The 55932-nt window shown below is 39.5% G+C and overlaps 3 protein-coding genes across 4 annotated transcripts; 2 read left to right on the forward strand and 1 right to left on the reverse strand.

Annotated features, from left to right (window-relative positions):
• The first annotated feature begins 804 nt into the window (after positions 1–804).
• Positions 805–19006, forward strand: LOC117305007 (noelin-like). 2 transcript variants are annotated; one of them, XM_033789686.1, is made up of 7 exons: positions 805–898; positions 8671–8786; positions 9495–9659; positions 12665–12934; positions 13900–14149; positions 14500–14617; positions 15416–19006. In XM_033789686.1, the coding sequence occupies exons 2-7, from the start codon at positions 8703–8705 to the stop codon at positions 16155–16157; spliced, it is 1629 nt and encodes a 542-aa protein (XP_033645577.1). In that variant the 5' UTR covers positions 805–898; positions 8671–8702; the 3' UTR covers positions 16158–19006. The 2 variants fall into 2 exon arrangements, with proteins under 2 accessions (XP_033645577.1, XP_033645578.1); XM_033789687.1 differs by having other exon boundaries at positions 812–898; positions 8653–8786.
• A 1148-nt stretch (positions 19007–20154) lies between these two features.
• Positions 20155–55346, forward strand: LOC117305288. Its single transcript, XM_033790136.1, has 8 exons — positions 20155–20245; positions 37022–37123; positions 39376–39714; positions 41698–41799; positions 42527–42634; positions 43273–43605; positions 47877–48022; positions 54422–55346. The coding sequence occupies exons 1-8, from the start codon at positions 20233–20235 to the stop codon at positions 54998–55000; spliced, it is 1722 nt and encodes a 573-aa protein (XP_033646027.1). The 5' UTR covers positions 20155–20232; the 3' UTR covers positions 55001–55346.
• On the reverse strand, positions 22168–27565 carry LOC117305289. The gene is made up of 3 exons (XM_033790137.1): positions 27477–27565; positions 23790–24023; positions 22168–23689 (listed from the first exon to the last, which is right to left on the reverse strand). The coding sequence occupies exons 1-3, from the start codon at positions 27487–27489 to the stop codon at positions 23457–23459; spliced, it is 480 nt and encodes a 159-aa protein (XP_033646028.1). The 5' UTR covers positions 27490–27565; the 3' UTR covers positions 22168–23456.
• Positions 55347–55932: the final 586 nt, after the last annotated feature.

Consider the following 55932-nt stretch of genomic DNA (forward strand, 5'->3'; position numbering starts at 1 on the left):
CTACTTGTATTTGTGTTGTGTTTGCATAAATACTTTGTTGCTCATTTTAAACTGACTCATCTTTCTTAGAAGACCTAGGGCCTACTTGTATTTGTGTTGTGTTTGCATAAATACTTTGATGCTCATTTTAAACTGACTCATCTTTCTTAGAAGACCTAGGGCCTACTTGTATTTGTGTTGTGTTTGCATAAATACTTTGATGCTCATTTTAAACTGACTCATCTTTCTTAGAAGGCCTAGGGCCTACTTGTATTTGTGTTGTGTTTGCATAAATACTTTGATGCTCATTTTAAACTGACTCATCTTTCTTAGAAGACCTAGGGCCTACTTGTATTTGTGTTGTGTTTGCATAAAAATGTGTTTTCTTTATGATTGATAAGAACACTCAAAGGCACTGTATAACACTTTTGGTAGTCACTCAAAATAACTGTTAGCATAAAAACTCACATGGCCTGACATTACAGTAAGATGTCTAATGTTTGCAAACAGATTAAAGAACAATCAAAATAAGAATAAGGTGTTGTGTTTGAAGGTTTAATGTCAACTTAACTTCTTGCATAGAGCGATTTTGATCATGCTACAAACATTAACTTAAATAAATGCTTTGTCAGATCGAAATCACTCGTTTTACCTTAAAGTACATACTGAATAAATACAATACTTTGAAACATAAAATTTCTTATAGCTTGTTTTTTTTTAAGGCACGCAATCCCAATAAAAATTGTAGGATTGCAACACTTAACTTCCTTCTGAAACGGATATTGGAAAGTCACGGCCCTGGGACACAGAGCGGACGCCCAGATACGTGGTAGTTAGCTATCAACGGTCTCTGCATTCGGAGGACAAGTTCCTGCTGCACAAGTCAAGTATTCGCAGCTCATGCGAATTACATTTATAGGTAAGTAAAAATTAAATTGATAGTGTAGCTTTTGAAGATAAATAAACCAGGAACAATAAACGGTTGAAAATCTATACATGCTTCGAAGGGATATGACATCCTACGCTTTTTAATTTAGTATGCGATGACAATAAGTGTTTGGTAGTTTGTTTATTTTGTGTATTTCCATTTGCACAGTTTAAACAAAAATCAACAACAGTAATTGTTTATGAAAAATGTAATAACGATGATACAAGTTTAACCCCCTCCTGTAGTGGAGTACCCATACAACCTTTGTAAAGCGCCTATTCATCGAGATCAATGTGCTGAAAAGAACAAAACCATAGGAACCAAACTACAATAAATAACATCTGACACTAATAAGTTTTGGAGATTTTATGAACAAATGGCAAAGATTTTTCTGAGGCGTTAATGGGAGGTTGTTCCATATTCACGTAGCAATAAAGAACAAGTTCTGGGCCCAATTTCATAGAGCTGCTAAGCACACAAATTTGCTTAGCATGAAATTTCTTCCTTAAAAAAAACCAGGATTACTAACCAAATTTACATTTGTCGCTTATTGCTCGTAACTGGTATTCAGCTGTTGTCTGATTATCCTGAAAATCACGAGGAAATTCGGTTGGTAATCCTGTTTTGATAAATAAATAAATTTTTGGGGGCTAATCATCCTTACTCGCAGCTAGAGCTGAACTGCGAAGAGCGCGGCTACAACGTGTTCGAGAAGCAGGCATGCAAGGGCGCATTAAGCTGCCAGCCACATCAACCCATTATGACCACGGAGCACAGCCAAGATCGAAAGTGTTTGATTTTTTGCTGAGGGAGGAAAACCGGATAGTCTGGGAAAACCCTTGTGGCACAGCAGAGAACTAACGCACAACTCAACTCAAATAAAAATGTATGGCCCCGACCGGGAATCGAACCGAGGTCACCTTGGTGAGAGGCGAACGCTTTACGCAAGCCAACCATGCCAAGGGAGAAATTTCATGCTAAGCAAATTTTTGTGCTTAGCAGCTCTATGAAATTGGGCCCTGGTTGTGAGCAGATGAGAGTGTTATGATGGTTGGGTGTTCGGTTTATAGGCGTATGGTATCAGAAGCTTTAGCGTGGCGGTTTGCAAGGCAAGATGATAAGAAGCCTGGTGCTAGTCCTAGGAGACATTAGACACAGTTTGAAAGTAAAACTTTGAAAGTTACTCTCTCTTTGACCAGAAGTCAATGTAACTGATGAAAGTATCCAGATTGCGATTGTTTCATAACTTATAGGCCTACTAATTGTATGTGAAAATACATACTGCCAACTATTACCATATCAAAAAGACTTCACTATTAGCCTATAATATAAAGAAATCGAATTGATAATGACATGCTGATTTAGAACATGAATGACCTTCTTATATATATCAGGTTTAATTTATAAGTTAACCGGAAAGGAGTTAACAAATTAAGGTAGAAGTTTACGATAATTGGAAGAAACCAAATCCACTCTACAGATAACAGCAAGACGGATAAGGTTATCTTGTCTTGTAGCAAGGAAATTACACGAAGATGAACTTGGATCTAATTATTTATATAATCAAAGCCATGAATGGCAATTTGGACGTTAACAAAATCTCCCAGCTTTAGAAGTTTATATTTGAAGCAAAGAGGAGTGGCATGTGCATTGTGCTAGATAGGACACACATTACGATTTGCATGTTGTTTAACAGATGTAGTAGTCTTCTTGAACTAGTAGACTTCTTGAAGGAGAGGTACACTTTCTTCATACCATCTATTTAAATATGGATAAACTTAAAGGAACACGTTGCCTTGGATCGGTCGAGTTGGTCTTTGAAAAGCGTTTTGCGACCGTTTGTTATAAAATGCATAATGGTTAGAAAGATGATGTAAAAGTAGAATACAATGATCTACACAAATATGCCTCTAAATTGCGTGGTTTTCTTTTTACCTCGTCCAATAACACGGTCGGCCATTTATGGGAGTCAAAATTTTGACTCCCATAAATGGCCGACCGTGATAGTTCGCGACGTAAAAAGAAAACCGTGCAATTTTGAGTGATACTTGTGTGGATCATTATATTCTACTTTTAAAACATCTTTCTAACTGTATAGTATACATTTCATAACAAACGGTTTCAAACGCTTTTTATAGACCAACTTGTCCGATCCAAGGGAACGTGTTCATTTAACTCTTAAAAACCAGCCAAACTGTGTTACATGTTAAGGTATTCTTAGTCATGTCGATAATGTAATTGGATTTAGACACTTAATAGTTGGAAGTCCAGAAAGGTTTGCGGAGACACCGTTTAAATGAACTCTCTCACGAGGTACTGTTGTTCTTAGAAGGGACCGGTAGTTAAAGGCACTTGACACTTTTGGTAATTACTCAAATTATAAAAGCCTAAAACGTACATGGTAATTAGCAGCGTAGAGCTGTTGACATTTTTAGAAATGACTCCCTTTGGGAGTAAGTATTTGAGAAAGAGGCAATTTCTAACCTGACAAAGACTTCAGGTCTGAACCCCTTTTCAGGCATCTCATCAAGGCACACACACTTCGCAACAAGGGTGTGTTTTCTTTCATTGTTTTTCTTTTAACTTCGACAACCAATTGAGCCTAAATGATCACAGATTTGTTATTTTATGCATACGTTGAGATACACCAAGTGAGAATTCTGTTCTTTGTCAATGACCACAGGTGTCCAGTGCCTTTATTAATATAGGTTTTCTCGGTCGAATTCAGAAACTGAGCAGCCAATTTCAACTTCATGCGTTCGAGTTAAAGACGTTTGCCTCTCCAGTTGTTACTGCGTTTCAAATTCAGAATTCGGTCTTCAATTTCGTTTTCAGTCAAGTCAAATCCTTTAGCACTCTGTTCAATTTAGCGTGTCGACATTCTTTTTCCTGACACAGACGCCTCAAGTAGCGTTGCGAGTTTGAATGCTGCATTGATGAATTGTTAAATTGAATGATTATTTTGCTAAATCGAATGACGTAACATAACATTTGACTATAATCATAAAACGAAGTCGAATGACTTTTTTCAGTAGTATTCGATTTCGCGCGAAATAGAATAGCTTTGTGGTTAAATTGGCTGCTCAATCGCTGAAATTGACCGAGAAAACCTATACACAATTCGATATTTCGTTCAGTGCTCTATTCGTCTTCTTGTCTGCCATAGACGAGACACATTCCCTTTTGCCAAGTATAGGCTTTTATAATTAAACCATTTATATGCACAACCAGCACCAGCCTTAAAGTCACCTGGAAGTGGTATTTTTTCAAAATAAAGCTTTTGTCTCTAGTATTATGTGTTTTGATGAGTGGAATGTGAATAAACAGTTAACTAAGGTTTTAAAAAATCAGTTCTTACGTTATTTACAAGTTTAAGAGTAGACCCCGACCCGAGAGGGCGCTGTTCGTGACGTCAATCGAGGCAAACTTTGCCTGTAATGCGTAGAGTAAACACAATTGCAAAGTACATGTACGGACCAAGTCGTGAGTTTGTACGTTTAAAAAAAAAAACATGTAATTTGCACGTGTGTTTACTATACGCATTGCAGGCAAAGTCTGCCTCGATTGACGTCACAAAAGGGGTAGGCGGAGTCAGCCCCCAAACAACTTTATATATTTTTAAACATATAAATCACAAACAATTACTAAAAAAGTTGTTTTATTGTTCGTAAGCATATACTCTTATGTTTGAAAGAAAAACAAATCTGTTTCCAGGTGACTTTAAGGAACTTAGGCATGGACCCTAATTTACACACAATTTCTCATGTGGGGAATTTTCCAGGCGTGCAATTTTCAGGATATAAACGAAACTGTTTTGCTGTCACACTTTGAACTGTAAGTTCAGTGTGAAACAAAGTCTGGTACCTGCACAAATCCGAACCGGACGCCAAGGTACCTAAATTAGGTTGCCGAACATAGTGCGTAAAACTATTTCAGCTGTCACGACGTTTTGTAGTGTGGTCCCGAACTGTGAAAACAGGAGTGCTAAATTGATTAATTGTGTATATTTATTTAACAAATTAAATCACCGTGGCACTACTTTCTTAACCGCTCATGAATATATAGTGCACAGTCTAAGTATGTAGGTTAAATGTCATGCTGTATTCACATAAACGAATCACCTTCCAAGATGGCAGCTTATCCAGCAAGAACCTTGAGGAACTTTAGCAACCCTCGTTTACACAATTTCTCACGTGGGTAATTTTCCAGGCGTGCAATTCTCAGGATAACGAAACTGTTTTGCTGTCACACTTTGAACTTTAAGTTTCTTGTGAGACAAAGCCCGGTAGTGCACAAATCCGAACCGGACGCCAAGGTACCTATAATAATGTTGTCGCACATTGTGTGCGTATACTAACTGTTTCATCTGTCATGACGTTTTGTAGTGTGGTCTCGAACTGTGAAAACTGGAGTGTTAAATTGATTAATTGTGTATATTTATTTAAAGGGAAGGTACACGTTTGGTAATTACTCAAAACAAATATTAACTTAAAACTGACTTGGTATTAACGAGCATTGGAGAGCTGTTGATAGTATAAAACATTGTGAGAAATGGCTCCCTGTGAAATAGCTTAGATTTTGAGGAAGAGGTTCTTTCTCACTAAAATAATAAAAGACTTCTATCATAGCCAGATGTCTTTTATTCCTATCTGAAAGCACACTTAAGCGTCCATCAAGGGTTTTTTCTCTCATCGTTTTCTCGCAACTCAGATGACCAATAGACCGATCCAGTAGGCTCCGCCCACGACGCACGTGTGAGCAAGAATACATGGGGCTCTCCAATGCCTTTCTGCACAACTCTGCCGCGCGCGCCAAGCAGACGCGCACGCAGGTCGGACCTTAAGCCGTGTCCGAATTGGTGGCTACGGCTGCGGCTACGACCGTTGCCAGGGGTGTTGCTAAGGGCGTCCTATACTTCAATGCATGATGACGCGGCGATCCGGCCGTAGCCGTGGCCGTAGCCGCCAATTCGGATCCGGCCTTAGTGTCGGACCTTCGTTGCGTTGTGATTGGTCAATACGCAATGGGGCGGGGCTTAATGGATCGGTCTATTGAGCTCAAATTTTCACAGGCTTGTTATTGTATGCTTATGTTGGGATACATCATGGCTCTGCATACCGTAAGCACAGAATCGGCGCTTACGGAAGCAGGGCATTCTGTGTTTTCGGCAAGCGTATTTCACGGGTAAGCGGTGAATTTTGGCTTCTGCGCGTGCGTACTCCACGTTACGAAATTCGGCGCTCGCACGTAAGCGGGGAATCGCGATCGTAAGCGCAGAATTCGGCGGTAAGCAGAGCCATGAAATTGGGCCCTGGTGAGAAGACTGTTCTTTGACAATTACCAAAGGTGTATCTTCCCTTTAACAAATTAAATCACCGTGGCACTACTTTCTTAACCGCTCATGAATATATAGTGCACAGTCTATGTATGTAGGTTAAATGTCATGCTGTGTTGACATAAACGAATCACCTTCCAAGATGGCAGCTAATCCAGCAACAACCTTGAGGAACTTTAACAACCCTAGTTTACACAATTTCTCACGTGGGTAATTTTCCAGGCGTGCAATTCTCAGGATAACGAAACTGTTTTGCTGTCACACTTTGAACTTTAAGTTTCTTGTGAGGCAAAGCCCGGTAGTGCACAAATCCGAACCGGACGCCAAGGTACCTATAATAATAATGTCGAATGCTTTAATACTAACTATTATAACTGTCACAACGTTTTGTAGTGAGGTCCCGAACTGTAAAAACTGGAGTGTTCAATTGATTCTCTGTGTATCTTTAATTATACAACACTGGCATAGTGTTTACCTCACCAAGTGTATAGAGTAACGGAAATACTTTTAACACAGTTAAGTCATTGTCACATTCATAGATACCAATTTAACACCCCAGATTTTCAGGGCGAAAGGTTGTGGTTTATATAAATAGCATTATGGAAAAGCTTCATTAAAGAATGAAGCTACCACAAAAAAACCTTCCATCTGACAACTCACATCTGTTATCTCCATGTAATTCCTTCAAAACATAGGGCTTTTTTTGATCATGCACAAACATAGAGTTAAATATAAGAATAAGATGCTTCGTGCACAAACGCCACGGGACCGCAAGATGACGAGCGCGCCATTCTGTACGCGCGTTGAATATGAAATACACGTTTGAGGTTTTTTTAATTGAACGCTAACGCGATGCTGTTTGTTCAACTTACAAAATGGCCGCACAAACACACGCTGTGAGATAGCTGTTTTGTCAACTTAGAAAATGGCGGCATAAGCGCATGCCGGTGTGGCGGTTTCAACTTTCCGCTGTGTTCAGTTTTCCGAATGACCAAATACGGTAGCATTACGTCATGCGATGCCTGCGCACAGCAAGCGAAAGTAGTCCATTTTTAGTGCCGTATTGAGTCATCCATTACCCTCCGGTAGCTGTCATGGCGGCGTTCACGAGTCGAGTACAACTAGCGGCAAACGCGTGGATCGTATGAGTTGTTTTTTATGCAAGCAGAGTGTGACCTGCCTAAAGTTGTACCCATGAATACATGTAAAGATAGTGCAAGAGATTATGTGACTACACAGAAAAGAATCGTAATATAAACAATTTGGGGGTCACTGCTGAGAGAGCTACAGTACTCGCCAGGGTACCCGCGGCGGTATCTGACAGGTCACCCGGAAAACTGAACACGCCGGAAAGCTGAAACCGTTCGAACAACGTGCTGATATGTCCGACTACGTCACCCGGAAAACTGAACACGGCGGAAGACTGAAACCGCCACACCGGGGCGCGTATTTAGGCCAGTGCGCTCTCTAGTTCTTATATATAACTCTATGTGCACAAACCAGTTAAAGCAGGGCTGCTGACCCGCGCCCGTGGCAGAATAACTGCTCATCTATTAAAGGAACACTTTGCCTTGGATCGGTCGAGTTGGTCTTTGAAAAGCGTTTGTAACCGTTTGCTATAAGATGCACGTGGTTAGAAAGATGTTTAAAAAGTATAATACAATCATCCACACACATTTGCCTCGAAATTGCGTGGTTTTCCTTTTACTTTGCGAACTAACACGGTCGGCCATTAATGGGAGTCAAAAATTTGACTCCCATAAATGGCCGGCCGTGTTTGTCGACGAGGTAAAAAGAAAACCATATGCATTCTATAACAAACTGTTACATATGCTTTTCAAATACCAACTAGACCGATCCAAGGCAACGTGTTTCTTTAAAGTCACCTGGCAATAGAATTTTTTTCTTTCAAACATAAGAGTATATGCTTACGAACAATTAAACAATTTTTTTAGTAATTGTTTGTCACGATTTATATGTTTAAAAAATATATAAAGATGTTTGGGGGCTGACTCCGCCTACCCCTTTTGTGACGTCAATCGAGGCAGACTTTGCCTGCAATGCGTATAGTAAACACACGTGCAAATTACATGTTTTTTTTTTTAAACGTACAAACTCACGACTTGGTCCGTACATGTACTTTGCAATTGTGTTTACTCTACGCATTACAGGCAAAGTCTGCCTCGATTGACGTCACGAACAGTGCCCTTTCGGGTCGGGGTCTACTCTTAAATTTGTAAATAACATAAGAACTGATTTTTTTAAACCTTAGTTAACTGTTTATTCACATTTCACTCATCAAAACACATATATTAGTGACAAAAGCTTTATTTTGAAAAATACCACTTCCAGGTGACTTTAAGTTTATTGACCAAAGTAAATGTAAATGCATTTTCTCTTCCACACCAAGTGTCTTATTTTACTCTAGTGGAATTGGGGAAGCTGTTTTCTTAATCCAAGATGGCGGTGATAAACATGTTCTGGACTAAGAGTGTTCTGCTGATGGCTTTCCTGGCATGCCATCTTCACTTTGCGGACGCTCAGGTAATCATTTGTATGAATCCAATGGTATAGACATAGACTGTTGTTTTGTTGGTTGGAAACAAGACACTGCTCTAAAGACACAGCTCTATTTAGTAAAACCATGGTAAAACAGTACTGCTCTAGAATTGCAAAAGTCGTGGGTTAAAATCCAACCCGAGTAATTAATATTTGCACTTTACATTTTCAACAGAACTCGGGAAAGTACTGTACTTACAGTGTCAATACGCATCCTTGTAAGGGTCAAACCAAAAATAATATCTGTTGTCTAACAAATAAAAGCACTTTTTTTTCTTCAAAGGCATTCAATGCAAATCAATTAGCAATTTAACGAGTTACACGACGAGTGTTAGGACACCAGCTCACAAAATCGTTAGATCGCCAGCCTGTTAGTGTTATTTGTCAAATCGCAGGGCCTCAATATTTTAACTGTTTGGGCATAAACTATAATATGCAGTGTGGAATAATAACAAGGAGTAAACAATGAATGTGGAGACAGGGGCGGGGTCAAGGGAAGGGGCTGGTTTGACCACACGACCTACTTATGATACATTAGGCCTGCACAACGTCGAAACGTCAGGCAATAAAGCTATGATTTAGTTTGCATTTATACCACTACAGGTCCTTTTGGTTGGTAAGTTTGCAGAAGCTAATGTTGTTTATCTGACAATGGATAACACTTGAATAAATCAGTTAATTCTTTCTATTTAGACGACATTGCCCACGGCTTCATCTGACGTGAATGACTTCCAACTGACCCAGGGTCAAGCCGAGGGCAGAGCCTGCCAATGCTCGATCAAAACACCATTCCCCGTGGTTTGTACGGACTACCAAATAAATAACAACTCCGAGCAACTACGACAGATTCAACATCAGGTAAAGCTTAGACTTGATTTCAAGTGTTAGATCGCGGTTAATCTTCTGCCCACGAAAAACGCCCCCACATTATTCGTTATCACGCGTCCTAACTTGCGACAGAGGTTGATTACAAGAGGGCGCTGTTTGTAACGGCTATCAGACCGACTAAAAGCCACGATCATCGACTGAACCAAGTCTAGGTAAAGCTTCATTTTCGCAGAATCACAGTATGCCCATAGTCAGTGTTTGCTAAGTGTGATGGTGGATTAAAAGCACTAGACACCATCGATATACATTATAAAAACTTACTTGGTAACGAGCAATTGAGAGCTGTTGATAGTAACACAATGTGAGGTAACTTCTCACTCAAATAATGAAAGGCCTCATTTGAAGCCTTTTTGTTATGCATCTCAAAGCACACAAAGTATTGCAACAAGGTTATTTCTTTCATTACTGTGCTGCAGCGTCGATGACCAATTGATGAGTCAAAATTTTCACAGATTTGCTATGTTATGCATATATTGGTATCTGCCGGCACCAATTGAGAATATAATACTGCAGTCTTTGATCTTTTGGTATCATGTACTGTGTCACAGGTTGACTAATGGAAGCAGTTGGAAATAGTTGTTTTGTATATTTTGTGGTACACTAAAATATAGGGCCATGATTTGCTGTTGTAAATAGTGCTATTAACGCGAGCTGCTACTGTGCAACTGCTGGGGCAAGCGCTACTGGCTATACTGTACTGTGCAGCGGCTACAGCTACTGTGTTGAAATGTTGGTAATAGTTTGGACAGGTGCGCAAGTGCTACTGTGCAGCAGTAGAACTTGCAATGCAAGCACAAAGGCTTTTTGTTAGGGGCGGTCCTTTGTTTTCCTTGGGGCGTTGGCTCTCAGGAATGTCTTGAGAATTTCACTGGTATGCTTGAGTGTAGATAGTGGTGGTGGTGTATATGAATGGGAGAAAGTGAAGTGGTGTGCAGAGTACCAGTTCTGAAGTGAGTGGGGTGATGTGTAGGAAGTTGAGGCCATGCATTTAGAGTTCTGCTTGCGTTGCTACAGCACAGATGTTAAGTTCTGGTGAGGCACAGAGGAGGACTGAGCTCGACAAATCGTAAGTTACTTTTAATTATGTTTATGGAGGAACCCATTGGATTGAAGTAGTATTTTTCATTCAATATAAAGCACTTTGTAAAAGCATTTTTGTTTAAAGGAATTGTTGGTCCAAAAGCGGAGAATTGCAAGTTTGATAATTTTTCATTGTTTTATTGGAAAGCGTGCCGATACCATCCCATAATGTTAGCGACCTTGTTCTTGTACAGTTTTGGTTCATATTTAATTATTATAGATGGCCCTTATCCACCCGACTTTTAAAGTCCGGGAGTGACTGATCGGACGCCCCTGATGACATGATAAATCACATGGGACCGTCACGCCAACATTTTCATCACTAGAGTGGAGTTGGAACTTAACCGATGGCAGGGTTTTCTAGAGCAGGAAACACAGAATGCACAGATGAACATCCAATGAACAGTACACTTCTCACGACCATTGAGGAACTATGATATTGTAGACTCAGGAGAATTAACGAGCCTAAGGAGTGATGTGAACCTTAGAGTAGACAGTTTGTTAAATAATTGTTGGATTGTAGAGAAGTTGCCAAGTACTGTGATATATGGTTGAATTATTGAGAAGTTGCAAAGTATTGGAGATATTGTTGAATTATTGAGAATTTGCAAAGTACCGGAGATATATTGTTGAAATTATTGAGAAGTTGGAACTTGAGATCGAGGTGATGCAAGGCGTAGAAACTTGAATAAACTACTGGCGAGTTAAGGTTACTTGAAGCCAGTAACTGTAACTCACAAGTTTAAGAGTCGGGTTGACTCAATTTAAGGTTTGGAATGAGTGAATTTTGGAAGTTGAATTTATTGGGTTTTTTGAGGTGTGGCCACTGAAAGGAACTCAGAGAGCAGAATTGTTTTGTAAATAAATTTGTAAAATTTTGTAAATATAATCTTGATTGGCTTGAGTGCAAATTTATTTCTGCAGTGTTGGTTTCTTCCTCGGTTGCAACAACAACCCCGATTGGTTGGTTGTGACATACTGTAGCTATAATAGGTAAGATTGTAAATTTGGTTGGTTTGATTACGGGTTTCCGAGTGTACTCGTTGTTAAAGTGTGTAAAAGATAGATCGGTCTTTGTGCCCTCCCAGTGTACACATCATAGTTAGAGTGTGTATGTAATAGAGCTTTCTCAGTTCACTTATAGACTTTTTAATTACCTCTGCCCTGTTACAGCTGGTCTTTAACAATTTCCAAACGTGTCCAGTACCTTTGAACAAAAAGTACCGAAGCTTGATCGGCTGCCAGCTTCTGCCAGACAGACAATCTTCCAAAAATGTGAAAAAATGGGACATTTAACCTTTAGTTTACCACTTCAAAATCTGCCTCCTTGTGTTCAAAGTTCTGCATGGACAAGTCCCACAGTATCGTATGTGAACTTATCTCATCTAAGCACAGCAGCCGTGCCCTACGGTCTGCTGGATCTCACTTGCTGGTAGAGCCAAGGTCTTGAACAATTCGTTACGGAGACCGCTGCCCCTGAATAAGCTCCCTGTCTCACTTCGCAAAACAACTTCACTCAACAACTTCAAGTGGGAACTACAAATAACTTCCATTGGGTATAAGTTAAATTATCTTTATTCTTGATTTTGTTTTGTATACTGATTTCATTTTGTGTAGTGGCGCCTTGATCGGGTTTCTGGAGAAGTGCGCGTTATAAATCCATTTTATTATTACTATTTATAATAAAGATTGACTTTTTGAACAATCATTTCGGCGAATTTTAAAGAATTAAAGAAAAATCTACTCGAACAAAATAAAAGTGAGAGATAGTCCAGGGATGACAGCCTTTTCAAGAGGATCGTTATTTGTTTAAAAGTCCCACACTAAGCTTTCGTAAGAAACCAACACTCCGTTTGTGGCAACTTTGTAATCAACGCTCTTTTTGTTTTTCTTAGATAAACAACTTGACACTTAATGTTACTCAATTGTACGAGAAGGCAACCTTGCAATCCGAGCTCATCATTACCTTCCAGGACAACCTTGCCGAAGCTACTGAGAAATTCAACTTAATGGAGGGTGGGCAACTGCTGATCACCCGGGCCGAGATTGAGGGAGTACGCCAGAATGTTCGCGGCATGGCCTCTGCTCTGTACACATTACAACAGTGGCAAGGGATCCAGACAGATGACGAACAAGTGCAGAGAATTCGGGCCATTATGACAGACGTAAATATCAAATAGCAAAAAAAAAAAAATTGCACTTAAAAAAAAGAAGGTTTAAACAAATTTTGTGAAGTTCAACACATTTCTAAAACCGGGTAGAATCAAGGTTCAGCAGGATACTGGATTTAAAACACAAGGTTCCGGTCCGGAATGGGACCATGGTTTCACTTTCGAACGGGTCATCGACGGGTTAATGGGTCTCTTACCCCGTACTAAATTCAGAGTCAACTGTCCCAGATCTAGGTTCAAGATGGAATTTTTGAGGTGCAACACCGGCCAGAAAATCCACAAAATCCGAGATTTTGCTTCAAAATTACCCGATAAACGTGTCTGGTCCTCTTCGTACTCATCTCTCAGCTAATTCCGGAAAATATTCAGATACTCGGATATCAGTTTGTTATGATTTTATTATAGGTTTTATCGGCCATTATCAGCAACAGCTTTTTCAGTTTCGTTGAAACGAATTACAATTTAAGCATCAGTCTAAAAACTCACTACCGGGTCAGAATCAACCCGGATACTTGATCCTATGGGAATTGACCCATTACATTTTTGGAGTAATTACCAAAGGATATACCCTCCCTTTAAAATGAACAACTTTTGTTGTTGAAATTTTCCGGTGAAAACTATAATAATATTTGTGTTGGTAATAGGGGTCTATAGAACGCTAGGTGGCAGCAGACTTACTAGGTAAATATCCATTGTTTACGTAGTTCTGAGCACGCGCAAATTACCAAGATCAATGGAATTTACCTGGTAAGTCTGCTGCCATGAAGCGTCCCAAAAGTCCCATATTGGGTGCGTTCGTTTAGCTTCCCTGGGTCGACCCCGGTGTGTGGCGTTTTCTTTTTCCAGGACGAACGTGTGCAGATAATTACCCACGTTCGTCCTAGAAAAAACCCGCACCACACACAGTGGTCGACCCAGGGAAGCGAAACGAACGCACCCATTGTTGCACTTTTCTATAGGTTTCATCCATCAGCACTGTTGTGGATGCTATGATGGAGTTTGAAAACAACGATGACTTAGACGGCATGCAGCGTCGAATCACTGAGTTATCTGGTCAGCTTAGAACTTGCAACGCGGGGCAGCAGACGGGTGGTGGTGCACATCACCCCACTCCTACCGTAGGAACAGCAACTGTGAGTCCAGGCACCAGACAGGGCTCAGTCGGTGGTCAAGCACTGCCGGAAAGATGGCCAGAGATGGCAAAACAAAGTAAATAACTGACTACACATCATGTAATTTGTATCAGAATAAGCAACTGATGACATTCGATGAGCGCTTCCAGTTCGGTGGAGCTTATCAAACGGAAGATTGAGCCAGTGGCAAGTGGTTATTAAAACTAATTTTACTCAAATTAACTACTTCCAATATATAGCGGATTTTAACGAAGGCGAAAAACAGACTGAAATATAAGGAGTAGGATGTGCTGGTATAAATCATTCAAATTTATTTAATGGTGATCCCTGAAGCATTAGTGAAATAATTATAGACGTCTGGAACGAAGACTAAGCGGCTGTGATTACTGCATCATTGCATAAAACTGTGTATTCTCCTCTGTACAGATAGCTGTGGAAGACTAGTCTCCATTTCAGAGCCTTACACTGTACGAGGAAGTCTGAATCAATATGGAGTGTGGATGAGGGACCCGGAGGTGAATCCTGACTATGTGTATTATCATAAGTAAGTATGGAAGTAACAAACATGAATTGAGTAGGATTTGAAACTTCATGATGGAAATAAGATATGGATATGGAAAGGTTTGCGGTGTAACACCATGTAATGAGTTGGGGTGGTTCTGAAAAGAACCGTTGGTATCAAGTCGACATTTCGATAAGTATGGTCTGATCGTCTTCTGGAGATAGAAAACGATCAGACTATAGGGGGCCTACTGATCGAAACGTTGAATTGAAACCAACGGTTCTTTTCAGAACCACCCCAACTCATTAGAGATGGTCATAACATGGTTTATCGCAAACCTTTCCACATAAAATGCTTACATTGACTAAGTACCGGATTGATATTAGAGGACGATAAGTTTTTATAAAAGTTATACCATTTTACCAGCCCTTTAGACAACTCCATCTGGAATACATTCAAGAAAATCTTTAAATTTGTTTCCAGAACCCTGACTAAAAAGGTGGCAACCGAATTCAATGAAATTATCCAGTTTCTTGGTTCTTTGGTGTTTATTTGAAAACGTAAAACCATAAAGGTACCTTATCGTATTAATCAACCTTGCCGATCTGTTTGGAATGGTATTAAAATGAGAACCGAAGTCTCATCTAATCGCGATTTTAAACAACTTTGTTTCCTATATTAAATGTGGGAGTGTCAGAACATTATCCGTGACGAAGTAGAGTATGACACGGGACGCATGCCCAACTAAACAAAATAACAAACATCTATTGTGCGGTACACATTAAGTATTATTTTTGCAATAGAATACAAATGTATCCGAATATTTCCCTGTTTTGACAGTTTCACATCCTCAAGTCAAACTGTGAAGTTTGGAGGCAGTATGAGTGTTGGTGCTTTCCAGCGGTCTAAAACCCATTGGATTAAAGGAGAAAATCTCCAACACATCAAGGAGGCGATCGTCTACAACAGCTCCCTCTATGCATACTCCGAGGAACGAGTGGCGTACACAACGAAATCGAGCTATGACTATTACGGACGCACGAGAACAGAAACACACTATCGTACAGACAAGAAACTGTCCAAGATCACATGGGGCTCTTCACCGGATTCGAACATGACTATCGACTCAGACGACGTGGTGAGTACGCGGGACATTGCATCAGATACACCCCTTGATCGGATCGCTTACTCCGGTCCAAGTGACGTTCCAAAGATGGACCTGAGCGTAGATGAATCTGGACTGTGGCTGACATACAGTAATGAACTGGAGATGCTCGTCGTTAGTAAAGTGGATGAAGAAACCTTGGAGTTTGAGCGTACAGTTGAGAGTTCCTACCCGAAGAATAGCGTTGGGAACTGCTTCATCATCTGCAAGAAGGTCTACTGTCTGAACGGGGCCATGAGGTACGACTCTAGGGTGGCTTTCTTCATGGACACTGACAGTGGCTTCGAAGGATTCGTCAATGTCCCTTTCATCATCAAGTACGGGAGCCTATCATCCATTGAGTATAACCCACGTGACCAGCTGCTGTATGGCTGGGACAATGGCCATGCTGTTGTGTACAGTCTTACTTTCGAGTGACGCCCCAACATACGAGCACGCAACATCCCGCCACGACGAGTGTCGATTAAACAACGGCTACGGGATAATCTCAATATTTCAACTATTACCTTTTTATGGCCAAAAATACATCGTAGATACCGGTTAATAAATATTTTACGCTTACAATTTGCATAATAGTAATAAATAACTTAAGTCAAAATGTACCTCTCCGCGCGGCTTTTTCAGCTGAGAGTCAAAATTGTTTATGCAAGTTGACGTCATTGGCGCCTTTTCCCAATGGGTTTGTGCACAGTTCTCCAGCTTTGGCCAATTGAAGGCGCTATTTTTCACATCATATAGCGCTAATGAAGTCACATTTCCTTTGTCGCGCGGGCTTGCACGTTTTTCAGAGTTTTGGCTTGGAGTGTTTGGAGAAAAAAAAACATTTTAAAAATGTTTTAACGTGAGGTAAGATACTCGTTGTATGACGACTGCATCTATTACAAAAATGTAACAACTATATATTTCTGTGGCCGGCCTTTAAAGTTAAGAGCATAATAATAATTCTATATCATATGAAGCTAAAAGCAAGTTAAAGTTATTATCCTTTTGTTAAATAAGTATAAGTTTCATTTCAGCAATACTCATAGTTTACGCGTGACCCCGTGTCGATTAGTGTAGAAAATGTGTAAGCACTGCTGTAGTTCACAGAAAGGCAATCGTATGAAAAAATTACCCCTACAAGTTTAAAACACAAAAAAACAACTCGTCACGATTATTAACACTTCAAATAACTAAAAACAAAAAGATCATTATTTTATCAGTGTAAATAGTGAACATGTTGTCACCCAATGTCAAGAGAGAAACCCAAAATGCAATACTGCATGAGCTATTGCGGTGGCAGTATACTACCAGGTAAGGGTCCACTGAATAAACTCCAATATAAACCATTACAGTCCTAAACTGCTTAATAATCAAAACGACACAAACAAAATTCGAAAATATCTTGAAAATACCCAGCCTCCTGAAAACTATTCAAATATTTGTTTCTGACAACTAAACGTTTTTTGTAATCATTGGAAGGTCGGCCGTTTGAAATTGTTCTCTAATTAGCCCAGAAAAAACCTGAACCCGACTTACCAGTTTCAATGAGGCACTCCATCAATGGTACCAACTTCAAAGCCTAAATTTATCAAGTCTCCTTATAAGTTAAATAGTCAACCAATAGGGTGGCAACATAAGGTATGATTTCAAGAAACAAGATTCGTTATGACGTAGGCAGAGCTGTGTATTGAAGAGTTGCGACATGGAGGGACCAGTTTTCTTTGGTCACGTGGTTGCTGGGCGTCATGTTGTCTCGAAAATGCAACACAACCCAATGGTCACACTAATCTAGCACTCCGTGTTCGCCCATGCGTTTCCTGTGGAACAAAATGGATTCTAATCGCAAATTGTCGTAACTCTTCCAATATACGGCTCTGGACGTATTAACATTTTGGTCAAAGTTAAGTTTGCAGTCGCGACTTTTAGGCTTACTCTCTTTTCCTAGTTAGCTTTAAGACTGAGAGAGAGAGAGCGCATTTTTATTTTCTTTAGGAGTTTCTCGTTACAAATTGACATTGTCTCATGGTGCTGCCGGAATTTTCACAAAGAACAGTTGTTCACTAGAAATAGAAGTGAACTCTGGTTGAACCCTCAGATTCAGCTCATTCAGCTCATGCTATATACAGGCTCTTGTGTTATTTACTATAACGCTGGCTTGGAGGTCAGGGCACCATACCAACGAAAAACAGCAGGCTGCCATATCAATCGATAATGTCATCGTCAGCCAATAACCGTGCATGAAAACCATGCTGTCCAATGGTTGCTGGTTTTTTTTTTCGTAACGGGAGTTTTTGGACGAACGGTGGAAAGTGCTGTTTCCTGACTGGACTAGCTACTATCCGGTCTCGCTTTTAACATTTCTGGGTATAATATGAAATAATCTATCCATACTAATTGGGGACTGTTGCCGACATTCATAACGGATTAATTTGCCGTGTTTTTGTGACTTGTTTTCATTCCTTTTGAAGCAATTTCTTACGTGCAGATTTCTCTTTTACAAATTTGAGTTGCACCGATTTTTTTCATTCAAAAACGACAGACTCTTTGTTTCAATTTGCTTTATTTTGGTTGAGGCTTTTCAGAAAAGGCCAACAAATGACAGAATTTCAGAAGCCCTACTAATTAAATATTCATGCACGAAAATCGATGAAATTTTTTCAGATAAAAAGAAGGAATTTCAGTGTGCTGCGGATTGGCTGTGTTGTAGTGAAGACCGCCAACCCGAGACCAAAACCAAGACGAAGACCAAAACCAAGACCAGCATGTCCAAGACCAAGACCGATGGGGAGACATACAACACTGCTGTTTGGAATGACTCTAAAAGTTAATGGCAATGAAAACTTACGTTTAAATAAATACAGCAGCTTTGATATAGTGTACTGCATGTTTTGAAACATTTCATTTTCAAGTACAACGGTAATGGAAAGTTGTAGCACATTTGTATCCCCCTTAAAATTGAAAAAAATGAGTGTGATGACTGTAGTAACGCTTAGACAATTGTGTTTTCCTATAACATTCTTCTGCGTGGACATTATTCGCCCTGAAGTTTCGGCGATACCTAAAAACCGAGTCCACCTCTTGAAATGATTTTTTTTACAGCTGGTTTACTTTTTTGTATATAACTACATTAAAACTTCAAAAACATAAAACACAAAATAGTACAGTAGACTTGTTGTTTTAATGAAAAATCTGATTACTCTTTGATACTTTATGTCAGGTGTTTGCAACATAGCAAGACAAACCGATGAAATAAATAACGCATGCAAAACTTATATAATAATTAACCTAAACCTGTCTTTGTCTCTCCTTATACGCCTCTCTTAATATGTATTAATCCAAAACGAGGCGATGGGCGCAGCCACTGCAAGTGATGGGGGACGTGTGCCGATAGCCTAATTTTGGGTAAGAATTATGACGTCATGCATAAATATTAAGAGAGGCGTTTACAAAAACAATCTGTTTCGGGATATTATGTCATGTGCAGGGAACAGGTTGTAGCCATCTCCCTGACTACGCAAAGGAAAATACAGTTTTGCATGAGGGGTCCTCATTTTTTTGGGAAAAGAAGAAAATTAACTGTTTAGTTTAAAATTAAGCTTTGAATTATTAAGTATGCTTAATTCGTTCATTGAGAATAAAAGAGCTGTATACCAAATTGGAACTACTCTGTTATCAAAACCTTTAAACTCCTTGTTCCTGGTTGTCTTTTATATATAAATATTGTTTGTAATTATTAATTATGCTTATCAAGTAAAAACACTTTTTTGAGAGGCTCTATTGTAGTGATACGTGAATAAACAGTTCAGAATCGGCTGAAAAATATAAGTGTTGACATCAAAACGTCGATTATGATAAAGCACAAACGAGCTTGTCCTCCTAGCCAGTCAAAGTAGTGTTTAGTGGAGACCAATGATAACACCCCACGCAATGAATCTCACGACGTCTCACTTAGTGTATGCAGGTTGGCAGACCACGAAGCTCGGTGGCTCTAGTAGACCTTTGGAACTACAGCCAGTGTTTTAGCAAACAATGTTAACAAAGTACGGGAAGCCATTAGTACAAAAGCAAAAGCAGATGCAAAACAATGTAACACAAAATGTACCAAATTAGTGAGTACCTTTTTGTTTAAACAACAAACCAGCCAAAACTTGGAAGTATTTTTTCGTATTGAAAGTTTGCAGAAATTTTGAATTTTGTCACAACATCAGTTTAAAAGATTTAGTTTTGCTAACATTCGGCCATCCATACCAACCAACGTGGTTTGTTTACCTATAGTAGAAATTGGTTGCCACCAGAGAACCACAGTGTAGCATATGTATAGCGCCATTTGTTGATACGTTATCATGCAAGAATGTGTCAAAGGTTAAGGTTCAGAGGTCAAAACAATATTTAAAACAGCATTCGTTCAGCGCAACTGAAAAGCTAACACCATTCACGAAGCTTGATTACGACGACGCAGAATAACCTGCATATAAAAGAGCGAGTCTAAATTTGTGCGAGAGTATTCAAGATGGCAACTGAAGGTAGGGTTCTCCATTGCAATTTCTAGTCTAATTAAAAAGCTTGCCCTGAAACATTGAACAAAAGATATGTCTGAAGCACGGGACAACGAAATGCTGATGTATTTTTTGGTTGCATACCTACACAAGTAACGTAAAAGTTCTAAAGCATGAACACCATTATTAATTTATCAATACCCACGTTTGTCCTGGAAAAAACTCCCGTCAAACACCGAGTCGACCCAGGGGAGCTAAACGAACGCACCCATTGTGAGAAACAGCTCCCCCTGAAGTGACGTGTTTCGAGAAAGAAGTAATTTTCCACGAATTTGGTTTCGAGACCTCAAGTTTAGAATTTGAGGTCTGGAACTCAAGCATCTAAAAGCCCACAACTTTGTGTGACCAGGGTGTTTTTCTTTCATTATATCTCGCAACTTCGACAACCGATTGAGCTCAAATTTTCACAGGTTTGCTATTTTATGCATATGTTGAGATACACCAAGTGAGAAGACTGGTCTTCGACAGTTACCAATATTGTCCACTGTCTTTAATTTCTGGAGAAACACTGTTACAACCCACTGGGCATTTTACCCGATATTACCCGGGTTGTAACGAGTAATAACGGAAGTTATTACCGGGTAACATCATACCAGTGGGTAATAACGGGGAAATAGTAGACCAATCTTTCCCCGTTGCAACCCGTTATTACCCTATTTACCCAATATTACCAGGGATATACTACCGATATTTCCGGCATTACCCCATTTACCCAATATTACCAGGGATAATGTAACCAATATTACCCCCATTTACCCAATATTACCAAGGATAATGTAACCAATATTACCCCCATTTACCCAATATTACCAGGGATAATGTAACCGATATTACCCCATTTACCCAATATTACCAAGGATAATGTAACCGATATTACCCCATTTACCCAATATTACCAAGGATAATGTAACCGATATTACCCCATTTACCCAATATTACCAAGGATAATGTAACCGATATTACCCTGTTTACCCAATATTACTAGGGATAATGTAACCGATATTACCCCATTTACCCAATATTACCAGGGATAATGTAACCGATATTACCCCATTTACCCAATATTACCAGGGATAATGTAACCGATATTACCCCATTTACCCAATATTACCAGGGATAATGTAACCGATATTACCCCATTTACCCAATATTACCAGGGATAATGTAACCGATATTACCCCATTTACCCAATATTACCAGGGATAATGTAACCGATATTTCCTGCATTGCCATGTTATTACCACCCGATGTTACCCCCATTTACCCAATGTTACCAGGGATAATGTAACCGATATTTTCGGATGTTGATCCGTTTTTACCCACAGTACCGATTGATATTTAAGACCATTATTACAGATATTACCTGTGGCATGTGCCCATGGTAATAACTAAACATACGTATCCGCCTGGCTATAACAAAGGAAACACTCTGCACACATTATTTTTTTATAAATAATTTTTTAACCATTTATTTACAAAACAAACTTATACTTTTAAAATATGGTCCAAAGAAAGAAAAAACTACATGTACATGACCTTGAACTCACACACTAAACAGGCAAGTATGGTGGCGCATGCGTTCTGCTGATGTAACACACAATGCGACAAGTTATAAAGGACAGAGTGAATCTGGAATCATTGGCACTAGCTGCGCAAACATCGAATGTTACACACATGGGAACAGATACATGACCAGCTAGCCGGTGCTTTCTAAACCGTTTATGACCAGTCATGTCATGGCTCGACCGACCAATGGCTAAACTGTCTCAGTATTAATGATTATATAATTATTTAACAGAGGTCCTTCCCTCAATTGTAAAATGCATTCTGTACATGTATCCAAACTACGAACTGTCAAATAAACCCCCAACAAGGGAATGACTATAGGTACAATTATTGGCGATTTTAAAGTTGAACAAAGAATTGACTGGGGCTGGACTCGAACCTGCCACCTCCGGCTTACCATACCAGAGCTCTACCAACTGAGCTATTCAGCCCTATGTTGGTAGTGTCCCAAATTGTCTGTCATCTTTGTGCTCAGGCTGCTAGTCAGAAGCCATGACACCTATACATACTGTGTGACCAAGGATCACTAGATACATGCTGCATTAGCAATGCTGCAACTTGGGAAGCAGTAGTAGGTTATCACTGTGAAAGGATACGGCTTTTTAATATCAAATTGTCAGCTTAATCACAAAAACTGACTAGATTCAATTTTGGCGGTTTTAAAGTTGAACAAAGAATTGACTGGGCGGGAAACTGACTATAAGGTTCAATTTTTGTAAATTACAAACTCTTAATAACACGAACAAGTTTCAAGTTTCCTTAAAATCCACCTGAATGTGCCTCTTGTACATACTGTACAGGGTGCACCACAGTCAAAGACCAATTAATAAAGGTACACATGTATTGCACGCAAGTTTTGGAATTATTTTAAAATCACCTCTTAAAGTCAGATAATCAATCTACCTTATCAACTTGATTTCGTTCAAATCGAAGCACTGGAACGGACGCTATACTTCATCAAAATCAGAGGATGAAAATTGCCTTGGGCCACTTCACTTGAAAATGAGACAGCGCAGTTGAAACACACAAAAGATGGGCCAAACGCAATTAGATCAAACACCCACATGCGTATGTGTGTGTTTCTCTCAACTGCGCTGTCTCACTTTCAAGGAAGGTTGCCCAATGCGATTTTCATCCCCTGAGTTTGATGAAGCGTAGCGTCCGTTTCAATGCTTCAATTTGAACGAAATAATGTTTACATGGTAGATCACTGACTTTAAGAAGTGATTTTATAATATTCCAAAACTAATATGCAATATACCTTCTTAAATTGGTCTTTGACTGTTTTTTGTTGCTCATGCTATGTACGCGCACGAGATATAAATGCAGGGGCAATCTGTGTAGGAGAGTTTAAAACAAGATTATTTCTCCGATATTATAACTACATGTATATTTGTAAATATTACAGCTTTACTTTCTGGTTCTCAATTTTTGAGTTGGAATGGAACAAATAAATAAGTTTGATCTCCTCTCCAATAATCGCGAAATTCAAACACTGATATTAATTACAACAGACAGTTGTGCGTGTGAATATCATGTCAATTTTAATGCCTCAGTGCCACCAAAAATTCTCCTGAAATGACTGATTCCAACAGTAAAATTCTTAAATTGTCTAGGGCTTACTCTTTGACTGGATGGTGTCAAGCTCTTCAGAATTAGACGAGTGCTCGTCAGAATCAGAGCTCCAATTATGGTCGCTGTCCGCGTTGTTCTCTTCAGCTAACCGCATTGGCCTAGCGCGTACACGACATGGTCGCTGTGTATCCTTTTGAGGAGCATCTGATGAAGATGAGACATCAAGGCGTTCTCTGAGAAGGGACTGGCCGACTTCATAGTCAGTTATTGCTAAGCAACAAATTATAATTGAAAGTAACATGAAAGAAATTGGCAAACAGGCATTCCAAATTTGAGAAAAGTTTTGTAACAATGATATAAAAAAACGTACCTTGGCTTACTAAAACAGTAACCTTGAGCCATTCAGCAATATTAGAACTGGGAGCCTTTGCACAGGTTTCCTTGAGTCGAGTGTACTCTGGCGCCTTAACCGTCCCTTTAACTGGGAACCAGGCACGTTGGCAGTCTTCACCATGCCTCTTTCGGACCCAGTGGAACGGGATGAGGTCATATGTTGCATCTAGCAGGTACTTGACAAGCGTCCAGCTCTCGTCGGGATTACAGCCTGCCAAAAAGGAAATAAACCAAAAAACATGAAAAACAATAAGCATTTACTAAAAACGGCCCCACTCAAGACTTCTGGAAAGGAACCATCCAATTTCACACTTGCAAGTAATTTAAATTGACAGATTCATTATTGTGCCTTAATGTTCAACATATGTACATCCATGTGTATAATCCATCAAAAATGTGCAAACGCACCAGTTAAGTTAGTGTTAGCCCACAAACTTTTTAGCCGTCCCTTTTGTTTAAGCACACACTTCAAAACTGTGGGAGTTAAAGTGAATAAAAGAGCAGAACATTCTTTAACAAACCTGTATATATATCATTTGACCCTCCATGTTTATGCATTAAGCCTCAAAACAAAAGAGACTACATGTATTTTTAAGAATTGAAGGCAGTCGGGGTCAAGAGTCAATCCAGTCGATATCCAGCTAAGTGTTATGTGCGAAAGCAGAGCAGTGATTTAGAACCAAAAACAACACTCGGTTGACCCCAGGAACTGTATGCTTCCATACTTTGGCAACTATCTTGGTGTCACCCATGTCTGTTGGGAATGAGAGGAACAAGTTCCCATTGGGGCACTCAAGGAATCCCACCAAGGTGGTGTCCACTGGGGCAGCGACAGCAGGCCGTAACCGTGTGTATCGACGGTAGATGTAGGTGCCATCATCAGCCTTCTCAGCAAGTTCAATAATTTCCCCAGTAGCAGTCAGATATACATTGTTCGGGGCTTTTACGCTAAGTTTTTCCTGTTTCCATGTATTTGATTTTATGGGGTTTTCCCTGAGCCGCTTTGCCAGCTGCACGAGAGGCTTGTGACCAGGCCTAACCTTCTTTTTTAGCTGGCCGAGAAAGTTTTCAAACTTAAAAGCTGAACAGTTTTCCAAACTTCCATGCTTCTCAGCGACGTCTGCCAAATGTAGGAGATGGTGTACATTGTATACAACAAAAGTATCGCCGTAGAGCCTAAACGCTTTCTTTACAAACAGAGTCAACAAATCCCTCGCATAATCTATCTGCAGACGAGCTGTCCTCTCACTCACTAAAAGACCGATGGCCACTGACAAGAGAAGAAAATGATTGTAGTAAGTAGGCCTCAGGACACCTTTGAAGGCAACTGGGCCAGTGTACAGCAGAAGTGTCCTGTATTCAGTAGCCTTATATCTACTGATCTTTTCCAGTGACCTTGGTTTGCGGGCAAAGTTGAATGGCATTGTTACCTTCATCCTCATTAATTTCCTGTTAATGTCAGCCACTGCAACCTGGTCTAGATGAAAGGCTGTCCGATTAAATTGCCTGTTCATCCAGAAATCTGTAAGCCGCTTAACCACACCGAGGCAGACCATGTGCATGTAATCCAATGCAAACCCATGTATCATGTCAAAGCCTGGAATGTTCAGCCATGGGCTGTCGATGCAGCGAGAATTATGATGGTCAGTGTAGTCTTTCCTGCGGAATGTGTCGTCACTTTGCAGGTCAAAATTCTCAGTCCTGTAGAACACCATCCTACCATCCACCTTGATTGCTTTGGCTCGGCAGCGCTCACAAGAATGTCCAGCCATGTGTCCCATGATGCTTTTCATGAAGGCCCGGGCTGGTGCATCGCATACTATACACATTAGACACACTTGGTGGTGGTTGCCCCTGTAAACGAAGCCATTGCGGAGTAGACTAGACAACTCATCGACGCACTGGTGCACATATGACACACAGCTTGGCTTGCCACCCATTGTTGCACATAATGGAAAGATTTTGTTCAGTGACTGGTCATTCTCTACAGACACCAGTACTGGCCACGAGTTAACGTTTGACGAATCAAAAATCAGTACACCATCGACCCCAATCATAAGTTTGATCTCTTCATCAAGACGAAGTGGGCGAACCAAATAGTCCAGAGCACGTGTTAACTGGTCATCAATGCCAAACCAGTGGTACTCTACACCAAAGTAGGATGGATTTATGTTAACAGAGCCTGGTGTGCAAAGTAGAGTGCGCGGATCCTTTGGCAAACCCTGGACACCAGCACGGTTGAAAAGCCCGAGTAGGTACTGCTGCTCAGTCCGTGAAAGTGATGTTCTCCCAAACAATTCACGCAATGACCTCTTGAAGAACTCGGCCTCGGTTGCTGCTTCTTCAACATCAACCTCCTTGACATACACAACACGATTGTCATCAGCCTCTTCATCAGAACTGCCATCATGTGTATTGTAACCATGGCTCACGGAACCAGGGCTCGCAGGACCGGGATTGTCGTAACCAGGGCTCGCAGGACCAGAAGTGTCAGAACCAGGGCTCGCACGACCGGGATCGTCGTAACCAGGGCTCGCAGGACCAGGATCGTCGTAACCAGGGCTCGCAGAACCGGGATCGCCGTAACCAGGGCTCACAGGACCGGGATCATCGTAACCAGGACTCGCAGGACCTGGATCGCCGTGACCAGGGCTCGCAGGACCAGGATCGTCGTAACTAGGGCTAGCAGGACCGAGATTGTCGTAACCAGGGCTCGCAGGACTGGGATCATCGTAACCAGGGCAAAAGGGATCGGGAGTGTCGTAACCGGGGCTCGCGGGACCTGGAGTGTCGTAACCAGGGCTCGCAGGACCGGGATCGTCGTAACCAGGGCTAGCAGGACCGAGATTGTCGTAACCAGGGCTTGCAGGACTTGGATCATCGTAACCAGGGCTCAAGGGATCAGGAGTGTCGTAACCGGGGCTCCTGGGACCGGGAGTGTCGTAACCAGGGCTCGCAGGACCCGGAGTGTCGTAACCAGGGCTCACGGGACCAGGAGTATCTTCATCAACTACCACATGTACAGCATGATCAGTACTGCCCTCTTCATCAGAAGTGCCATCACTTGAATCAGGGTTTACTGGACTGGATACACCATTGACAGGATTAGAGGGGCCGGGAGCACTAGTTCCAGGGGCATCAGCACAGATTGGCCTTCTCCTCACTTCTTCTAGGACAGAAACAATTCTCAGTGCATCTCTTTTCTTCTTGGCCCATTTTGCTTTCTGTTCACGCCGCTTTTCCTTCCGGATATATTCGTCCTCATCCATTACAGCTTCTTTACGAATTGGTCTATGCCTAAGTTGGTGTGTCACCCTGAAAATTAATTTGTTTTTTAATTGAATTTATAATTTTGTAGCATTGTATTTGTTATCATCTTTCAAATGAGACATTGCACACATAAAAAGAAGGGGAATCGGTCCGCGCCAAGTAATTAATTAAGTGTTCTTAAAGTTACAAAATGCAACTTTTTTTCCCTGTTTGGGGGTGGGGGGTGTCAAAATCCAAAAATTTTCGGTGACAAATTCTTAATTTTATTTTCTCTTAAATCCACATTGTTTTGGCAGTGATTTCATAATTAAAGTAATTGAAAAAATTATGATGAGTTGGCCCTGCCAAAATGGTTCCTTGCTGGTCAAGAAATACAAGGGTAATCATTACTTACCAAAAGTAGGCATATTGCACACAAGAAAACCACAGGCAAGTACAGCACAACTCCACCAAGGGAACCTGAAAATGTGGGGGAAATGGAGGACAATTTACCAACCCAATCTAAAACTGACATGAGAAATTGTAACATATGTACACATGACAATATAAGTTAAATATCATCATAGGCATCAACCGGTCATGCCAATGGTCACAATATGCTTTCCTATACCTTTCTTATATGCTTTCCTATAAGTCTGCAATATTATATTGCATGAGTTTTGCATTATGAAGTAATTAATTTACAATGTATATTCTTTAACAATAATGAAATGTACATGTACTGTATCTGGAAATCTAGTTGTACAAATCCTGACATGAACATGTCTAGAAATCTTTGAAAAAAATGTAGGTCTACAAGTATAACGCCCAAATTTGTTTTATTATAAATTTCTTTAAAAATAATCAGAAATTTTTTTGGAAAAGTCTCAAAGTTGGTTTTCCGATCAAATCCGCAAAAAAATGACATCAGGATTCATGCAGGCTGGATCAAGTCTTCAGGAAAATTATTTTCCTCACGCAATTCAATGAGGCAGATTCACGCGATAGGCTAGGCCTTGTCCAACAACACAGCGGTATGGCTCTCTTTTAAAATATGTCTGGTTACTGTAAGGGGGCGAAGGCACTACAATATTTAGTTTGGACGCAAAATTCGTATTTTAAGGCGGGTGGCATGAGGGACCTATCCTGCACAAGTCTGTTGAAGATTGTGCAGGAGAGGTATAAAATAACGTAGAGAAAGCTGATTTAGTAAACACGTATACGTAATTACCATAAAAAATGAAGTAAATAATAAACTATACCTTGATCGGGGGCAATTCCTAAAATACAATTGAAAATACAACCAGCTAACTTCGGAATTGTGTGACCCTATCACTACTTAAGTCTAGTAAAAGTCACTGCCAATAATCAATTAAGTAAACACCTTGGATATGTCGACTCTACACTGACATTACATGAGGACTAAATCTGATTGTTACACATTTCCATCCTGCGTGGTCTATTTCCTTACTCAAAAACTACCTCATTCAATTCTAATCTAAACACTTTAATTTAAACCACATAATATCAAATCATGACTTTGAATCTACAAATCTCTTAAAACCATTATTATGACAATGTCACACAGATATAAACCCAACAATAGATGACAAAAGGCATGAGCTCACTGACACTGTACTTTTGTTAGCGCTACACAGGAAAAACACCTTCACACACACACACAATTCACACTTACATAATAGTTAATACCCCCAAAAAATGCCAAAAGTTTGTCGGTAATAAGTAAAGGTATGACAAAGTCATCTTAATTACTACTAATCTCAAATATCTTCCCTTAATTATCTTCAAATTAACTTCTCCCGAATTCCAATGCATAGTCCCAATGGGGTCATGTGCATAACTTGGCTCATACATGTGACTTCACAAAATGTGTTACACAATGCAGATTACACAATAATAACTTTCACTTTCCTAACTTTTCTTACTCAAAAATCACCCTTTTTCCAAAGAGCATAACAATACAAATTATAATGACAATGATCCAGGACCTTTCATGAATAATATAACTAAAGGATGGGTCCCAACTACTCTGGATGCTTAATGATATTTAGAGATAAAAATCCTACTAAAAATTGGTTGGTGCTTACCTGTTAAAGATGGTGCAGGAGTGGTGACCCTACTGGCCTGGCAGCACCCACCAGGGGGCAAAAGGTCAAGGTCAGGTCACACAAGAGTGACCAAAAACAAAAAGCGCCACCACTCATCAATATTTAGTTAGTGACTACATCAATATGATGCACTACATGTAAAGAGACAATAATTATTATGCTACAGCAAAGACAGTAATTTATCAAACAAGAACGTGAGAAACATTTATAACATTAGAAAAAATCCTACCAAAACAACACATAGTTAAATAACAATATTTACAATTACAAACAATGTAGAATTTCATGGCAGAATTGGTTATAACATTGCCAACTTGAGTAATAACAGTAAACTTACAGCAATCTGCAGCGAAATGTTGAAGTCCAAACCTGTTGAAAGCGACATGAGTTGCATCAGTAGGCCTATAACCTCTAAATCCTTCTCACCGTCTCATGTCTAGTCCAAACGTTTCTTATTACCTATCTATGTTTTGTATTCCTTTGTATTTTATAGCATTACTTGGTTAAATTCCTATTCATTTAATAGTTTACTTTTAATTCTTTAACTCTCTGTTTCTAAAATGTCGTTCAATTGTATCACTATCATCGTTACATTTTAATTATAGTGTTTTAGTACAGTTGGTGGATGGGGCTTTTGTCTATTAGTTGGTTTAATTATTCCTTTAAACGTTACCCAAACTACTTACTTCTCATCACCATGTTGTAACTCGGTAAAATGTCGGTTTCAACAGGGTGATAACGGAAATATTTTGGACTTCAACATTTCGCGGGGAGTTTACTGTTATTACTCAAGTTCGCAATGTTATAACCAATTCAGCCATTCATTATTACCGATATTACTTCTCATCACCCTGTTGTAACTGGGTAAAATGTCGGTTTCTACAGGGTGATAACGGTAATGCTTTGGACTTCAACATTTTGCGGGGAGTTTACTGTTATTACTCAAGTTCGCAATGTAATAACCAATTCTGCCATTAAACCTTACCGAAATTACTTCTCATCACCCTGTTGTAACTGGGTAAAATGTCGGTTTCAACAGGGTGATAACAGTAATATTTTGGACTTCAACATTTCGCGGGGAGTTTACTGTTGTTACTCCAGTTCGCAATGTTATAACCAATTCAGCCATTCAACATTACCGATATTACTTCTCATCACCCTGTTGTAACTGGATAAAATGTCGGTTTCAACAGGGTGATAACGGTAATATTTTGGACTTCAACATTTCGCGGGGAGTTTACTGTTATTACTCAAGTTCACAATGTTATAACAAATTCAGCCATTCAACATTACCGATATTACTTCTCATCACCCTGTTGTAACTGGATAAAATGTCGGTTTCAATAGGGTGATAACGGTAATATTTTGGACTTCAACATTTCGCGGGGAGTTTACTGTTATTACTCAAGTTCGCAATGTTATAACCAATTCAGCAATTCATTATTACCGATATTACTTCTCATCACCCTGTTGTAACTGGGTAAAATTTCGGTTTCAACAGGGTGATAACGGTAATATTTTGGACTTCAACATTTCGCGGGGAGTTTACTGTTATTACTCAAGTTCGCAATGTTATAACCAATTCAGCCATTCATTATTACCGATATTACTTCTCATCACCCTGTTGTAACTGGGTAAAATGTCGGTTTCAACAGGGTGATAACGGTAATACTTTGGACTTCAACATTTCGCGGGGAGTTTACTGTTATTACTCAAGTTCGCAATGTTATAACCAATTCAGCCATTCAACATTACCGATATTACTTCTCATCACCCTGTTGTAACTGGGTAAAATGTCGGTTTCAACAGGGTGATAACGGTAATACTTTGGACTTCAACATTTCGCGGGGAGTTTACTGTTATTACTCAAGTTCGCAATGTTATAACCAATTCAGCCATTCAACATTACCGATATTACTTCTCATCACCCTGTTGTAACTGGGTAAAATGTCGGTTTCAACAGGGTGATTACAGTAACATTTTGTACTTCAACATTTCGCGGGGAGTTTACTGTTATTACTCAAGTTCGCAATGTTATAACCAATTCAGCCATTCATTATTACCGATATTACTTCTCATCACCCTGTTGTAACTGGGTAAAATTTCGGTTTCAACAGGGTGATAACGGTAATATTTTGGACTTCAACATTTCGCGGGGAGTTTACTGTTATTACTCAAGTTCGCAATGTTATAACCAATTCAGCCATTCAACATTACCGATATTACTTCTCATCACCCTGTTGTAACTGGATAAAATGTCGGTTTCAACAGGGTGATAACGGTAATATTTTGGACTTCAACATTTCGCGGGGAGTTTACTGTTATTACTCAAGTTCGCAATGTTATAACCAATTCAGCCATTCAACATTACCGATATTACTTCTCATCACCCTGTTGTAACTGGGTAAAATGTCGGTTTCAACAGGGTGATAACAGTAACATACTGTACTTCAACATTTCGCGGGGAGTTTACTGTTATTACTCAAGTTCGCAATGTTATAACCAATTCAGCCATTCATTATTACCGATATTACTTCTCATCACCCTGTTGTAACTGGATAAAATGTCGGTTTCAACAGGGTGATAACGGTAATACTTTGGACTTCAACATTTCGCGGGGAGTTTACTGTTATTACTCAAGTTCGCAATGTTATAACCAATTCTGCCATTAAACCTTACCGATATTACTTCTCATCACCCTGTTGTAACTGGGTAAAATGTCGGTTTCAATAGGGTGATAACGGTAATATTTTGGACTTGGAAATTGTGGTACGATGGTGCACCATTTTCCAATTGTTTTCCTCATCAGAAACAGACCGTTGGCCTCGAGGATCATTCATATCTTATCCTTATCCTCAAAATATCAAATATATAGGAATTTATAACACTTTCATTATAACACAGGTAATATCATTTGGCTAATAACATGGTAATATTGGTAATATTTGGTCTTAGTCAAATTTTGGGCTGATATTACCGGTAATATCCGGTAATCTCGGTAATCGGTAACAAATTGCCCAGTGGGAATGCATCGCGTGAATGTTTATGGCCCAAGAAAATGAAGAGATTACCATGAATTGACCTTACATTCTGTTACTAATCGGTGGTTCAAATAAAAGTATCTGTCAGTTATCTGTATGGTCATACGCCCGCATAGAAACATTACATAATGTCTATTAAAACATGGAGAATAAATTAAAAGAACATGAGGTTCTTATGTCTGTGGGTATGGTCCACAATCCCATGCACCTAATCCTATTATGTATAGGATAATGCCCGAGGTGTGCGCCATTCGGCCACAAATGGCGCGTTCACCGAGGGCATTATGCGACTAAAACTAATCCCACACCTGTGACGTCATGCTATTGTTAAAATCGCTCCGTTATTTTGCACGAATGGCGCGAAACTTTCAAGTCAATTGTTTGTATTTATTACTTAGGGCCAAAGCCTTTTGAACATGGTACATGGACGAAGACTAGCCCTATACAGGACTCTTCATCTGTACACAGATACTGTAGTAATACGAAAGTGTAAGGCCGCCAGGGCTAGGACGAAGACCAACATGAAATACGCTCGTTCCATAGACAGTGGCATTATGGATCAGGAGTTAAAGTGGCAGCAGAATTTATTTTTCCCTGACTCAAGGTAAATTTAGTCAAGTGGTAGAAAGTGACTATGACAAAGATGCTGTTGTAGCCGACTTGCTCGGTCTAAAAAAACAAACAAACAAACAAACAAACAATGGTTTTAAAGGCAGTGGACACTATTGGTAATTGTCAAAGACTAGCCTTCATAGTTGGTGTATCTCAACATATGCATAAAAAGACAAACCTGTGAAAATTTTAGCTCAATCCGTCATCGAAGTTGCGAGATAATAATGAAAGAAATAAACACCCTTGTCACACAAAGTTGTGTGCGTTTAGATGGTTGATTTCGAGACCTCAAGTTCTAAATCTGAGGTCTCGAAGTCAAATTCGTGGAAAATTACTTCTTTCTCGAAAACTATGACACTTCAGAGGAAGCCGTTTCTCACAATGTTTTATATATACCATCAACCTCTCCCCATTACTCGTCACCAAGAAAGGTTTTATGTTAATAATTATTTTGAGTAATTACCAATAGTGTCCACTGTCTTTAAGATAAAAGAAGTGACCTACCGTACAAGTCTGTAGTTTAAGATATTTTTGACATAACTTTGATTAACAAATCTAAGCTAACTTAATGACCAACGATTTCAATTAAACTTGTATAATGATATTGAAAGAAGTATCTTTGCAAATTTAATTTTGAGGGAGTTAACCACTGCCATGTTTGTGTATGACAAATTAAGCGTTTTGAATTAATTAAAAAAAGTACTGTTAAAACGAAGTTGATTTATCTGACTTTAAGACCTGCTAAATAGGCTGTTGTAGTTAACTAATATTTTTTTTAACATCACAGCTAAATAATAATTTAACAATTGTATCTGTTTACTTGTGGAATGTTTTTACGATACATGCGTAGCTCTTACCTGTGTTCAGAACAATGTATGGCCTATGGCGTAATTGACGTCATTTACTTTATCCCTTAACCCTTTTATGACAGTTTCACCCGTTTGCATAACGGGTGAATAGTTGTACCCATCGCGCCATTCGTGCAAAATAGTGGAGCGATTTAACAATAGCATGACGTCACAGGTGTGGGTTAAATAAATATTAACGCACTCTGTTTTTGTAGTGGAATTTATTCCAGTGTTATTAAAGTCACCTGGAAATGGTATTTTGTCAAAATCAAGCTTTTGTCACTAAAATGTGTGTTCTGATGATTGGAATATGAATTAACAATTAACTAAGGTTTAACAAAATTAGTTTCCATGTCATTTATAAATTTGAAGAAAACAAAACCCGAGAGGGCGCTGTGCGTAACGTCAATTTTTTCTCTGCGTCAATCGAGGCGCCGCGATGAATCGCATGCAGTGCCAACACAAGATAGTGACGCTTGGCGAAAGCTAAAAACATGCCCTCAAAGTTGAAACAATACCTGAGTTTGTTCACATTAGGCAAATGCTCCTTTAGGTTCGTTACGCCTTTCAGGTACCTTCTTCGACTTCCCCACTAGCTGGAAAAATTGTTTGGATGGCGTCATGTTTTAGAAAAGAACTTTTCTGTCAAAATGTGTAGTGTATTTCGGATTCTCGAAGCACGACGGCTAGAAGTGTTTGCTGCACAGCGCTGGAAAAGACGTAAGACCGGACCACTTTGCAAACTGACCCCATCTTTAGTTGTTTTGCTGCATCCAGCAGCAATACACCCGGTCTACATTGCCGGAAAAATGCAAGGATTTTTTTTTTCTTTTTCGAAACGTACAAACTCACGACTAGGACTTGAATATACTTGCACGTATGTGTGTGTTCGATGTTCGGTCGAGACAAAGTCTGCCTCGATTGACGTCACAAAAGGGGTAGGCGGAGTCACACCCTACACAACTTTTTTTAAAAACATATAAATCGTTAAAAACAATTAATAAAAAAATTGTTTTATTGTTCAGATACATATACTCTAATGTTTGAAAAAAAAAGAAATAATCTATTTCCAGGTGACTTTCCTGAAACGTCTCATTAATTAGAGAAAAAAAAGTATACATAACAGTGGGCTATAAAGGAAGACCCCGAAATCTAACCCATGGTTGAGCCCATAGGCATGGTTCCCTTAGGGCTCACTGGTCTCAATAGCTTATAAATGGGGGCAGACTGGGTCATGAAAGTTCGACAATCAAAAGCTTCAACAAACACGGGCTTACCTTATGACAGATTACGTGGTTCCAGGTCGGAGATTCTTTTTAAAAGAATATTTAAATATTGAATATACACTGTAAAACACAAGAACAATAGTTAAAACAGAAATTATACATCAGCCGACTAAAGGCCAGTCAAACAATTGTTGAAACTTGAAATAAATGGGTCTTGAGCAACGTTTGAGCAAGTACCTGTATTATTGGCAAACCTGATAACATGTGGGAGAGCGTTTCAAAGGTTAAGGGGCAACACACTCAAAAGCGCGATCTCCCAGAATACTTTTAGTTTTACAGAGTGGGGAACTTGGAATGGAAGTGTCATTAAAACTACAAAGACAACATTTAGACAAAGATTACACAATGAAGGCGCTTGCACATTTAGGGCTTTATACACAATCAGCAAAATTGTAAAATGTATCCTAAATCTAGTTCAATTTGTTTCTTGTTAGTCTTTGTCCCCTCTTCGCCACATAGACATACAATGCTAAATTGGATGTGTAACACATGCACGCATTCTATTGAAGAACGAAATGGTGTATCAGAAGTTGGGACAACTTAGACTGAGTTAAGGCCCGGGCAGCACTCCATAATTATGTTATGCACATAAAAGAAAAGAAGAAGAAAAATGCGCCTTTAATACCATTAAAAAAAAAACCTTAAAGAAACCTTTTGAAGAAACCCAATTTATGTACAAGTTAGTGTATTGTTTATTTAAACTTTCACATTTAACTAATCATTGATTTAATTACTTAGTTGATCGGAATAGATTTGTATAAAAAACAACATCTTTAAAGCTTTTCATTTCGTATCTTTGTGCTAAGCTGAGCATCATGCTCTACATCCATTGAATATTTAAATGTTAGATTATGAAAAGAAGACAAAAATCGAAAACAAGTGAATTTGCAAATAACTGCTCTACTTGGAGGCCCTGCATACTGGAACCGCTGCGCATGCGTGATTTTTTATTACCCCAAAACACCTAGCCAAATCGTAGGCTGGTCCCCTGACCAAAGATTCCTTGACGTCTCTTGTTAAAAATCTTAGGTCAGGTATCACCCACGGTTAAAAATAGAGCATGACGCAACTTGTCAGGGTCGGGGTTCATCTCCAGGGAAACCATGTCTGCACGTACTACTAGTTGCGATAACGTAACCCTCCTCCCAACGGCCGCAAGGCCGGAGGGTTACGAGATTATTTTGATCGGCAAATGACAATCTGGTTCAACACGTATAATTTCGACAGCTAGTCACCAGATTTGCCCCATTTTAACACTTTCAAAAATCATGACACTTAATCCTCAATCAGTGTCTAATGAACACTCAAGTCAAAACACCTTTGAGAAAATTATTTTGAAGAAAAAGGCCAAAAACTTACCAGATCCCGGAGCGATTTCCCAGGTTTATATATTTTAAACGTGTTGCATCGCTTTGCAAACGCTTTATTTAGGCACAACGCCTGCATTGGCTTTAAATAAAAATAGCTGGCATAAAAACTCCTGGATCTACGGCCGACAGGACTGACATTATGATTCCGTACCGACCATCAACGATACTGTCCGAATGTTGACGACAAGACGTTCGGAACATTTCGGATAACTTCGAAAAAGGAGGAATTCCTCCTTTTTGGTCACGTGATTTCGGGTGAAACCGGACCCTAAATTCGACAGAGCCTAGTCGGAGATTTTTGGTTCTGGGAACCAGACTAGCCAAATCGTCAATCATCGAACGTGCACGGCAACGAGTATTTAAGTTACTCCCCTGGGTTTTTATTAGTTCCAACGTTGTTATTGTTCAGGACTGATTTCACTTGAAGTTTATTTTATTTGAAAGTAGTTTTCTATGGTCTTGACCAGTGAAATTTCCGTTTGTTTGAATCGTTGAATCCCATACCTCAAATCAGTGATTCACTTGTTTAACCTTTCCATCTTGCAAAAGATTACTCTAAGATAAGGTTAGTCAGTTTCCTAAGAACATTAAAGTTTGAGGCGCAGCAAGAGACAATGCTTACAACAATACAACATGCACATATCAAGTGAATAACAATAATTATTTTGTTGCAGATGAAAGAAAGACCAAGGAACGCATTGAACAAAGTAAAAAGGCAAGTTTATCGTCAGTGAGCTATAGCAAAAGATCAAAACCCGGTGAAGAAAATGTGTATAGTAAGTATATTATCGCGTCTTGTAAAGAATGTTTACTTTAATTCCCCCCCGTGAATATCAGGAAAATAGGCAGATTTTGTTCTTAACTGTCTTGCTTGGTTTCCTACAGACTTGGGGTTGGGTGGGGGTGGGGAACACCTCCCTTCCACTCTTTCAAGGGGGAGGTGCAAATCTGTCAACGATGGAGCATGCGTGTGAGAAGCCTTTACGGCTCGGGGTGCGGGCCCGATTAAGAGCCCGGGAAAATTTTGCATGTTAGATGCTCTGTGATGCAATCTAGGGCCGATTTTGAGGGGGGATATTGTGTCATCCTTTGCCCACAGGATTAATGCCCATAATGCCCATATAGGGACACAGGGTTTCGTCTTACACAGTGCAAAACTTGGGCTTCATAATAAAGGTGGTCAAGAAGGTGGGGGGGGGGGGGGGTGGGGATTTGATAATGTGTCACCCAACCTCCAAAAGGTGGAGGGGGGGGGACCACATGTTGTAGCTACAACCCCTGATTGACGCCCATGGACAGTCCTGGGTGGATTTCACAAAGAGTTAGGACTAGTCCTATCTCGAGTTAGGACCAGTTACTCGTCCTTACTTGGGACTATCCATGCAATTTGTATATACAGGATGTGCGCAACCACTAATGTCCATGATCGGGGGACGATTGACCTCCCGCTCCACCACAAAACCAGACGAAAACAATAAATATATAATTGGTAATTTGGCGCTTAACAAACAGTTGTTGTTATTATTGTTATTTTTTTAAACAAATATATTACATCCTGTAAATGGGGGTTATAATCTGTGTATGGTGAGCATTATGATTATAGAAACTAAACTGATAGGCCAGAAACCCCCTTTCTTCAGAATGTTTGGATCCGCCCCTAAGAGGGTGAGATTTGATCGGGTTGAACTGGGGATGGGGCGTGAGGGTGATTGAAAATTGAGTATCTGCGATATTTAAAAAGCGGAAAAAATGTTTTAGTACTCCTATTTGGTCCAACTATACCTGTAAGTCACTTATTTAGCAACCACCCTGAGGTTTTTAAGACTCCCAGGACTTAAGAAAATTATATTTTGTCATATTTGGCGGCCATTTTGGAATTTTCTGATTTACGTAAAAAATAACAACAATTCCGGAGGGCTTCTCGGCTAATATTAATTAATAGACCCTTAGGAAGCCCTGTGCCAAAAATGGTGCTTTTGTCCGCCGTGTAACGGTAATTTCGCTAAGCCACCTGACTATAGTCCTTACTCTTTGTGAAATCGACCCATGCACTGTTTTTAAAGCCATTATACACTTTCGGTACAGGAAAAAAGTTCACAGATTTACAAATAATTTACAGGGTTTACAGAAGGTAATGGTGAAAGACTTCTATTGAAATATTGTTCCATGAAATGCTTTACAACATTATCAATTCTCGATAGCGAGAATTACGGATTTATTTTAAACACATGTCATGACACGGCGAAACGCGCGGAAAAAAGGGTATATTGGTTACTTTTTGTACCAATTTGATTAACTTTTCAATATTGGCAGAAATGTGTCCAACCAATTAGTTGGTTAAAATAACTAATCTGAAATGGTCGGCGTTTCAACCATTTTATTTAATTGGTTTTTCTATTTTTCTATGACATATTTCTGGGAGTTGAGTGCACAAACCAAGCCATTTGTGTATCCCTTGTTGCTCAAACCAAGCCATATGTGTATCCCTTGTTGCTCAAACATAGGGGAGGGAATGAATTGGTTTATTTCTTCGAACTCACCAATGATAAAAATAATGTGCGGTTGCTAAAAAATGACAGTGGAATTTATTCATTTTTAAAATGTTAGCCTAAAAAAAGCATTTTTTTTTCACAATTTGGAGGAGAAAATGGTGATGAAAATATGTATTACTTTTAAAAGAAAATTCGATAGAGTTTTATGGACAAGATGACAACTTAAAGCTGTAATTTTGAATAAATCTATGGAAAATGCAGTTTAAAATTTGAATAACAATAGGTCTAAACCTGTAGTTTTATTGATGAGCTTAGCAAGGATGGTATTTGTGTGCGGGACTGTTACCGGTGTAATAGTATAAAGCACCAACTTTCAGTAACAATCGTAAAAGTTCATAGGGGTCCTAAATGATTGCACGGTACCAAACTGAAACATTCAGACAAGGGGTTTTCAAAGAAAAAAAGTTATTGAATTGCTCAAACCAATCTAAAGGCATAAATTATAGCAATGTTTCTGTCAATGTTTTCTCGCACAGAACTATCGATACAGGTTTACCCGGTGAAACAGGAAGGGAAGGAAGTTCAAGAAGAACTGAAAAGATTCTTCAAAAAGGTACATCGTGCAGAAGCACGGGTGACAGAAGCACTTTGTGTAGACAGCGAAGACTATAAGCTAAAGACCATGAACGGGTTAGAATGTTTGAGCATCGCTGTAAAAGTTCGAGCTTTTGAGCCTCTTCGGCAGCTTTGGAACTCATTTGTCCAGAAAAACATGACGAAGAAGCTTCGTGGACTATTTCCATCAGAAGTCGACAAGGTTTTTATCTCGGAGGATGATTATCGAGATGGTTGTAGATTCTTCGAAGCTACAAGAGGTTTGTTATATTTTAAATCTTAGGGTTTATTTAACACATAACCGTTTAGTTTTCTATACTCAGTATTATAATTTGTTCGCTCGAATACATTTTTTTAACTCTCTTGTCATATTTACGGGTGATTATGCTACATTCACTTGTGGGCAAATATTCTTGCGAATATGAATATTTGAAATTCGTGATGAACTCGCCCAAAAGTTGCGAATTGATAGTATGTTCTCAGTCGACCTTAAACCTCTCCTTACCAACATCTAACGCATAATACGCACGCTTTACTAACTAAGCACCAATAGCTTACCAATGCTTACGAAAAAAGATGGCGAATTACCGTCTTCACAACATTCGCTAAAATTTGGGAAGCGTTTCGTATTGCTGCTCTCACAGAGTGGCGAATGTTCTTGCGAAGATGAATAATGGGAAACTTTAGACTGCCAATCACCAAGAGAGGGCGCTCTCCACCAGGTAATGTCAACAACTTAGGAATAGGAGAAGCATGAGTGACGGTCACTGACAGCAGTGTTTTGCGTGTTTTTGATTTTGTATTTAGATTTAGCCAAACTGTATTTTGTTTTTAATAACACAATGCCAGCATAAACCAAACTGTTCTGGAACAGGACGTACTGGACACGAGTTCCCTAATGATAACAAGCGGTGTGCATGAGTTTTTGGGAGTGTTTCTTCTAGGGTAATTAGCAAAAATTCCAAAATGCTGACCTACCAAAAATTGAGAAGAAATCTGAAGTTTAGTTGTATGACAATGTATCTGATTTAATTTTCAAGAGGCTTAGAGACTTCTAAATATTTTTTAAGTATTTTTGAATTTTTAGCATTTACCATTGTTTGCTATAGGAGTTGTGCACCCTTACCTGGTAGGTCTGCTGCCCTCTAGTGGCAGAGCTTTCAAAAAGTCTCCCATTGAATTTTGCGTTGAATTCGTCCAAAATGGCGGTGGGATAGTGAGTATTTTCATCTCGGTCTCACCCCTCGATCGTCCTCGGTCGGCACTCTCCTTATATTACGAATGCTTTACCAACGCTTTCCAATGCCTTTACGGACTATGCAAACGCTTACGCACGCTTTACCATGTTACCGATTCTTACGAAAATCGACAGCAAATAACCGTCTTCGCAACATTCGCTGAAAATTTACCGATCTTCGTAAGGAGGTGGGGAATTTGTGAACGTTCCGAATTTGTTACCATCGCTTACGAAGACATGGCGAATATTGCTAAGTTTGAGCGACTGTCAAACAATATTATGTCCTTCCATCAGCATATTCGCAAGCATATTCGCCGTGTGAGCGCAGCATAAAGTGACCAAACTTCGTAAGGAGGTGGAGAATGACTTGTGAACGTACCGAATTGGTTACCACGCTTACGAGGAAACGGCGAATGTTGCGAAGTAAATTTTTGAGCGATATTTGCGTTCGTAAGCACATTCACTAGCATAATTATTCTTCCTAGTGTGAGAATAGCATTACCGACGCAGTTAACATGCAACAGTCATAATAAAACCGATTCATGTTTGTTTATATTTATTTCATTTTTTTAAGCAAATAATAATAAAAAGTACAACAAAGCACATTGATAAGGTAAACACATTTTATCAAGTATGCCCAAGTAATAATGATTTCGAACAAAAAAAATAAAAATTAAAAAACAAGAAGCAATGAAAAAAAAAGGGACCACAAAAATCCACCTTAAGCTAATGAACTCAAGAAACAAGGAGTGATGCACTGATGACGGAATGAACAAAAGTCGGAAGCTATTTATTTATTTTTCTTTCAAAACCTGTAAACAAACAATAAGTACTATAGCTGAAAGGGCTGTTGTAAAATCAGCATCATTTGAAGACACGTAAACACAATACCCCCCCCCCCCGTCAATAAAGCAATATTGATCAAACTCGTCAACAAAAATGTGAAAACGTAAACAATTTGAATGATCCATCAATGAAAACTAGTTTTTGGTTTGTCTTGTTGTAGATGGAAGGGACACTACACGGCGTCATACCACAGCGAGTACACCTAATGAATCGGTGGTTGATGAGGAACAACCCCATTTACCCGGTACATCAGGTACACAGGGTGAGTTGTGTGTTAAGGTGGTAAATTAAAACTATACTTACCTACTACTACTAATAATAAAACACTATTTATATATTAATATGAATAAAACATTCGTCAAAGCGCTTACAGCTAAATGAAAAGCAATCAGAAAACAAAACTTGTAAAGCGTATAGTTTTCTGTTCGCTCGGCCCCAGCGGTCTGTCCAGGAGTGCGTTTTGGCGACCCCAACCAACTCAACAAGTCGGTTACCTGTTGGTCTGAACAGCATCGTCACCACGCTCAACCGAACGCGCGAAAACGCTCAACCGATAACCATTGTTTCTGGTTGGGGTCGACAAAACGCACCCAGCTTGCACAGATTCTTGTTCTGGAAGTACGTCATGCGTGCAGGGCCCAATTTCATAGAGCTGCCTAAGCAACAAATTTTGCTTAAGCAAAAAAATCTTTGCTTAGTAAAATCAGATTACCGGCTAAGACTCCACTCAATTGTTATGCTAAGTAAACAACAGCTAAATATTAGTCACAAGCAATGTACATGGCATGAGATTTTTGCCAGTAACATGTGTAAAATAAGCCAGCTATTTTTGTGCTTAAGCAATTTTTTTTGCTTAAGCAGCTCTATAAAATTGGGCCCAGTGCATAGCAGTGTGAGCGTGGTGTATGATGGGACCGAGCATTTTCTGGACATTAGAGTTGCAAAGAGGTTCGAAAGGTAATCTATTATTTGTTTTTCTCTCAATCTAGAAACACCCGAGACGAGCCAGAGTGGACCAATGAACGTTGTAAATAAGTATTACCTACAAAATTGTCAGATCTTACTCGGACCTTCATCTGGAAACACCACAAATTTTGGTAAGAAACCTTACTGTCACCGATCAATGGTGGCCCCGTGGAACATCACAAATCGCAAATATTATGTTAGCGAATACATGCAATGTCGAAAGTATTTTTGAAAAGCATTGCTGAAAGCGAATGTTGCAAATTTATTTGTAAATATATTTCCAAAATATTCTTTGCCGTGGAACAAGCCTCTTCGCAATTATTTTTGGATATCGCAAATAATCATCACATGAATTATAGCAGACTTTGTCCCCTATCATGCAGTTTCCAAACCAAACTTTCGGATGCAGTTCTACGCCTGAATCAATTACTTAAAAGAAGTGCTGCCTGAGATGTTTGCAGTAGGCCTACCTGAAGGGACATGTAAGGGGGTATTTTTTGTTTCTCGAAATGATTTGTCAATCCCTCGAAGTACTTGTTCCTGTCGGAGTATTTTGTTGTTCCCTCAAACACATTTCGGAGAAAATGATTTGTAAAAAAACCCACAGATTTGTTATATGATCATGATGGCACGGGCGAAATATGTTATATTCCACAGGTTTACTGTAGGATAAGTATGTTGAAATCTAATCACTGAAATAAATTTAACTCTCGTAGAGAATAACTGTTACAACTATGTTTAATGCATGTTCTTGTTTTCTACAAATCAGGTTCACAAATCGATCTCATCCCCAAAAAGGGTAAATTGGAGACCTTGTTTAAACAAATGAAAGACGTGCTTGCAACCGAAGACACCGACTGTGAACCTTTAAGTTCTCTTTTAACTCTGTTGAAAGAGGCAGAAGCAGTCTTGATTAGCTTCGAGATCGGATCTGTGAAGCTTAATGTACGAGTCTACAGTAAGAAAGGTTTGGAGAAACTCTGGCACCTGTATTGTAGTGGGGAAGTTAAGAGACGTCTGGAGGTTGATTTACCCATACAAGGAGTCTACATCGATGAGAAAGAATACAAGGCGGGCTGTGCATTCTTTGCACACAGAAGAGGTTAGAAAATTCTCATATTAAACTGTGTACTTTATTAATATCACTCGTTTTTGTTCATAATTAATTCCGCAGCAGAAGAGAGTAGCACAGGTTCTGAAAATGTTACACACTTTGACCGTAATATTTATGTCTGTGGTAAAATTTAAAACAACTTTGTCAAACTTTGGACTATAGATATCGAATTGGAGGCGTAAACAAGGGGGCAAATTTTGGTCCCTTTCAATTCCCACTGGTGTCCTTGGTCCGGGTCCCGTCTTGGACATCTTGACTTTTAAGTTAAGAAATTACCAGAGTCAAATATTACACTATCTAACTCAAGTGTGAAATACCACGTACTTTGTACTCATCGGAGTCGGGAGAAAATAATGGGAAAACCACCCTTGTTTCCGCACGTTTCTCCGTGTCATGACATGTGTATATAATAAATCCGTAATTCTCGATATCGAGAATTGATATTGTTATCATGTTTTCTCGAAAAGTAAAGCATTTCATGGAATAATATTTGAAGAGAAGTCTCTCTTCTGTAACACACTTTTTCATTCAAAAGGGTAAATTAATGCTTAAACATGGACTATAACGGATTATTGATATAGCCAATATTACTATTTTTGTACAAGAAATGTAAAATAAGGACTGATATTTTAGTAGTATTCAATAAAACCTTTTCCTTTATGCAAAAAAAACACAAATTCGCGCGGCGTACTCCGACCCAGAAAACTCAGTTTCGGCAAAAGCCGGTGACCCACGAACCATTCATACACAGTGTGTGACGTCACACCACGTACCGAAGCTCTGTACACAGTGTGTCAGGTCGATCGTGTGCGTGCATTTTACATGTACATTGAATGTGGAATAACATCGGACACTATAGGCTGCATTTTTTTGATACAAAAAACAGCGAAAATGTCCGATGGCAGCGGGTCTTGGGAAAACCACAGTATAGATGAGGAAAAGGCATTTCAGGGAGGCACTTCAGAGGAAAGTGAGGGCTCTAGCGATAAGGGGATCTCACCGGACGAGAGAGAAGCCGAAGACGTGTTATGAGTACATGTAGTTAACCAGCCCGGAGACGATGATCGTCAGGCCGAAGAAAATGAGCCAAACCCTGATGATCGACGGCTAAAGACAGACTGGTAAGGCCACAAAACGTTTCATGAATTATACTGAATGATGCTTCGTTTGATCAGTTTATTTCTGCTCCCAAAAATAGTTAAAGGCTATCCTTGACTAAATTAAAACATGAACGAACATGATGGACAAGGTTTATTGTTTACCTCCATTCACGTTATAATACATGTACGTGAACAACACATGCACTGACTTAGGCAGTAGAAATGTGAGGGGAGGGGTAATTTTTGTCTTGCGTTTTATACTTTGTTGGCAAAATTCATACATTATCAATTTAAACTGATATTGTAGATTACCTATGTTGTTGTTTTTCTCCACCAAGTAACTGCGTGGTGGTTGACATATTATGTGCATCTACACAAATATCTCATAGTCATGTACATGTATGTAACTGTTACTTTGGATTATGATTGCCTTCTGGCATGGGTATAGGTTTAAAGCAATTCAGGTACACACATGCAATATTAACACTTCACCATGCAAACCACAAATCTGTTGTTAATAATTTTGTATGAATTCTTTTGTTAATAATTTTGTATGAATTCTTTTGTTAATAATTTTGTATGAATTCTTGTTTTGTTTTACAGAAAACACTGCAATGTTGAATATCAGCAAGTGGTGTGCTTAGGACTATCTTGGCCGTTCAACTGCTGCCACTGACATCATGTTTGGTGGCAGCAACACGAAGGACATTTCCAAACCCTAGTGTACAGTACAGTGGAAGGATTTTCGTATCCACCAACGGATTAGGCAGCTTTGCTTTGGTTTATTTGTCTTCAGTCGTAACAATTTTCCAAGTTATAATGATCCGGAGGGAGTGAGAAATAATTTTATAAGCCATAATAATTTACGTATAAATGTACATGTATATTATTTCATTTTGTTTCTTTCAGAGGGGTGGGTGGTTCAAATTGATTAATTTAATTTGAACCACCCACTCCTCTGAAAGACACAAAATGTAAATTACTCTGGCTTATAAAATTAGGTGTGTGGTTCAAATTGATTAATTTAGCACTTATGTGCAATAAACTTGTCCCCTGTTGTCAACAATACACTATGATTAACATGGTAACAACATTCAACTTGGTTAGCAGAAATATAAAAACAAAACAAAAAAAGAGAAGCCTACATGTACACCTCCATAATAACGACAACACTAAAACTGTATGTATTTGCAAACGACAATAGTTTATTTTTCAGTTTTAATTATCAAAATTGAAAAAAGGTTGCCTAGTGATAGCGAAATCATCTGAACATTCCGTCATCAAAAAAAGTTAACTATACAACCCTGTCAACGCCCCTCCCCCTAAAAAAGAAAACCTAAGCCATGTTATGTACCTAGTTAGCTGTGGTTCTCTTTGTAAATTGTAAATTAAGTTGTACATTAAAAGAATATAATAAAATCATTGTGTACAGACCATGTTATTCTGTTTTTAAACAAAGTTGATTGTACTACCCTGGTTACCCCCCCAAAAAAAAAAATATATATATAAAAAATAAAATAAAAACCCACATCAATGTGTACAAGCTAGGGCCCAATTTCATGGATCTGCTTACTGTAAACAAAGAATCGACCCTTGCGGAAGCAGGAAATTCTGTGCTTACGTCAAGCGTGTTTCACAGGTTACCAGCAAATTTTGGCTTTTGCGGGTCATGGGTGCATACTTGGTTTATACCAGGCATTCTACGCTTACAAATGTAAGCGCAGAAATTTAGCCTTTGGACGTAAGCAGAGAACGGTGATCATAGCACACAATTTGGTGGTGAACAGATCCATGAAATTGGGCACAGGTCATTCTTTCTTCAAAGTTGATTCTACTACCATGGAACCCCCCCCCCCCACCAAAAAAAACACCAAAAAATCAATGTGTACAGGCTATAGGGCCCAATTTCATGGATCTGCATACTGTAAACAAAGAATCGACACTTGCGGAAGCAGGAAATTCTGTGCTTACATCAAGCGCGTTTCACAGGTTACCAGCGAATTTTGGCTTTTGCGGGTCATAGGTGCATACTTGGTTTATACCAGGCATTCTACGCTTACAAAGTAAGCGCAGAAATTTAGTGTTTGGACGTAAGCAGAGAACGGTGATCATAAGCGCAGAATTTGGTGGTGAACAGATCCATGAAACTGGGCACAGGTCATTCTTTCTTCAAACAAAGTTGAACCCACTACCTTTGAACCCCCATCCCCCCCCAAAAAAAAAAAAAGCTGCTGCATCCTTTTCCGGCTGGTGAAGGTTGATGTCAATGACACGGGGGTTACACATCAGCTGCGGATGGAGTTGTTTTCATGTCTTGTCACCCTGCTGACAATGAACAAGTGCATTCTTTGCGTATCTGTTTAAAGGTTTAAACAGAGGTTTAGAGGTTAAATTTCGGAATCGATCCAGGCTTCTTACACAAACTTTGAAACTTCTAGTGCATCCACAAACAACCAAATAGTCGGCAGTATTTATAGCTGATACACTAGAAACAAAAAGCTTCGTAGCACACACGCACGCCTGTAGTGTGGATGAAAACGCATACACAACACACGGAGTAACATGGCGTAATCTTTGTTTACTCTCGTTGCTTCATGGGTGTGACGTCACCATTTTTTGACCGCGTTCATGACGTCCGCTGGTTTACAAATCCGCTTGGATTTCAGTGTTGGTTTAATAGCCGGGAACCAGTACAGGGCGGGAAATTTCAAAATCGAAGAATCGAGGTCAAATTTTTTCGGTCAAATTGTAGCAAAATTATTTGGAGAAAAACATGACCACAACAATGAATTGATAGCTGAACACAACATAAACAAGTTCTGATAGTGATTTTAATGTAGGAGTACCGTTATAGTCCATGTGAGCGCTGAAAAGAGGTAAAATATAACTGTTTTATTACACATCAACGCAAATCCTTAAAAACAGGACCGACGTTTGACTCCTTGAGGTGCTTATGTCGTCAATCATGTTTGACCAATAGTGTTGTTTTTACAAGAGACTAACTGCGCAAATCTTACTGCCATTAGGTCAAAGGTCATGTGTATGTAGACTGACGCTGTTGTGGTTTGTAGTTTAGAGACGAATAAACCGAAGATACGAAACATTGAAACTGGCATAACTTACTATCTCATACCTATAACGTATTTAATTTTTTTGCAGGCCTTAAAAGAAAGCTTGCTTTCGAAGTTGAAGAGTTACAAGAAGCAGCTTCTGAACATTGCCAAACACGAGAAGCAATAGTAAAGCTGCTCAACGACTTGGCTGAAGAACTTCAAAATCAGGATACCAGGATTAAGCGAGCTAAGGTAAACAAATCACTCAAGTAATACACATGTACTTGGTGGTTAAAAAAATCAAAACCAGCCTGGGGAAAACATGTTAAAGTTAAAGGCAGTGGACACTATTGGTATTAGTTACTCAAATAATCATTAGCATACAACCTTGCTTGGTAACGAGTTATGGGGAAAGGTTGATAGTATAAAACATTGTGAGAAACGGCTCCCTCTGAAGTAACGTAGTTTTCGAGAAAGATGTTCCAATTAGATTTTGAGGTATCGAAATCAAGCATCTGAAAGCACACAACTTCATGTGACAAGGGTATTTTTTCTTTCACTATTATCTCGCAACTTCGACGACCAATTTGAACTAAAATTTGCACAGGTTTGTTATTTTATGCATATCTTGAGAAGATATGGTCTTTGACAATTACCAACAGTGTCCAGTGTCTTAAAGTTAGTTTATACATGTGTGAATCATTATACTTTAATAATCTTTCAACTTGTATTGAGTTTATAACAAACGCACATAAACCCCATTTATAGCCTTAATCGCCAAGTCCAAGGCAAAATCCCCGAACTCGCAAAGTTATTCAATGTACAGTTGGCCCCCTAAACTTATCTTTCTGATCTATTGTCTTCTTATATTTATTTATTAATTTATTTTATTTATTTATTTATTTCCAGGCAAACAGTACATACAAAGAATAGGCAATAAAAATAAAACTACACAGAGAACAAGCCTGCGGTTAACCAAAAAGCGAGAATAATCACTATCTAAAGGCGATCCAGACAATAAAAATAACCAAGGCACAAAAGGGCACAAGGACAAAAACGACATAAAAATTGCACTTCAAATACCATATCAAATTTAAATATATAAAAATACATTAAATTTTGTAAAAAAAAAGTATAGATCAACCAGCAGACCTTCTCGACCTTCTCCAAGTCTTTTTCTCTGGCTGGGCCTAAGGGAATCATCTTCTATACTGCCATTTAAAAAAACAACTCAAAACCTACGTTTTCAGTCAGCCTCGTCATTAATCCTTTGCTGTTTTGTTTATCTTTCTTTCTTTGCATTGTTCTTGTTTTATTTATTGTTCATCGCTTTGATCTGTGTTAAAGGCGCTATATCAATACGAGTCCAGGGGCCTTATTCATGAAGCCCTCGTAAATTGGTCACTTACGTGGCTCTTAGTAAGACTCGAAGCATTCTTATCGCTTTACTACTGCGTTACTTACTATACCTCTCGTAACGCCTTCGTAAGCGGGAACGCGCTTGAGCTGAACAGTCATGGATTTGTTGTGTAATCCACTGGAGCGTGACCTCATTGTCCAAAACGAGTATTTATACAGTGACTGGAGATTTCGCAAGCTTTCACACCACACCAACATGCAATGAGAGTACAACATGTACATGTAGTTGGTTACTAAGGCCTCAGAAGGCTTCATGAATAAGGCCCCTGGGGCCTTATTCATGAAGCCTTCTTAGGCCTTAGTAAGCACTTACGTGTTACTAGTTCGTTCTTAGCGAGTTGCGTCATATTCACGAAGCACTCGTAACTTCAATCGAGTGCGTAAGTCCTTACTAGTGCTACGTGGGGTGTTTTCGGCTTCGTAGCGTTTTCTTAAGCCCTTTTTCAACATTCCTGGCCAACATTTTTGGGCGAATTGAGCTTTATGTCAATTACAACAACTTTTAATAAGTTCTACAGTCCTTGCGACATTTTCTCAAACTTTCTCTAAATATTTGAGAATTTACTAACCTATTTTGTCTCACTTTTTAGTAAATTTGTCATGATTTTGTTTTTTTATTTCATCAATAAATAATTATTTATGTTTATTTATTTAGTTAATAGTAATAATAATAGTGGGCATTTATAATGCGCGGGTATCCATCTAAATATGCTAATGGCGCAGTGACACAATAAACGGGAAAAAGTTATGAAGTCCTCGTTAGATGTGGCTTGAGGGAAGTTTTGAACAAAGCTATTGATGGAGAAAGTTTAACATGATCCGGCAAGTCGTTCCATAATGAAGGAGCAGCAGAATAATAATAATAAAAAGACTTGTAATGCGCACGTATCCACCCTGCTGGGTGTTCAAGGCGCAGTAAAACCAAAAACAAAACAAAACACAAAACAAAGAAAAACAGACCCAACAAAATTAGTCATTGAAACCTGACATAAGATAAGTTTTGAGAAGAGACTTGAATTTTGCGGTACAAACACAAGATCGAAGATTAAGTGGTAGAGAGTTCCAGATGCGTGGCGCGGCTGAAGAAAAAGACCTGTCACCCCATGAGTGTCGAGACTTGGGTTCAATGAGGAGAAGCATGGAACTTAATCGAAGATTCCTTGATGGAGTGTAAACTTGAAGCAGTTCAGAAATATAGTGGGGAGCCTTGCCATTTAGAGCTTTGTGGACAATGAGCATAAGCTTGTCAAGACGAGAAGTAACAAATGCATGAATGACCTTTTCAGTGACACTTTTGTCCAAGTACTTGCGAATCTTACCTATATTCCTGATGTGATATGATGATAAAGGAACAATGTTGTTGATGTGTGGCTGAAGTGTCATCGATGAATCAAAAATAACCCCAAGTTCCGAGCTTTCAGCGAGGGAGCTATCCGAGCATCACCGATGGAGATGTATGGCACTGAAACCTTAGTTAACTGTTGACGTGACCCAAATAAAAGGAACTCTGTCTTATCATCATTTAACTTCAGGAAGTTGTGTTGTGTCCAACGTCGAATCTCTTGGATGCATTTCTCAAGTCTTGCAATAGATGCATTGGCGTTTTCTTGAGAAGATTTAAACGTGATGTATAGCTGAGTGTCGTCTGCGTACACATGGTATTTCAGATTAAATTTGAGGATGATGTCACGAATCGGTAAAGTGTACAGCGTAAACCACTGCGGGCCGAGTACCGACCCCTGTGGCACAGAGTAGTTCAAAACAACAGGGTCGGATATCGCAGTGCCAATACATACATGCTGAGTTCTATTGTGGAGATACGATTTGCACCATGATAGGGCTGTGTCCTCTATGCCAAGGTGATTCTGGAGCCGAGAGAGAAGGATGTTATGATCAACAGTGTCAAAAGCAGCACTCAAGTCTAGCAGGACTAGTGCTGTAAGGTTACCATTGTCCATATAAGAGAGATATTCTTGTCGTTGTATTGCCAATTTGCCATTTTTCCGCCACTTCCGCTCCAGTTGACGACAGATCTTTCTCGCTGTACGAATATCATCATTGAACCAGGAGACTTCAGTTCGGACCTTGACTGATCTCGTTTTCCAAGGTGCGTATTTATCCAAGATGTCACTGACTGTACTCTCATATTGGCTGACATAGGAATCCAAGCAGTCATGATCAACTTCTAGATTTGCTAAATGAGTGCCTATATGTCGTGGAACACTTCGGGAGAATGCACATGTTTCCATTGTCGGCTCTTTATAGTGATGGTTGGGACTTTGGGCTTGCACAGACTCAAGTTACACATGACTGCATAATGGTCAGATAATCCAGGTAGAATAACAAAGTTTGAGACAATAGGTGGGGTGATGTCACGAGTTATGACAAGGTCCAGGCAATGACCGAGACGATGAGTCGGCTCCTCGATATGCTGGGTAAGACCAAAAGCTTGAAGTAGATGCTTAAACTGGTTTGCAATGGTGTTGTGGACGTCATCAACATGAATGTTAAAGTCGCCGGTGATGATGATTTCCGATGGATGAAGTAGATATTCCAAAATCAAATTCTCAAACTCCCTTAGAAAACTTGAGAAAATCACATGTTGGCCGTTTGAATCCCTTTCAGGTCTGTATACAATGACAAGTCTAACAGATTTAGAGTTTCCGGAAACTTCAGCATGAAGAGATTCAAAAGTTGTGTACTGGACGTCATTACTTTTCACAGAGACAGATAAAGTAGATCTGTACAGTATTGCAACCCCTCCACCAGTCTTGTGAGGTCTTGGGATGTGATGAAAGTAGTAGCCAGCAGGGGTACACTGACGACATGTTAAGTTGTCGTCTGGTCTCAGCCATGTTTCTGAAACGGCAACAAGGTCCAGATCTTTTTGCAGAACAAAATCAGCAAAATCGTCATACTTGTTACAGATGGACTGTGTGTTTAGAACACAAAGGCTGAGTTGAGATTTGGCTGTAGTCACTGGTACTAGAACAGAAGGGAGTGTAACTTCGGGTACAGGGGGTTTATGAACAGTTCTACGGCGACCAGCTTTTTTACCACGATGTGTAGGTCGGTAAACAGTGCTGGGATTTACAAAAAGGCCAAGGTTCTGTAATGATAATATACAGTAAGGCAGCAGAGTTGTAGCACGTGTGGATGGGGCATAACGGAGACTGAGAAGCTTGTTTCTTGAGTAGGAATTTGCAGAGTTTGGACTAGCTTCTGTTGAGTTTGAGTTATTGACACCTTCAGGGCCGGGATTTGTAGCAATGTCACCAAAAATCACAATTTCCAAATGAAAAGTGGCTGGGGAGTTGTCATAGTAAGAAATAGGGCATTTCAGATATCTTCGATGGGGGATGAGCCCTAGATGTGTCTTTGGCAGGATGCAAGCACCAGACACAATTGATGCTGATGGAACAAAGCTGACCACAGATGAGTCAGTACAGTACAATGGTCTAGCAAGCAGGGAGAGAATGAAAAGGATACTTACCTCCATTGTCCCCAGATGGGCGAACAATGTCCATGGACAGCCACCTAAGTGTGTGTAAGCTTTATACACCAGAATTCTCAGCTGAGACAGTGAACATTTCCAACAGAAAAACACTATTTTCAAAATTCAGATGACTCCAGGATACACAGAAAAAGTCCTGTAGATTCCAGGTGTAGTAACAAATCCAGTTGTATAAGAATAAAAACACAAATTGAGCAATATACTAAGAAATTAGCAAACAAACGACAGAGCTGATTTGAGTGGCCGCTGTCAGGCGCTCAGACAAAGCAAAGAAGTAATTGATCTTTCACCCCATGATGTTTTGGCATTTGATGTATATTGGATGCAAATTTGATTATTATGCAGTCCATAGAGGAGAGAGTTTCCCATGTCAAGTCGGGAGGTTACAAAGGTGCGAACGAGTTGCTTTGTAGTATTAACTTCGTTTACTTTACTTACTTCGTTTATTTATTTAATTTATATTTTTAGTTTAGGGGTTACCAACTACATTTTGTACTCTCATTGCATGTTTGCGTCGTGTGAAAGCTTGCGAAATCTCTGAATCTCATCCCATTTGTGATGAACCACTTTGTTAGTTCTGAGGACTTTTCCAACACAGTTGATTCTCCGCGATTTGCCCAGGTGTCGGCCTTTCTCTTCAGCGTTACAACATCTGACAATTTGTTGTGAAGCACCTACAAATTCAATGAAACAAGGTCAACTAACTTCACTATCTGAGCAGGCGAGAAACTTCGCCTTCGACTGATTCCCCTTTGCCTCCGACTGATTCCCCTTTGCCTCCTCCTCGCGTTGAACGGTCTTCCTCCTTGCTTTAGTGTGGCTCTCCATGTTTGCAGGGTGACAAATATCTTCTAAATGACTGTAGCCAGTCCAGTCACCGTACAAATACTCGTTCTGGACAATGAGATCACGCTCCAGTGAATTACATAACAAATCCATGACTGTTCAGCTCAAGCGCGTTCCCGCTTAAGAGGGCGTTTCGAGAGGTTTAGTAAGCAACGCGGTAGTAAAGCGATAAGAATGCTTCGTGAATAACACGTAAGGGCTTACTAAAGTCTTACTAAAGTCTTACTTAGAGCCACGTAAGTGACCGATTTACGAGGGCTTCATGAATAAGGCCCCTGGTTCTTGATAATTTTACCGAGACGAAGTCGAGGTAAATTATCACGAACCAGGCCTCGGCGGATTTAAACCACTAGTTGAAAACCGATTCAACACACTTGATTCCCATTCATAAATACCTTTTTCGGTCAAAAACATCAACACTTTTTGGTCAACAAGTAAAATAAATGCAAAAATTATAACTGTTCAATGACTTCTTTCAACACAACACCCCTCCAGCTATGAATGGTAAAGCCCTCCGCCGCCCTCGGGTAAACAACTCCTTATAAGGGAATGATGTGCGCGTCGCGCGTATCGCGTGATGTGGCACAACTGTTTCAGCCGTTGCTCTCGACCAATAGGAATGAAGAAAATGTCTTATAAGAGCAGGTGCAAGCTCGCGTGTCACGCCCATGTTTTAACACTTTTTACTGGTCATAAACAAAGGTTTATACACACCCACGTGACGCGCTCTCCACCAATAGGAATGGCGAAACTGTCTGAGGTATTTATGAATGTATTATTATTATTATTAAAAAACACTCGGTAAAATATGTATGGACATTATCAGCGTGTTATATCCAATTATAATATCTGTCTTGGATGATTGATTTCAGATTGCTGCCGGAGTTGCTGCCGGAGCCACTGCTACTGCAGGCATCTTGGCTTCGGTTCTTACTTTTGGAGCATCTTTGTACGTAGCAGCTGCCGCAGTTGGTGCTTTAAGTGGCACAGTCGCACTTACATACTTTGTAGGTTTCATCATCGCTGCATCAACTACCTGGCTCATACGACATAGAGCACCCGAAAAAACAAAGCGTGACGTCAAAAAAACCAAAAGACTTCGAATGGCATTGGACGCCGTCAACTCAACAACAATGCAGTTAGGGGGTTCTGGTTTCATAAGGCAAGGTTCTGCTTTAAACTTGGTCGACGCAATATCCCATATCCCACGTGACATTAAGCCTGATCTTAATACTATATTTAACATAATTTCACTCCCGCTTGATTTTGACGATGTGATTTCACCTGCCATTACTGTTAACAAAACCGACATAAATGACGTTGTTCAAGCAATTTACAATGCGTCTAGTGTGATTCAGAGTATGAAAGAAAAAGACATTAATTCGTATATAACTCAGGTGAAAAGGGAATTTGGAATTCATGCTCGGCATAAAGTATCCTTATTAGACTAGTTTGTAGAAGTGTCGTGGCCGAGCGGTTAAGAGCACCGAATTCAAACTCTGGTGTTTTTGATCAGCAGAGTGTGGGTTCGAATCCCAAGCCGTGACACTTGTGTCCTTAAGCAAGACACTTAACCATTGCGTCGTCCTACAGATGGGACGTAAACCGCCCCGGTGGGTGAACCCTTATAAGGTGCTACATAATTGGGTCTCAGAATTCATCACTTCAATAACCTATCTTTCTGATAGGTGTGTATAAAGTCAGCGCCTTTAGTGCCTTGTTTGGTAGATACCTGCGTATTATAAGAATTCGATTATTTTATTATATAAATTTTTGTTTTTTACCCATACACACCGATGTGTGTAGCACTGTATACTCAGTATTTTCCCGAGTCCTGTGAAAAAAATCACAGGCATTTTACTCGGGTGGGATTCGAACCCACGACATTTGTAATTCTAGAGCAGTGTCTTACCAACTAGACCACCGAAATTGCCCGGTAGCTAGAGGCAGTTCGAATCCTATGTTTTAGCAGCGGGTACTGCAAACGATTTAATAGATGTTAAATTTGCATCGTGGATAAAGAATATTATTTGTTGGTTTTTACCCATATACACCGATGTGTGTAGCACTGTATACTCAGTACTTTCCCGAGTCCTGTGAAAAAAATCACGCATTATAAGAATTCGATAACTTCTATTCTATTAAATTTTATTATACATTTATTATTTTAGTTATTGTCTGGTTTCTGCTGGGTGATGTTGGTGTCATTTTAAGAAAATCTGTCCCCCGGAGATTCTGTTCCATATTGATTAGACTGTTTTTTAGGTTAACAAAGTTAGAATAAAGAAGTAGAAAACGACAACAGATCAACTATAGATCAGTCAACTACAGATCTGAGCTCTAATGGTTGGTGTCCGAAGGAAATATGTCCCAGAGATTCTTG

Source organism: Asterias rubens, chromosome 22, assembly GCF_902459465.1.
Source record: "Asterias rubens chromosome 22, eAstRub1.3, whole genome shotgun sequence".
NCBI classification, from domain to species: domain Eukaryota; kingdom Metazoa; phylum Echinodermata; class Asteroidea; order Forcipulatida; family Asteriidae; genus Asterias; species Asterias rubens.

Coding starts and splice junctions, on each gene's coding strand:
- LOC117305288 (XM_033790136.1), top strand. Junction 41,800..42,526: donor CGGTACATCAGGTACACAGG/GTGAGTTGTGTG, acceptor CTCTCAATCTAG/AAACACCCGAGACGAGCCAG. Junction 43,606..47,876: donor ATTCTTTGCACACAGAAGAG/GTTAGAAAATTC, acceptor ATTTTTTTGCAG/GCCTTAAAAGAAAGCTTGCT.
- LOC117305007 (XM_033789686.1), top strand. CDS start 8,703: ATGGCGGTGATAAACATGTTCTGGACTAAGAGTGTTCTGCTGATGGCT. Junction 8,787..9,494: donor TTCACTTTGCGGACGCTCAG/GTAATCATTTGT, acceptor CTTTCTATTTAG/ACGACATTGCCCACGGCTTC. Junction 14,618..15,415: donor GACTATGTGTATTATCATAA/GTAAGTATGGAA, acceptor CTGTTTTGACAG/TTTCACATCCTCAAGTCAAA.
- LOC117305289 (XM_033790137.1), bottom strand. Junction 23,690..23,789: donor TACTGTTTTAGTAAGCCAAG/GTACGTTTTTTT, acceptor TTTGTTGCTTAG/CAATAACTGACTATGAAGTC.